Source organism: Rhyacophila brunnea, unplaced genomic scaffold (assembly GCF_057557595.1).
Source record: "Rhyacophila brunnea isolate RB1 unplaced genomic scaffold, BYU_Rbru_1.0 scaffold_3, whole genome shotgun sequence".
Classification (NCBI taxonomy): domain Eukaryota; kingdom Metazoa; phylum Arthropoda; class Insecta; order Trichoptera; family Rhyacophilidae; genus Rhyacophila; species Rhyacophila brunnea.
In genome coordinates, this window is record NW_028232965.1 from 45,744,647 (window position 1) to 45,816,735 (window position 72,089).

General features: G+C 32.3%; 1 protein-coding gene across 1 annotated transcript; it reads right to left on the minus strand.

Moving 5' to 3' along the window:
* Positions 1-30,872: 30,872 nt before the first annotated feature.
* Positions 30,873-54,773, minus strand: LOC147068427 (uncharacterized). Its single transcript, XM_085952983.1, has 8 exons — positions 54,570-54,773; positions 39,694-40,283; positions 36,875-36,958; positions 36,594-36,749; positions 35,271-35,432; positions 33,786-33,909; positions 31,706-31,988; positions 30,873-31,234 (listed from the first exon to the last, which is right to left on the minus strand). Exons 1-8 carry the CDS (start codon positions 54,657-54,659, stop codon positions 30,873-30,875), a joined length of 1,851 nt encoding a protein of 616 aa, XP_085809109.1. The 5' UTR covers positions 54,660-54,773.
* Between the last annotated feature and the right edge of the window lie 17,316 nt (positions 54,774-72,089).

Genomic DNA, 72,089 nt, shown 5'->3' on the forward strand with positions numbered 1-72,089 from the left:
TTTTCATGTTAAAATAAATAAAATTCTTGAAAGTTATCTATTATAATATTTTTTCCGGAGAAAATGTATGAAAATTGTTGGGAAAATGGGAAATTCGGAAAAACTTAAATATTTTTTTGTAATTTTTGTTTAATACCAATTTAAAATGAAAATTATGTTGAAAATATAATTTAATAAAAATACAAAACTATTGTTGATGCAACAAGCCCAATGTTTATTGTTCAATTTCATTTAGCTTGTTGTCTTTATCTACATCAGATACATTTATTGTAATTGTGTATACAAGATTGTTGTTACTAATGGCTGAGGGAATGTTGTGTAAAAATTCTTCTATTAAATTATTCGCCTCAGTTTTAGAATAAACTTCAAGCCAGCAAGAGGCATATCTTTCAGTTCCATCATAACATCATAATGATATTGTATAATTATTAGTACACTAAATCTCTATAGTGTAGGAATTCTCAGGAATAGGGATTTAGAATACAACATAATCATTTCTTCACCTCATCTACTGAGATTTGAAATATCTCAAACATTTATATCACTTCCAGAAAGACTTTTAAACCTAAAATATTAAATCAATGAATGAAATAGCCTTAAAATACTCTCAATATTTACACATTACATATGATATGAATATGTAACTGTAACGTCGTTTGTAACGAAAATTTAAAAAATAACGATAATATAATTAAACCCTACTTACGTTTCATAATATTATTATTCATCTATTAGTGAGTTCACAATTTACTGTTGATATCAAATATCACGAAACATTTTTTGAGGTTATGTATCTCGAAGCTATAGTAGTTTATGTAAATACTCGTGGTTTATTGTTAAATACACTGCATTAAGTCTTAATAATAAATTTAAAATACAAAACAACAAGATTTTACTCTTCATATTGCAATTTACACCATTTTAACAACTTTAAATGTATTCACAACCACGAAATGTCAAAGCAGATAGAACTTTGTAGCACGACGGATCTTTTTAGATTATGATAGAACTCTGTAGTACCACAGATATTTTGTAAAGTGCACATAGAACTCGGTAGTATTGGGGTTTAATGAAAAAATATAAGAAATATTGACCTCATATTGATATAGTATGTAGATAATATGACTTGGAAGACTGCCTCATTATTACTTTAGTTTGGCCAAAAATCGACACTTAGAACCTTGTAGTTCTCGGGTCGCGATATCCTACTACATCATATCGACTGAAAAATACTTACTATTTTATATCTAAAGTCTAATTATTGGGCATGTACATATTGTTTCTTTTGATAAAAGTATCCAAAACTTTCCATCGACTTTTGGAGCCTCACATTTCCTTCTAACCTATAATCCGAAACGGTGTGGAACACAATTTGTCAATTAAATAATATTGTAATATTATCATAACATAGAAGATAACTATTACATATATTATACTATTTTTATTCTTTGTCTTCGTCTTAAAAATAAATTTCTCACACAAGTTTTAGTAAAATAAAATTGTTTAGTAAGCATTTCAAATTTGCGATCACAGTGATAATTGTAATTTCTTTGGCCAAAGACGTTTTATAAAAAATAGTTTATTTACTGCTGAAGTAAATCACTTAGCAGTTACATCTTTTTGACGCCGTGCTCATCTCTCTCTCCATTGTCCATAATTTAAAAACAATCTGGCGTAACTGCACGGTCCAGTGTCCGATGGACAAAAAGTACAGTAAATTATTCTGAACTAGTGCAATAGCGTAAAAAAGTACAGCTTCGACAAATTCGCTGTTTTTCAACAGCCATAGCTGTCATTACAAGAGCATCAGTCAATCTTGCCACTATTATTAATTAATATTATTAAACCAAATATTTTAGACTTTTTTTATTTTACAAAACTGCGTAATGCTTGAAATATGCTTAGGAAAAATGAACTAACGAAAATGTAGGAAAAATATAGTACTTACTAAATTTGATTACCATCCTAAACAGAAATAATGTATCTAGAGGTAGAAATTTTCCTTTCTAAGTTTGTACGTTCCGTTAACTGGTGATTTAAAGATATATTGTAATTAAACCAAATTTCAAACTAATAAATTAAAGTTTAAACTATGGTATCTACATATTTTATCAATAAATTTGTATTGTGTTTTTAACACCTTATTTCAAAGAGTGGTATCAAGAACGCCTGTTTCTTTTAGTATTTTAGCTTTTTTAGAAAACTTTTTACATATGCGTAAATAGTTGGCGCATGGAAATATACCGCAATTTTTGGAGTCTCTGACGTACGCGATTTTTGAGTGCTCAAATTAATATTCAAATGAACGATGATTGGGTTTATTAAGTTACGTCATATTTAATACATATATGTTGTGATCGAGAAATAATGAAAAAATATAATTTTCGAATAATGAGAGTTTTCGATATTCTCGATTTCAATAATTTGCTACAAGAAAAAAGAAAATAACAAAAAAAACATAAACGAATTTGAAAAAGAAAAGAAGTTCTACTAATACCATTATAAAATCAATAAATAACTCAGTATATCCTTTTACATGAGTTATGACATTATAATAATAATAATAATATATATATGTGTAGCTACATTCGTATACTAATATGTATCAACTTTTTGATTTGAGTACAATATGTCGAAATGTTTGATGTTCCTGTGTAGTTATTAATCAATTAATACTATACATTCATAACGAGTTCAAGTTTCAGAGTTTATCTTAGCAATATCTGCACATTTAATATTTTTTGTAACTAGCAGTTTGAATAAATGTTGTAGTAAAATACGTTAACGTAGGCGACAATAGTGTGAAGTTTACATATCGCTAATAGTCCAGGATCCCATAGATTTTTTGTATACATAATATGCGGAACGTATTCTAACAATTGGGATAGGTTGTAGGGGTCACAAAGATATATAGTGTCGATGTTGCCAGGCGATATTAATGGTCAATTTTTTTTATTGAGGTTTTAATTTTTTTTCTTTAACGTACCAAAAATTGTTCAGAGTTCTTCAATAAAACCAAGACCGAATCAGGGATTGATTGAAAATGCAATAATTGTACCATGCCATCGGCATGGTCGTAGAATGGTACGTCCTATTAAAAAAAATAAAAATAGCGGGTAGTGCAATGTGTTCAAAATTATCGATTCTTAGGATCCTCCTTGGCTTAAATTATTTTATTTAGTGACATTTTTGTATAGAATCACCCAGATTGGTTTCTTTACTATATCTATACATATGACATATGGCAGAATGATTTTCAGATATTTTAAATACTATTAGTCTTTCAGCTTCATTTTCATATAATACTCTACCCTTTATCGACTCTTTCTTTTACTTAATACACGCATAATCTTATATTATGTAGCTCTATTTTATATTTTGTTTTTTTTATTCCACCATTTAGTTGGTGAAACAAAAAATAGAATGGTATATTATAAAGTTTATGAACGCTTACTTCATCACAGTTTTGAAAAATCACGAACAGTGACAAAGCTATTGACAAACATCCTAAAATACTAATAACCTTGTCTTTGTTGTTACGAAAAACACATTACGTTTTTATGGTTGATGAATTTATGATATTAGTATTGAAATACGGATGTTTATTTTGAGTGGATAGCAACTAGAGCGTTATAGAGAAATGTCATCAGTCCAAGTATGTTGACTGAACAATGTACAAAAAATTTGTTCTACATACTTAAAATAACATTTATGATTAAAAATTAAATCGTACATTTTTCGCAGTCAGAAAAATAACAAAACAAGCGGAAGTAACTCTTATACGTATTTTAAAGCGATCGTTGTAAGTAACAATTACAATAATATAGGTTGTAAGAGAATTAAAATATGAGATAGAAGAAGATGTCGTAAAAGCATTTTTTCAAAGTCTCAATAAAATCGGTCAGTATCATAGCATAATAATAGCCAGTTTACATGTGCATGGATTTACTGACGGTAATACGTATTGTCGCGACCAAAACAATAAAATGCAACTGTAAACACGCATTACCGCGTAATATCCGGTTTACATGTGCATGGATTTACTGCTGACAGTACGTAGTATCCATAACAAAAGAATGCACGTGTAAAGTCGCAAGATTACATGCATGAATCAAAAAAGGTCAGAAGCTTCTGAAATTTCACGTGACAATAAGACAGTGCAATATCTGCGTCTGCGCAGTAGAACGATACTGGCAAACCTGTCAGAAAAAAAACTAACTACGCCGCGCAGATTCATTTCGAGGTGAACCGATTTTCACGACCTGTCAAATGTATGATACAGTGACAATATCGCGTCACGCTTACTCTTGAAGAATGAGATTGGCGACACAGCCAGTACTTTAACGTGTAAACAGTAGTTATTATCGCGATAGTTTAAAATACACACTATTGCTGCAAATAATGCCATGCATGCGTGGATCAAAAAAGTTTATCGGCTTCTAAATTGTCACACGATAGTTGCAACTGACATGAAGTACTCGCATGCACAGTGTGAGATGCTCAAGTCGATCTAAACAGCTGTTGGGTCCATTGGGCCATCCGACCTGGTCGCCATAAAGGACAATTTTGTTGCGTTTTAAAATTTCGTGGTATCGTATTCCGGATGAGAAGATCTCTTCACATATTTTTGTACTTCCGTATTGTTTTGGCTGTGTTTTTTTGTACTATACAATATGTATTAATTAGTATCATTTATTTTTGTTAGCTCACCGTGGTCCTCTCTCCCATGGGCACGTTTCATAAAAAAGTCCCTGTAAGCTGATTCAAAGCACACTCGAGTGCGTGGCGACCTCAATCTTGGATATTTGCTATGTATCTACAGTAGAGCCCCCATTTTGATTCTATTAAATTTCAATGTCTTTGGACTTTCAATAATATACCATCAGTATACTTTAATTGCACATTTATATGTCGTGTATAATAAATGAAAATTCTTACAATTGGAGTGATTTCCAAAATTGAGTTGACTGTAATTAAAAGCATTTTCATTTTTAAATGATAATTTTGCAGATAGCAGATAATTTTTGTGGTGTACGGGTAAATCTATTTAATAGTATGTCAAAAACATTAATTTCACAAGAGAGCACTTTTTTTAAATATCTCAATATTAAATAATCCTGTTAGATATGATTGTACACACATAAAACTAAAATAAACGCATAGCTACGCAAAAACGTATTCCCAACTCATTATTTTTGACGTGTAGTAAATTTTAATCAGTAAAACAATATTGAAAATCGATTTTTTTAACAAACAATGTCATAATAACCTGCGTAATTTCACCCCTAAAAAGTTTATAAAGCTTATTTTAATTAAAATTTAACTTATACTGTAGTTTGACACAAACACCATATTTTTTATAATTTAGTTGTCTTAGTAGGTTATCTTTTTCAGCTCACTTTGACAATACATTAAAAAAGCTCTATCTACTAAATAATGCATAAAAAATATTTTTCTTTAACGTCATTGACTTCACCCTTTTATGTAATCTAATTACATAAATTTTTACTGAAATTTAACGGAATCAATTATCTTTACTAGTAAAATTTCATTGAACTTTTTCCTGATACTGATATTGTTTGTTCAGCGAATAAGTCGCGTAGCTATTTCAGTGACAATAAAACTTCCCATCCAAAAATTAGAACAATCAACAACATAAACTGTTCGAAACTAATCGCATTATTTCGGGAGTGTATTTAAAACGTGATTCAGATCTGTTTGGGATGCTTCAATGACTTGGATCGGCACACTGACACGAAAACTGTATGCTTCGTGGATCTGTCGGACTGAACCGTTGAAGTTTTGTCGCTACATTTTTATCTTTACACTTCCGTTTGGATAATATCCCGGCGTTATATTATTTAAGGCCATTGTTTTATTTAGATAAATTATGTACCTTGTAATAGAGAGTTAAAAATAAATGATATTTAGTATTTATTTATAGAACCAGGGGCGTTCAACACATTCTGTAAAATAAATAATAGTTATTAAGGACGAGTATCGTCAACGGATTGAAAATGCATCATCTCCTGCAAGTACCTAGGCCATGGCTCCTACAAGGGAGGAGCAGCCAGGGCTCTAGCCTAGGGGCTCAGACTCACGGGAAGCGACGTGGCAGGTCAATCAGATAAGTGAGATAAACACAAATTACAAATTTGCTCCAATAGTAAAAAAAGTTGTCTGCCGTGCTTTTTACTTCGAGAGAATTAACGTTTTGAAATATAAATTATTGGATGTAATTTTTAATTATCGTGCATAAATACAATTATTCCTAACCCGACAATTAACCATAATTCAAGTGGATGTATTAAAAAATACAAAAAATTGCTTAACATACAATGAATACCATTCATTTTACCTCGAACACCATTTGGAAAACGCTACTTAAGTATCACACTGCCTTTAAGCTTTGCGATAGGTATAAAGATCCTGGCCTATGGGCCCACTTTAGGATGTGGGGTCCATGACTTTGGTTATGTGAATAAATTATTATAATATTATATACGTATGTATTTATCAGTTATGCTTACAGGACTAATAATATGTTAATACTACTGATGAATATTACATTAACACACGTCAACTTAGAATAATATTATAGAATTAAGAAAATAGCCGGAATTACTTAGTTTTTAAAACAAATGTAACAAACACCTGAACAAAAAAATCATAATCATAATCATTCAAATTAAATATTATGATTTAACGGCGAAAAACTAAAAAAAACTCTTTTGATCTGATCTACTTTTTAATTATTTTTTTTTAAATTAATAATGAAAATACTCAAAATTGTAATTCAACTAACCTACCGATTTGTTACGATAATTTTCCGATGAACGTCATGATTTTCTATTAAAAATACATGATAATGACATACAGATTATTACAGCTTTTGAACGCATACATATACAACGCAGCACATATTTTAGCATGTGTTTATTGCAACAATTTTACTATTAATGTATTATTACGTATTGATACCACTATTATTAATATAAAACAAATATTTTTATTCAGATAGACTCTAAATAATCGGCTAGTAGGTATACAATATTTTTGAGACTCGCTACTCGACTAGTGTTTAGAAATTTAGGATCATTTTCAACGTCCAAAACTATAAGAAACAATGATCGCTCCCTAAACTTTGTGTCGCTTTATGCACCTGAATCCCTGGATGTCCACTGTAAAAAAAACTGTCCACTTGTGCGATAATTCGACAGACAAAACAATGCCGAAGTTAAAATGTCATACCTGATAGGCATAAAGCCCATTGACGCAGCGAGTGCGGCGCTCGCGCAAAATTTCTACAAGTGGCGCGTAAATCATCAAAAATACAACGTAATCAAATACGCCAGCGCCCACTGGACTTAACGATGCCTTGCGCCCCACCTGCCGCATGAGTCACCGTTTTTCGCTTCTCGGCGATACGATTTAATGAAAATACAAAGAAGTCCATTCATTGAACACGGCTACCAAAATTACGCTGCTCGTGGCGTCGTCGTTCGACGGGCGAAAAGCAATTATTTAATTACAGAGAAGTCATTGTTCCGTGTCCTATATTTCGCTGGTTGAATAATGTCGTCGTAAATATTAATGACAAGCCCCGAAATAATATAATATTTTTATTGCTTTGTTATGCGAGACACTGTAAAAATAATTATTTTGTGCTGCTTGGGCCGCTTATTACATAGGTGAAGGGTAATGCGCGGGAGGAGACGTGTGATTATGGTTATGAATAAACACTGCATTCGCCGACTTCGCCCGCTCGACGCGTTCTATGAGCACTATCGCATAGAGTTACGTACACACGAAAACTTTCTAAATGCTGGCATTGATAGCAATGACTGTACAAATAGGGCTTTATATAAAAATACATATAGGTAAGTATTTAATATTTTAACTTAGTTGACATAATATGTGCGACAGACAATATTTCTCATATTCACTCCCTTAAAAACTTGTGTGCAGATGCACAAATGCATGGCTGAAAAGAAACTCTGATACTATATTATATTACATATATGATTTATATAATTTATATTCTGACAAAAAGCTATTGTTTGTCAAGTAAAAATGAACTGTTTAAACTCAAATAGTCTTTTCGACAGTTTTATTTCTTTAATCGTATCTATAAACATTTTCCGTGTGAAAGTGTAGGTACCTACATATTTTTATGTTTCTATTACAATCAAATATTTTAGATGCAATCATTACCACGGTGTATTGAAATGCACTTTCATACTTGATTATCGTAAAATGCATTCATAATAGAATCGAAATATACCTTTTACCAAAGAACCTGACTGCTACTAAAGTTTTTAGATGTATCATAGACGAAAATATCGGCTGAGTTCTATTGATCTTTCAGTTGGTTTATATTACACATTGAAGCGTCTAGTTTCAAAAGCCCCTAAAACGACTTTCGAGAGTTCTGAGAAAAATGAGAAAAGGTCATATCTATTGAATGCGTGATCTTTAGGTATTTATTATTTGATTTATACACTATAATGAGTATAATATTTAGTATCCTTTACTTACTTTTTGCATATTTTACTGAGAGAATATATTAAAAATCAAATGATTTTCATTTTAGTTACTTTGAAACTCAACTACCGTTTAAGGGGCTTTTGAAATTAACATGTATGATTTTAGGGGGTTATGAAACTTACATTATAGCAATGGCGCATGAGGAAATTGCAAAAGGCGTCATGTGGTTATATTTCTTGGAGAAAAAATGAATATGTTTTGTACAAAATAAAAAAATATTTATTCGAAGTAACTAAAATTAACAATATAAATTTTGTTAACGATATAGAATTTACTATTGTATACATACATATATAATCAAAAATATTACAAATAATAATGAAATGGAACAATAGTCTATACTTATATATGAAAATGAATGTTTGTTTGTTTGTTTGTCCCGCATGCGTTTCTATACCATTCATCCAATTGCGATGAAACTTTGGTGAGTTGCTATGTGCACACCTACAAAGGTTTCTGAATTAGAAAAACGATATTCTTCATCTTCTTCTTCAACAACTGACGAAATTTTTGTAGCAATCGGATGAATGGTATAGGAACCATACGAATAAAATAAGATATAATGAAGTAGAAGAAGATAGTTACACTAATTCAAAAATCTTTGCGTGTGTGCGCACAACAACTGACGAAAGTTTCATCGCACTTGGATGAATGGTATAGGAACCATATGAATAAAAGAAGATCGAATAAAGAAGATGGTTTTTCTAATTCACAAACCTTGGCAGGTGTGCACACAATAACTCACCAAAGTGTTATCGTAATCAGATGAATGGTATAGGTATAGTGTACATATAATTATTTATATTCTAGTTAGTGGCTGTCTCTACTTTATATTTTGTTATTATGCATTTTTAAATATTTGTATAGAAAATAATAAGTTGGTAAAACCGGTCCTCATAATTATTATAATATTTGAAAAAAGTATTTAGTCAATAGATCGATATTTAACGTTTTCAATGGTAAACAGTAATTATTTTAAATCAAGTAATTTTATAATCAACAATAAGGACAGTATGACGAGACACCAATGTATTATTGGACAAATAACACGCAGAAATTGTCAATATTCACATACCGTTTTTGACGTTCGATGTTAACTTCCCATGTTTCTTTTCTTCGTAAACGTTTTCTTGACTCATTGGGCTTACATTTCGGCACATTAATCTGTTCACCATTCATTATAAATATTGAAAAATACTATTTATCTACAGAGCGATCAACACGAAGTCACTTTAATTTTGTTCAGGCAGACATATTGAAATCCGTATCACATGACCATCGGAGCAGCCGCTGATTGGCTTATTCATTTTAGGGGGATTTGAAATTCACATGCCAACTGTTTTAGGGGGTTTTGAAATTAAGCCTAATCTTTGCTAATAAATTTTGACGGTTTGAACTATAACTTATACTATAACTATGACGGTTGAAACCATAACTTTTTCCAACATATAAAGGACATAAACATATCTGTAAATATATATCTAACTCAAAATTTTATGAAAACCGTTTTACGGGCTTTTGAAACTAGGCGCTTCAATAAGCAATAATAGTTTGGCGATAATTTAAATGGACTTGTAATATTTGGGATCGGTTGTTAGAGTGGGTAATGGGAAAACTCCAGTCACTAACCATGTTCATGGTGAGTCTGGGTTTGCCAGTCGACCTCCAACTTTCCGGTCTCAGAGTCTACCAAGTTTAACGAATGCGGAGATATGTTCATCTTGGAAGAGATTATATAGCTCCAGGTGATGCCGAATACGTCACCCTTGTCCTTCTAGTATGGACCCATATATCCTACGCAACACCTTCCACTCGAATACATCCAGCGCACGCTGATTGCCTTTGGTGATAGTAGTTAGTCGTCGAATCAGCCTCTTGTACATCTCAATTTGATTTTGTAAATCAAAGTAATACCCGTTTGCAGTTATGACTCTCCGTTTAATTTCGATAGTTTTTATATTAGCAAAAAATATTTATTTTTCGATTCAATCCAAAATTCATCACTTGCCTTCCGTGTTTTTTTAAATAGAGATAATAATGTTTCTAAAACTAAAATAATGTGACCTATCTTCATAAATTATAGTCTTCTTTCAGAGATTGATTCAAAATTGGACAACTCGTGAGAGTATTTTTATTCATTCCAAGCTATATTTAGATGCATAACTGTCGAAGACGATCTATGTTATTGTTAACTAATTATCGAATATTATAATTTAGTAATGCGGTTTGTTAAAAAGAAAGCACTTTAATATAAATAAGATGATAAATATGTATTTCAAGCTGAAATATTATATATATAAATATTATAAATATGTATAAATAAGTATAATAAATAGACATGGTTGCTAAGAATTTAGACTTCCTGATCCTTGGTTTGCAGGAATAATAAAGCTATCTGAATCATGAAAAGGTTAAGAATATAGTTAGCTAATAGGTGAATCCTTCATTCCCCGTCCATTTTAAGCTGAATCTAATTAAGTTTTAAAATAGAAGTTACAAGATAAATAAATTGATATGGGTAATATCCGAGGAGGGAATGGGACAACTGGACGCCGCACGGTCGTAGACACGTAAACAGAACGTAGAAGAGGAATTTTAATCAGTTTCTATCTATAATTTAGTAGTTTTAATAAATTTTACTCTTAAAATAATGTTTTTTTTATTGAGGATTAAGAATTTCCATGCCTAAGGCTTTATATAAAAATAAAAAACTCTTTTTTCGTTGGAACTTAAACATATGCTCGATTTAATCATTATTTATGTGTGCATATTTAAATTCTCACCAACTATTAAATCATAATATAACAATTTAAATAATAATATTACATATTTTAAATTACTTATAAGTACCTAACGTCTATTTATTTTTAAATTGTGTGGCGTCCAGTTGTCCCGGCGCCAAATTGTCCTAGACCCATCCGAGGATGCCCGTTAAAGTTTAGGAAAACCAAGATTCGAAGAGATCCTTACTTACTAGTAGTCTTGCGGAGTCGAGGTAAGAGTGATTGAGCGAAAAAGATAGGTAAACAGGTGATGTAACGAGTTATTATGATGATAAAATGAAACGAAATTAACGCAATTATTAAATAATAATTTTAACATGTCGCAAAGATTTCCACAGACATTTTGTCCATGGACATTACAACTCAGTCTTTAGAATTTAATCGGCGTCATGTTGTTTATAAAATACAAAAATAATGCCGATTCATGAAACTAGACCGATAAGTTTTTATCCGTAAGATTTGGCAACAAACTGCTGCATTTTCGAGCAAAATCGCACAAATCTGTCTGTGTTTTTGATATTTTGTTTTTAATTTAGAGAATTGGTAAAAAATGATTACGTCTGGCTTTGTAGACAAGTCGAGCACCAGGCAGCAGGCAAAGCTAATTTTCAATCCGTCTAAACTAAACGTATTAAATTTTATCTCCGCCTATTTGGCGATATTTTGCAACTGTTCAAAATGGACATGAATGAAAAATGTTATCAGAAATATGTGTTGCAAGTTTTCAGGAAGTCCAATAAAGAGTTAGTTAATATCATTAAGTATATTTCATCGCTGTATTTTTTGCCACTATTTTTCGATACCTACCTATTTATTTATTATTATCAACACCGGTCGGCTATATTATTTCATGTCATTTACAATCGATAAATAATTAGGTAATACCTATTTCGTTTAGTTCTTATAATTATTATTATACGATGTAGGTGACGAAATAGACTATGCAGTATTAGCTGAATTGAATAGTTATTTAACGATTGCCTTGAAACTAATTTTTAATTACGTGTTTTTGACATAATATCGAATCGTAGACTAACGTAGCATATTTTAATAGGTTGCACACTTCTCGGGGATAGAAATCTGTTCCAACATCAACATCGGACTCTAGAGCAACTAATGAAAAAATACGAATAGACTTTACTTCATCGCATTGGTCTTTGTCTGAAATTAACTACATACTATTATGATAACATTATAACTCCTATCATGGCCCCCCCAGTGCTCACCTACGCATCGGAAACCTGGACATTAACTCTGCGAAATGAACGAGCCCTGAACATATTTGAAAGAAAAATTTTCCGCCGTATATATGGACCGATCAGGGACGGCACCAATTGGAGGAGAAGATATAATGCTGAGCTCTAAGGGCTGTACGAAGATTGCAGCGCAGTTCAATCAATTAAGATTGGGAGACTGCGATGGCTAGGTCATGTGCATAGTATGAATGACAATGAACCGGCAAAGAGAGTGATGTCCAGCAATCCAATAGGACGTAGAAGAAGAGGGAGGCCAAAGATTCCCTGGTTGGATGGAGCTGCCAGTTACTGCCGTATTCTGGGGGTACCGAATTGGAAAGCGGCCACACTGGATAGTGGGACGGGTGGAGGGAGTTGTTGGAGGAGGCCAGGACCCACACTGGGTTGTCACGCCTCTGATGATGATATCATGGCCCCCACATCCTGAAGCGGGCCCCCCCTACCTATTGCTAAGGCTAAAGCCAGTGTGACGCGCTGCAGTAGCGTTATCCAAATGGTGTATTTTTAGCGATTTTTTATATTATCAATATGTACGAGTACATCCATTTGAATGGGCACACAGTAAATAATTGCATCGTACAATCAAAATAGTTTTAATTATTAGTATCATACTAAAATAGCTCCGCAGGCGACTCTTTTAATATTAGAGCAAATTTGTGATCTGTGTTTATCTCACTTATCTGGTCGGCTCGCCACGCCGGGCCCTTCCTGAGCCCGGGACCCCAGGCTAGAGCCCTGTCAGCCCCCCCTCCCCTTGTGGGGGCCATGTGACTCCTATAATATATTATCGCAAATATTTCAACCGCTTTTCTTTCATTAAAAACCACTTTTCTTAATTAGTTTATATAATTTGTTTCACCGGTTTAAGTGTGTGATTAATGTTTTGGATAATAAATTATACATTTTAATTAAATTTCAAATGTATAAATAAAGCGCCTAGTTTCAAAAACCCCTAAAACGATTTTAGGTAGTTCCGAGAAAAATGAGAAAATTAAGGGGGGACATGCTCGTCGAAGGTCAAAATTGAGTTTTTATTGTATTTTCAAACCATAATCCTGGACACTCCTTAAACGTTGTAGATAATCTATTTATATAATTTTGAAGCCCTATTATCTTTTATAGTTATTTTAAACATTTGATGACTGCATAAAGTATTTTTGTTACATAAAATAGTATTCTTTTAAACCTCTCGCTCTAATGTTTTAGAATATAGTCATATTTCGGTACATAACTGTGCAGTGGTGTTAAAATTTTTTACATTTATTAATTTTTAAATGCATTTATAAAACCATTAGTATAATTTATTACGAGATAATTTTTGTAAAATATTCACGATAAAAAATTATATTGATAATCTCTGTGATCCCAAAATTGACAAGAATTAGGCATTTTATTATTCAAAAAATCGGCAAGATTAACACATTTGAAGATGATTTTAAAGATATTTATTATAAGCTATGTCTTTGACCATTCAAGTGTGATAAACATCTTATGAATAATGATTGCTTTATAATAATTATTGACCTAAGAATAAGGTAGTGTTTTTTTGAAATACGCCATTTCTTTTGGCATTCCCCAGTGATTAAGCTACAACATACGGCCGTAGCCATAAATTGACAAACTATAATTGAAGTAGGGAGTAAAATTATGTTAACGCGCGTGTTTGAACATGTACCTAACCGATTTTTTTTTTATTTTTTTTTAAACGGTACATGTTCAAACACGCGCGTCAATATCATTTTACTTCCTACTTCAATTATAGTTTGTCAATTTATGGCTACGGCCGTATGTTGTAGCTTAACCACTGGGGAATGCCAAAAGAAATGGCGTATTTCAAAAAACACTACCTTATTCTTAGGTCAATAATTATTATAAAGCAATCATTATTCATAAGATGTTTATCACACTTAAATGGCCAAAGACATAGCTTATAATAAACATATTTAGAATCATCTTCAAATGTGTTAATATTGCCGATTTTTTGAATAATAAAATGCCTAATTCTTGTCAAATTTGGGATCACAGAGATTATCAATATATTTTTTTATCGTGAATATTTTACAAAAATTATCTCGTAATAAATTATACTAATGGTTTTATAAATGCGTTTAAAAATTAATAAATGTAAAAAATTTTAACACCCCTGCACAGTTATGTACCGAAATATTACTATATTCTAAAACATTAGAGCGAGAGGTTTAAAAAAATACTATTTTATGTAACAAAAATACTTTATGCAGTCATCAAATGTTTAAAATAACTATAAAAGATAATAAGGCTTCAAAATTATATAAATAGATTATCTACAACGTTTAATGAGTGTCCAGGATCATGGTTTGAAAATACAATAAAAACTCAATTTTGGCCTACGTCGAGCACGTGGGCCGTTTCTGTGAACTTTGTGCATTTATTTTTTAATTCGTTACATTCTAAAGAGTATTTTGGTTTTCCATTTTAAGGGTATTTGAAAAGCACACCCAACCATTTTAGTGGGTTTTGAAATTTACCCTAATTTTGCTTACTTGCCAGGCCCAGGGTTCAAACCTGGGACCCACGATGCTATAGGCCGACGCTTAAGCCGACTTCCTTTTTCAATAGGATATGGTATATGAAGGATGTAACTCAGAGATTCGGTTCATTAAATACGGCCATGTGAACGAGGTGAAGACTATGTGAACGTCCAAAATAGTCGGCTTTCCATAATTAATATACAGGCGGTCATTTTTATTTTTTTGTTTACTGGCGACCAAATCGACGGTTGTTAGAAAATGCATCCTAGTATGTTATTCAGTCTGATCAGTAAATATTGAAGGTCTTCTACATTGTCTGCCAATATCACTGTATTATTTGCATTACATTACAATAATGTTTCACGTCATGTTGTGAATGTCTTAAATTTATAATTTGTAATGTCGAAGAAAATAAAGATTAGTTGAGTATTTGTAAACTAACATTAAATTTACGTATAACAAAAAACGTAACATGTACCTACACGATGTTGCCAGTCTGTGTGCAGTGGTTACAAAAATAATATAAGAAAAGGGTACCTACTACGTGTAATTATTTTAAAATATGTAAAGGCCTTTGTACAAAAAAAAAAGATTTTGTTGCAGGAAAGGGGTTCTTATGACGACAATCTTTACAATACATTATTTTTTTTTCAAAACTATGTTTTTGCACAAGTGCCCTTTTGCTTTTGGGGTGACAATAGTAATTCCATTTTTGACAGCATATTTCGTATAAATTAGTTTTTAGTTTTCGCCTGCGTAGCTCAAAAACGTTTCCTGCCCAAATCTTCACTAATAGTGCGTATCGGACGATGTCTAAAGACTGTGGTGGCGCTTTTCGCAAGTGGACTGTAATTTTAAGGATGATGTGGATGTCGGATCTAGGGGTGGGGGCGATTTAACAGAATGCCAGACACTGACATTTACGATGGCTCCGTGGTCTGGTTTCACTGTCACTCACGCGGCATTGTATGTTAGGGTTACAACACGACAGCTTACTTGATGTCATTTGAACTAACTCAATGTTATTTGTATCACGGTCTTTAATGAGCCGTCATGGTTTATTCTCTGGTCTTGTGACAATAATACTGGGATTTGAGGAAGGTGGGAAGTAAGGATTACGGTCACCACAATGTGGCGCAACCAGACTGATATTGCATTAATTGTCCGTAGAAGATTGGTAGTTACGTATATAATGCTTCAAATACACTCTATGATGATCGGTCATATATATGTCGAAAAACCAGTTTCTTATGTTGGCGTCCTGTGTCACAGGGTGTCACAGAGTGTAAATACGAAGTCATAGCTGTCATACAATATGTATGTATAAATGTCAGAATGGCATAGATTTGATCATAGACACTAAAACGCTCTTATCATATATGTGCCCGATCGTCATATAGTCTATTTGAACCATTAGGGATATAACAAACTAGTATAATTTAATAATTTTCGAGCGTTCTGGTTCATAAACTTTTTCCATTTCGAACGCTGAATATATACAAATATTAACTTGACATAGTATAATAATGATATTTGCTTTATAATTTCGGTTCGTACTTGACGACCAACTGTCGGTTTCGGTGCGGTCATTTACATAGCCGCAGATAATGCAACATTTTTTCCCATGCCACAGTAATTATTGTTATGATTTTGTCACACTTTCTTTGAAAAAGAATGTAACAGCGGCTCGCAGACAACTCGACCTCCGGAACAACTTTGTTGGTTACATTTTACATTACGCGAATATCGGTCCGGTCTGTGGTTCGACGTATTACAGTTACAACAGTCCGTTTGTTAGTTACACAATAATGTGTCATTATAATTGGTCCGAAAACAGATGCAAACTCTTTTGTCAATCTCGTAAATGTGTCAACTACACTTTTCTAATCTTATACTGACAACAGTATAATCAGTAATCAGTATTCATACATATGAAGTTGCAAATTAACGCATTATTTATATGGAATGAGTGTGCATTAAGCAGAATAAAAATAACTGAGCCCTCAAAAAGTGAAGTAGACAAAATGGTGAAACTTTCTTATTGAAGGTTTTAGTTTAATGAACTTTTTACATCATTTTTTGTATGGAGCTGTATTCATTTTTTTTTATATTAAATGGAAGTTTATTACATAAACAAATAGAAAAAAAGTATTTATGGATAATATTATTGATTGTAATAAGATAATAAAAGGTGTTATTTTACTTCACCTTTACTTATTAATGTCACTTGGCTCACTTTAGCCTATGTTAGTCGTGTTCACCTCTACATACTAATAGTACTTGGCTCACTTTTAGATAAGTTAGTCATGTTCACCATTGCGTGGGAAACTTGCATGAATGCATAGATGTGAACACAGCTAACAAGCATGTTACCATAGTAACATGCGTGTTAGCCGTGTTCACAAGCCTTACTCCTACGGCCCCAACCTGGGTTTCAGTGGGGGTCGGGTAATGCACCACGGCCTGGGGTCCATGGCCTGCATCTTCGTTGCGAATCCTACCCTAGTGGTGCTACACCTTGCCCACTTGTCGAGCGAACTCTTTGCCGTAGCGGAGGTCTCCGACCGATCGGGGAACTCCATTGTGGTGGTCTCTTCTTACTTTAAATTCAGCGTAAACATCCTGAAATGCGTCGAGCAGCTCGGTAAAATTCTGGTTGCATGCCGCGGCAAACAGATTATAGTGGGAGCGGACGTCAACGTTCAATCATGGCTGTGGGCCCCCCGGGGGCCGCGGTCTGGCCGGGACAATCCAGCGCCCCTCGAGGAACTCGTGGCAACTCACGACCTGACGGTTCTGAATAACTCTAATGGTCCAGCCACATTCTCTACCAACAATGGGGAATCTCACATTGATGTCACTTTGATATCCACTGGTTCTGCCGGACGCGTCGTGAACTGGACTGTCCATTTGGAAGCGTCAGCAAGCGACCACCGTCTGATCACGTTCGCCTACAGGACCGAGAGGGGCCACGCGTCTCTCGCTCCACTTGTGAGCGAGCCACTGCCGAGGCGTTTCAGGACCAAGGGAACCGACTGGGTACGTTTTGACCGCGAGTTTGCTGAGGGTCTGGACAGGATGGCCTCGCGCCCTCCGCCAAAGGACATGCACGCTGCGGCTGAGGACCTCACGAATCTCATGATTGAAAAAGCGGAGGGCACTATCGGAAGGACGACCCCGAGACTGCCGAACCTCGCACCCTGGTGGAAGCCGAGACTGACAAGACTGAGAGACACGATGAGGAGGGCCAGAAGGGCCTTACAAGCAGCGCGAAGATCGCTGGAGGGACCGCTGCACGCGGACCATCCGCTTGCGGTCACCTACAGGACCACTAGACTCAAGTTCAAAAAGGCAATCAGTAAGGCTAAGAAGGTGCACTGGAGAGAGTTCGTCACTGAAATGGGTGGCAATGATCCGTGGGGCCCCCCCTTCCGCGTGATGAAGCTGGGCTTACGGCCCGGAAAAGTCATGTCGGCGGTACGGCGCCCCGACGGATCGTTCACCAATAGCTCTGAAGAGTCCGCCACAGTCCTGTTGGATGCTCTTATCCCGCAGGACAACGAGTCGCTCGACATTGACAACGACCGATTTCAGCAGCTTCGCGTCTATGCGCTGCTCCCCTTAAACACTCCGCGATCCGCAGCCACTACCATGTCCGAACTAGGGATCCTGTTTGCCAGCCTCCCGATTGGCAAAGCCCCGGGGCTTGACTGCATAGATAACGCGCTAGCGAGAAGGGCGTGGTCTCTTGCCTCACACGAGATCACGCAACTCTACAAAGAATGCATGAGTAGTGGCATATTCCCCGACTGCTGGAAAAAGGGTCATCTCACGGTGATCCCCAAAGCCGGCAGTCGCCCTCCTTGTGACCCGAAAGCGTATAGACCGATTACGCTCCTTCCCGTCTTCGGGAAGATATTGGAAAGATTGATAAACAGCAGGATTGAGTCCCACCTGTCGGAAAACTGTCCAATCTCGCAAAGACAATTTGGGTTTAGACCCGGAAAGTCCACCGAGGATGCGATTCGCTTTGTGATCGATTCTGTGGAGAGCTCTGGCAAGGACCTCGTTGCCGGGATTTTTCTCGACATCGCGGGCGCGTTTGATACTGCGTGGTGGCCCTTGGTTCTGGCAAAGCTTAGGCTGAAACAGATCCCCGGGGACCTCTTTGCCTTAGTTCAAAGCTACTTCAGCAATAGGGAGATAACCTACGACTCCGGCCCCAGCCTGATTCACAGAAGGACCACCATGGGGTGTCCCCAGGGCTCCGTGCTGGGACCCCTTCTGTGGAACATTCTGTTTGACGACGTTCTGTCCCTGCCACTGCCTCCGGGCTGCACGCTCGTTGCGTACGCCGACGACTTGCTCCTGCTTGTTGGGGCGACGAGCCGACCGGCACTTGAGCGTGCAGCCACGGACGCCTTGGGCAGAATCCTTAATTGGGGGTTGCTGAACAAGCTGACCTTTGCCCCGAGCAAGACGGAAGCTGTCCTTCTCAGGGGTAGTTCTCGGGTCAACATAACTCGACGGCCGCCCACGGTTCGTTTTGGCCAGACCTCAGTGCGTTTCTCCGAAAGGGTTACGTATCTGGGAGTAATTCTTGATGACAAGCTGTCTTTCGTTCACCACGCCAAGACGGCCGTCTCTAAGGCCAATTCGGCCTATCAGAGAATGGCCCGAATGGCGGGCAGCAATTGGGGACTTAAGCCTAGAGCCCTTAAGGTTGCATACGGCGCAATTTTCATGGGAATTGCCGGTTACGCCTCCAGCATTTGGCATTCCCGAGTAAACTCCTTAACTCTCGTGAGACGCGCACTATTAAGCGGGCAGCGACTTGCGCTGATCTCGCTTACCAAAGCCTACCGCACAACTTCTACTGACGCGCTTGCCGTACTCGCGGGGGTGCTACCCCTCGATCTGCACGTCCAAGTCAGAGGATCGATCACCCTCCTCTTGAGGGGGATCAGCACAATACTCGCCGGTGTCCATCTGACACCACCGCAGAGATCCGAGGACGTTCCTTACAGGAAGACTGTAAGTGACATTGTGTACAAGACCGCATTTGCGGCATGGCAGGCGAGGTGGACCGCCTCCCCCAAGGGGCGGCACACTTACCGTTTTTTTCCAGACCATGGCAACTTCGCCGCCAGACTCCACGAGTTTGGCTTGATAGTAGATGGGCCGGGTTGTACCTGCGGGCATGACCACCAAGATGTTGAACACATCCTCTGGGATTGCCCGCTTATGGAATTCGAACGAGTGGAGCTGTTTGCCAGGGTCCGTCCTCACACGGGCCCAATTGGTCATGGAGATCTGGTAGCAACCGAGGCCAACTTTGCGGCATTTGAGAAATTTGCAGCGTCGTATGGGGAGCGGGATAGTCCCGACTCTTCCGTAGACTCATCCATTTCAATTCGTGACACTCAGTATGCGGGTACACAAAGCGCTTGACGTCAGCGGACAGCAGAGCCAGTCCAAAAACAAACATTTTCTTTCTTAACTTTCTTCTTTAAGCACTACGGTGCATGGTTGCAGCATCAGTCCCGTGCGGCTCCGTCTCGGGACGGAATGAGCAGTTAAATTCACTTCTTTCAGACACGTTTAAAGCGTCATAGAAAGCGGCCGTGCATATCCACGGTTGTGCATATATGACGGGTGGTGGTGGGCACTTTAACGTATCTTCAGGATAACAACCAGTTGGTGATAACGGTGAAGTGAGCTAATGACTTGGCTCACTTCACCATTTGACAATATAATACGATAGCTCAATGAATATTTTTATTTTAACAATAAAACACTATTTTAGTAAATATTTACTTAGCTCACTTCACTTTTATGATAGTTTATGACATGTTTAACGCACATAACGCCATAACGCATCTAACTCATTTTTTTCAAAAATGTCGGTTGGTTCACTCGACTTCTTGGCCCAACTTAAGTATGATACAGCCGTTATTTCTGAAAAACTGAAGATACTGAGAACTGAGATCTTCTTTATTTGCATATATATCTCTTAAACATATACAACGAAAGTAATTAAAAATGCATGAATAGTTATAAAATGTATCACAGACGTTTCTCGGATTTTTCGTGTAGTTTTTTTTATAATTTGGCTATATAGCCCCTCAGAGTCTAGGCTGGCTTAACATCGAATAAATGCAGTATAGCCTTCTTTCACCCATGATGTACAGATTAAATTTTGAAAAAATTACTGCAATATACCTACACTCTTCTTTATTTTTTTTGACCATAGGATCCTATGGGCCTCCACAAAGTAGAGGTTTGTATTAACAGATTTTGTTTTTTACAAGAAATGGATGTCAGCCACTTACTCAACCCATTGGGTCCATACCTTGACTCACACACAAATTGAACACCAATTCACCTCTGCTTAAAATGACAAATAGGTACAATGCTTTTATGGCATTGAGAAATCCTCCCATATCGCAATGCACACATTACAAAAAAAATATTACAAGTGGCGGCGTTGGAAATCGTAATGCAAAATCAATTTAGACATGTCCAAATATTTCTTAATTTTAAATATCGTTTAACTGCGCGGTAAAGCTCAGCTGCATAAATTTGCTAAGTTTGTCCAACAGCCTTATAATTCGGAACACTCTTGGTAAATCGCTACTAATTCGGCGAAGTAATGATGTATTTACCGTAAACACTGTCTAATAGTTTATCCTGGTGCGAAATCTAAATTTACTAAACCTTTCATAGTCTATCAAGCATAGCAATTTTATTGTGAAGTACCTAAACATTTACTGTAGGGATACTGTAATATAATAAGAAAATTACATCGACAATATTCTGTCAAAACCTCGCGGCCCACAGCACTGACAATGCAAGTGATCAAATTTTTACCATTTTAACCTACAGTTTTCATGTATTGTTTTTTTTTTCTATATCTTATTATCTCTTTATTATCATACTATTAGTGAGATTCGCTTCCTAGTCAACCCCAACTCGACAGAACATTTACAATTCTACACTCCCTTCCCTGCATTGTTTAAGTTGTATTATCTCAAAAAGTAGATTGAAGACATTCTATTATTTATTTAATTAAATAAAACAAATTATTTTTTCCACTTTTAATAAATAAGCCTCAGAGCCATTTTCAACTGAGCAATCTTTATAAAACAGGCATTTATCAAAACAAATTCAAAAGGCGACACAAATAATCATTGAATTATGCGCCCAATATTAATTACTTTGTCAATAACAATTAAATTTAAATTAATGAAATTGGATATTAATATTTCATATTATATTATCATTAAGGGTAAAAATGCGTTTTATTAAATTACATCAATTATACAATGCGTTTCCACTATAAATTGACAATTAACATAATAAAATAAATGAAGACATTCTAATGCTCCTCACCGGCCATGGCAACATCGCCGCCAGACTCCACGAGTTTGGCTTGATAGTAGATGGACCGGGTTGTACCTGCGGGCATGACCACCAATATGTTAAACACATCCTCTGGGATTACCCGCTTATGGAACTCGGACGAGCGGAGCTGTTTGCCAGGGTCCGTCCTCACACGGGCCCAATTGGACATGAAGATCTGATAGCAACCGAGGCCAACTTTGCGGCATTCGAGAATTTTGCAGCGTCGTATGGGGAACATGGTGTGTAAAATTCCCACCTCCGCTCCCGTTATGTATATGCAGCCACGTCATACGCGGCCGGCTAACATAACCCTTACGTGTGCCAGATCAAAGAATTTAAGCCCTCATTTTGTCCCGAGCAGAGCCGCACGGGACTGGTGATGCAACCTTGCACCGAAGTGCGAATGCATGATGTTAATTTATATGGCAACTATCAGAGTGACTTTAGTTTGAAGAGTCGCAAGGGGAGTCGAGAGTGTCCCGCCCCCCGTACGCTCTGGCGAATTTAGTAAAGGCCGCAAAATTGGCCTCGGTTGCCACCATGTCCGCGTGTCCTATTGGGCCCGAATGGGGTCGGACCCGGGCAAACAACTCCGCTCGTTCGGGGCCCATAAGTGGACAGTCCCACAGGACGTGCTCTGCGTCCTGCTGGTCGTGTCCACATGAGCAACCCGACCCATGTCCTGCCAAACCAAACCCCTGCAGTTTGGCCGCAAAGTTTCCATGGCCAGTCATGAATTGACTAGTCCAGTGGGTAGGCACCAGTCTCCTCGTCATGTGTCTCACCGAGACATCTGGAAAGTATAGAAAAGTCTGGCGGCCCTTAGAGGAGGCCACCCATCTCGCCTGCCATGCCGCACGTCGTATGGGGAGCGGGATAGTCCCGACTCTTCCGTAGACTCATCCATTTCAATTCGTGACACTCAGTATGCGGATACACAGGGCGCTTAACGTCAGCGGACAGCAGAGCCAGTCCAAAAAACAAAAAAATATTTCTTAACTTTCTTCTTTAAGCACTACGGTGCATGGTTACAGCATCAGTCCCGTGCGGCTCCGTCTAGGGACGGAATGAGCACTTAAAATCACTTCTTTTAGACACGTTTAAAGTGTCGTGGAAAGCGGCCGTGCATATCCACGGCTGTGCATATATGACGGGTGGTGGTGGGAACTTTAACGTAAGCCCCTGTACAAGTGCATAGATTGACTTGCAGCAATAGTGTGTATCTTAATCGATCGCGATTATAACTGTTTACACATAAAAGTGCTGACTGTCTCGCCAATCTCATTCTTCAAGAGTAAGCGAGCCTTTATCATTTTACTGAGCATACACAGATTTCGAACAATCCCAACTGTCGCGTGAAAATTCAAAAGTTTCCGAACTTTTTTGATTCATGCATGCATTTGATGCATGCACTTGCATGACAACACATGTTTACATGTGTATTTTCTTGTTTTGGCCGCGATAATACGTACTGTCAGTAAATCCATGCACGTGTAAACGGGGTATTATTTATGTGAACCCAATTTCACGTGTCTGTAAATACGAGGAATACGAAAAATGGTTCTTTGAGTGGCATAAAACACATGACAGCAAAACTTATAAACATATTTTAGTTTATCCGTTTATATTATAGAGTAAATAAACTATAACGAAATGTTAATATAGTTCATGAATATTTTAATTATTCCATTATATGGTTTCCGCTAACCACAAAACATGTTATATTTCTTGAAAATTGTTCTGGAGAAAATACGTGGTTCCAATGTTTTTATTCGTAGTATCAATCGAGTAAAGCAAACTACCAATAAGTACCAAAAGTTTTTGTTAAATGACTCAACAATATATTGTCAGTTTTTGAAAACTCTCAACAAATTAAAATAAAACAATATACCCGACTAATTAATGCTCGGTTTCAATGTTTTGCGGGACTAAAAACCACGTATCTATTCAGTGCAGATAAAACATCATTTTGTTTAGTTATTTTTTGGAAATGTCAAGTGAGGAAAGTATTTTCAATATATATTTATAAATTTTACTTAAATTTGCATCACTACGAGTTGTAGACAGATAAAGCCGTAAGCATAATCTAGCTAGTTCTAGTGAGTTGAAAATATTCAATTGGACGATCTAATATATTTAGTCAAAACACCTATCTTTTTTCCCTATGAAAATTTCGAAACAGTACTTCTGAGATATCTGAGACATTGCAAAATATTCATAACTATTTTACGTCTAAAACTAGTATTATAGTAGGTATAGCATTAATCATGTACTTAATTGTCATTTATATAATATTTTACACAAAAATGATACCCCATTTAGTGCCCCATAGTACGTATTATCGCGGCCATAACAAGAAAATCCACGTTTTCAATTCAAGATTGCATGCATGGATCAAAAAAGTTCAGAAGCTACTGAAATTTCATGCGACCGTTGGAACTTGTCAGATATGTGTCTGCGCAGTAGAATTATAGTGGAAAACCTGCCGGAAAAATAAAACTACACCGTACAAAACATTTTTGACGTTTACCAATTTTAACAACCTATCAAATAGCACTATACAATGACAACATCGTGTCTTGCTTATGCTTGAAAAATGAGATTGGCGAGACAATCACCACTTTTACGTGTAAACAGTTATTATCACGATAGTTTAAACACACGTTATTGGTGCCAGTAAATCAATACACATGTACATGCGCTATAAAGATAGTATTCGCTAAGCATCTAGTTAAAAAAAAACAATACAATGAGTAATATACGCGGGTTGTCTCTGCTGGGAATCCGATTTCAAGCATCTCAAAAATGACAGTTACGACAATGATAATTTTTGTATGGTTTTTAGAAAGAAAGTTGTGTCATAAATGATGGATTGATTCATTTATCCACATATATTATATCAATTTTCGTAAGCATGTTTAGCTACTGTATTTTTATTTTCTAGCTACGTTGACTAGCATAAATTCAAAATAATATATTTTACATTTACAGCGACATCATATCGTTTTCATATTACAAAACATCCGATTCGTGTTAAAATTGGCGCTTGTTTAAAATCAATTTTAATGTGAATGTGAAAACAGCCTGGGCATAAATTGATATTTGAAATAACGTTCGTTCACTCGTAATACTGAAATCGTGATAAAATGTTTATTATATTGTTACTTATTACAAAATTTTCTTAACCACAAAGCACCTTTCTTTTATTGCAATACCCATTCTATCTATTGACAAGAACATTCAATTCGTATATTTGCTGCCCAACAGTGCACAGTATGAAAGTGTCTCTTTCGATCCAGAAGTCATGTCAGGCAACAGAGGTAAAGTGTAGTTTCTGAGATATTCAGTTTTCATGTATTTAGCATCAGGATTTCTAGTCATATCGAATAGTATAATAAAATCACAAAAAATATTAACACATACACGGAAGATACTTCAAGTGTACTATTGTGTTTTTACACACAGACTTTAATGGCAAAACAACTTATTTAATAATAGCTATTACTTTTCATATACATTTTACAATAATTGGACGATTTCTACACTGTTTAAATTATATTTGAATATACGTAGGTAGTCATAAGTAATATCCAAGGACCCAGTTTAATACGCATTATTATTAATGCTACTTCCACAAATTAATCAAAAATATAAAGCGGCAAATTTGAAATTTAGTAAATACCTACGTATTATACCTACGTAAGATTACTTATAGATAAAAAATTACTTATAGATAAAAAAAACTTTATTTTTAAGTTTAACTATTAAAATAATAAAATATACATCAATTTACCATAAAAAATATAGTTCGCCTTATAATAGTTGTATATTTATTTCAAAATCTTTGTCGAATGTCAGATGATGTTTTTCGCATCTACTGAAAATGTTGGTGTTTGAAAATATGATACTTTACCTCACGGGTTCAGATATTTTACATTTGTAAGAGAATTTATTATCTGACAACCACCGCAGATAAAAAGTCACCATGTTTTTGCAGAAATGAATTTCGTCATTTTTATATTAGATTGTACATAGTCATAGAATAATATGCATTCGTAAAAAATATATTATATTCTCTAGAGTCAGAGCTATGAAAAATAAATATTTTAATTATGAAAATTATAGAACCACACTTTTCAAAACGACAAAACTACGTAGTGAAATATTCGCGTATCGTTCCCAAAATGGGTGGATATTATTCAATAAATAAAAATGTATCGTCAAGATCAACGATCAGTAATTCAAAGCAGGATGAAGGTCTACCTGGATGTTTCCATTTACCACATAACTATGCAGATGTTTTATTGATTTCCTTTTTAACTTTTCACAGACTGGCCACTGTATATATACCACTATATTATCCATAGATATTCACTTGCTATAGCAGTTAGACAACACACATCATATTTACAACTGTTCGCGACCCTTCTTGCCACGTCCAAGGTCAAAGCTTTCTTTTGCATGTCACATTACTAGTTTTCAATCCCTCTTGCATATTAATACTTTGGACGTGGAAGACGCACCCGGCGCGTAATGTATTTTAAAGGTGCTAATTAAAAAATTATTATCTACTCAGCAGCGAATGAGTTTAGTTCATCTTTTACAAATAGACGTGAGCATTGATAGTACAAATAAGTAATTTATTGAACACACTTTGGAAAATACTTTTCAGGTGTAATAATATCAGTAGCGAAGGGCGGATGTAGGCTGTTCAGATCCAACATAAATATTCCACACTAAACTTCATAAGTCATACGTATTTATTTTCATTGTACAAAGACTAAAAAAAATATCAGATTGTGTTGGTTAGTTTGTAAAATTCAATTAAAACCTACGTAAACCATTCCATAATAATATATTATAGTCAACAAATATTTTTCTTCTAATATATTTAAGTTTGGTACTATTTCATTTGTGTCGTTTTTTTTTGCGACCCTGGTTTCGCCTTTCGGCATCTTCAGACACTATGTGCGCTCACAAAAGGATAAATACACACTGTCAATGAATACAATTAATTCTAACTTATATAATAAATCAATGGAATAAAGTAGGTAAACAGTGTATCACCTACCTATTAAGTCAAGGGTCACAATAAAAATATAACAAACAAATTATGAATAGTTGAAGTGTTTGTAAAAAACCCCTATCACTAATAATACAATCAATCGGCATATACATATCAACACAACCATAATAAGAGATCATCAATTAATAATCAATAATACTACTACATTCAAAATGTATATATAAAAAATAAAAATATTACATAATTCATAACTTCTTTTCGCTTACCTACGCTTGTCCAATATAAAGCCTTCACTACTAATGTATACAATGGTTTAATATTATATAGTACCGAATGTTAATTTGTTATGACATCAACTCTTTATACAATATAAACATACTTCATAATGTAATATTGTTTAAAAAATAAGTTTGTTAGATTTTTTATTATAATATTATGTCCTATTTAGTTCAGATGGTCAATTTATTCTTTCCACGAGATGGAGAGATAATTTTGATGATTTCATGAACCAGAACGGTGTTCCGGTGCGCTCTGGTCAATTTCGAGCCCTAATTATATCAATCATAACAATCAAAACGGGGGGAGTTAGATTATAATAACATGTAGATACTTTAAGACTGGATGCAAAATATGTATTGTGTTTTTTCCTACATGTTTCAATTTTCCGTGTACTAGGGGAAGATATTTTAATCAATTTGGCAATTTTTCACAATTTGGAACTAATTAAGCGCGGTGAATGTTGACAGTTTTTTACGAAAATCATCGCTATTCAAATTAACAAGCTATATTATTTCTATAGGTAGTTATTAATGTCCGTGACTTTAATTGTACGCCAGTTTATTTTGTGTAATTGGATTAATATTTAAAGGCACGCGAGCGTGACTTTTGATCATTTTAATGTACCATGGTAAAATATAAAATTATAACATCTTAAAAAACTGCCATTTTTTTTTTTAAATAAATGTGTTTATGCTTATGTTTATGTTTTTATCGTGAAAATTTTCTCTTTCCCTATACATTTTAATAGTGTGAAGGATGGTTATATTTTAGCATTTTTTTCCGAACAATTTCGATCCTGATAAGATAATATGGGCCTCTACAGACTGGAAGTTTGTATTAACAGATTTTGTTTTTACGATAAATGGATGTCAGCCACTTGCTCAACCTATTAGATCCATGACTCATACACAGATTGAAAAACAAGATGTGTACTTGCCAGACCCAGGATTCAAACCTGGTACCCACGACGTTATAGACGAACGCTTAAGCCATCGTGGGTAAAATTAGCATATTTAGGCTGCTATCGACCGCTATCGGCGGCTATCGAGTTTAGTTTGTCATATCTATGTATTGAAGTATTAATTTGTTACAAAGATAATGCAGTGATAAATACGACATCAGCATTTTACTAATTTTCCGATAAGTATAATAAGAAATAACTTCGTTGAAATGTTTTTTTATTCACCGCATTAGTGAAATCACATTAAAATGAAGTTAAAAATTAGTTTTAAAATAGTCGCAACCGCCTTTTAATTTATTCCGGAAGTTAACTGTCGAAGATATCTTTTTATGGTGGTTTTTATTAACGGCTGTCCAAAATTGATTTAAATTCAATCTGCTTAGTGCTTAAGCAGGCACATAATAAAAACAAGAATTCCTAAAGATATATTTTTTATTAAATTAACATTTCAATTTAATACTTTCAACTTGTTCAATGTAAATAATTAATAAATATAACACATTTATGTATTTCACATTTTTTATTCAAGAATAAATACTTTGTTTTATATTTTAAAAAAATACATAATTCTTATCTAAGATACAGTGACTAAATTATTTATATACATTTCATATTAGCATAATGTACTATTAGTCAATACTATTTACAATTTTATTAAGTACTTATATACTTTTAATGAGATATTTTTTAACATAATTAAATATTACATCATGAAGGCAAGATTGAATTGTATTTACAATATTATTGGCAAGATTTCTTTTTGTATTAGACATAGATTTTATGATTTTCAAACAATGTACGAGTTTAAGTTTACAAACGAACATAATAAAAGTAAATTTTTCAGTTTTATTATTATTATTTTTTTATATATTATTTACGTATATTCACAATCTTTTTAGATATGATTCATTCTTTACTGATTCAATTGAGAGGAAGTACAGTGTTACGCTAATTCCATGTGTGGTATCTATCGACATAATATTATGAACTATGTGATTTAATACTAAAAGTCGTAAATACGATGTAAATAGTAGGTACCTACTAATAAAAATTCGGTAAGTATTCAATTTATGAACAATAATTTACTGTGGTTTTAATCTTTAAATTTGAAAAATATATTTTTTAATGTTTTTAGATAGGTACGTATTGATTAATTTAAACGCTTTAAAATTATCAAAAAAATGTATTAAATTCTATGCTTCATAATATCACTACACTTCCCCTTAAATCACAATTTTACTATAGCGTTCAACGCATATGACATACGCATCTAAAAACTCAATTGTATACATTCTCAAGACATATATCAATTCATTGTATATACTATTATTTTGTATCATTCAGTGATATGATACAATGCAACAGTATTTAAATTTTCACGTATCATCAATGTGTATCAATATCAAAATACATATAAGACAAGGAATTACTAGGTGTATACGTTCTTAAATTTGGCCACAATAATTATTTCATATTTGATTGCAGCAATGAGTTTATATCTGATTTTGAGTTTTTGTTATCATTAATTTGGTGATAACATCTAAAAAAGATACTGCATTTTGAAAATCAATTCACACTCTAAAATTACAGGAATAAAATATGCATTTTCTTTTTATTCCCTTTGATGTTACGACTAAAAACCGACATTGTATATATTTTTGTATCACATTCTCATACCACATAGGGCAAAATTTTCTGATTTGCAACAAGTCGATATCGGTAATTACTCGCTTGCGTTCTGCGCATATGTGAAATCACATACAAATTACGACTGCATTTAAGCATGCGTTGAACGTAATAGTGTAATCTGATAATTATTAATTAATAAAAAATACTACTGATTATAAGTAAGCATATGTTTCTTACAGTAATTAAAATTTCCCGCGTCGACATCGGCTACCTACTTTGGTTTACAATATTATATTATAGTTGTATAAAATTACTTTCCATAACCAACCCAACATAATTATTGATTATTAAAAACTACCTTAAAATATCCATAAATATTAAAACTACCCCTACACGTACCTAATGATTTATTATTAAAGGCACTTTCAAATATATGTTGTACTCCAAACATAGTAATATAATGTACTATGTCATTGTTTATGGTTTCTTATTTGGACTGACAGTCGACGTAGGTTCTGATTTAAGCGGTAAAGAAACGTGTCCTGGCATAGGTCTCCAATCATTATCTTGCCCCTCTAAGAAAAGAGACTCTGAATCAATTCTATCCGACGCGACATCGGTTTCTTTCTTGGAACCACCTTCAAAGAAATCAATTATAGGATGATAATTGTAATTAACTCTCCTATTGAGCGAGATATCTTTCAAAATGGCTGTCCCGTGCTCGACCGGTGTTGATTTCGGATAATATCGTTCCGTCGTGGGAGAGACATTTTTAATTGTAAACTTTGACGTTGACATTTGACGAGTTTTAGGCGTTGACGATCTTGTAGTCATAGTTGCTGGCATTTTAGGAGAAGAATGATCATAATACTCCATTGAATCATTAATATCTTCAAACGACTCCATGTTAATAATCGTTGGGTTTTCATGCACGTTTGAAGCACCTACAAGTTGATCTCCTGCTACATTAGAATTCTTCTTTCTGATCGGTCTTCTATTTGATCTTTTCGGATTATTATTTTGATTCGATTGTGATCCTGTGACACCTCGTTTAAAATGGGGGTTTAAAAATGGTTTATATTTTATTGGAGTATCAGGACTTTTTAAAAATGTATTTAATATAGGTCCTGGTGGTTTAGATGGTGGCTCAAGATAGCTGGGAAGTCCAGCACTAGTCGTTACACCTCTAATCGGATTTGGTTTTTTTATACTGCGTATATTTGTACCTTGCTGTTGAAAATCAGTATGAAAATTGCTATTGATGCTATCAAACTGATTTGAGATAGGCATATGTTTTAGATCATGTAAACCTGGGTCATCGTCGTGGAATTGTGGGCGGATGAAGCTGGATCCTGGTATAAAATTTTGACTGTCGCCTAGTGCAGGGAATGTTTCTATTGATGGCGCTATTGAAAACGTTGAGGTATGGATGGAGTGGCGAATTGACGGTTGGATGTTTTCATATGGATTGACGTCGTCGTGTGATAAATCTTCTCCTGGGAACCGTTCAGACGTGGTTTCCGCCGGCCGGTGGGCGTGTGGTGGAAATGAAACGCTGTAGCCTTCTATGTGACACGAGCAGCATGTTGGTACCTGAAATATTTTTTTTATTATGAAAACAAGTGTTTTAAACTTAACGCTATGATATTACCATTTCTTTGATTTGCTATAATAATTAATTACTTTAAAGCACATGCTAAAAGCAGAAAATATCACTCTTTTTTCCGTATAATTAAAAAAATATCACGAAAATTCTTCTTACTAAGTAAGGTCTACGGTAATCTCTTTCGTCGTTTGAACTATTATTTATCTACGTACTGTATTTAAAATCTATTTTTGAAAAAGGAATAATCTTCTAATGGGGTTTAATAATATTAAGGGGGATAGGCATATTCATATTCAAATTAAAGCTTTAAACAATAATCGATCAATCCCTAACTAAATACAATTTGGAAAATAAAATATATGTTTTTATTTCAAAGAGATAGCGATAAATTAGAAAAAACGGTTAAAAATAAGGGTTCGGCTGTTCGTTATTTGAATTGTTCCAAATAGTTTCTTAAAATAAAATTATCAATTATGCGTTGTTTAATAATTTTTCTTGGGATTATTGTGTCTTTTTGTCAATTAATTATCGTTTAATGTTTTTTTTTTCAATTTAAAAACATCGATTTTTACGAAAGATAAAAATGTATTTTATTTTGTTATTGATGAATAATTGTATCAGGCGATTACGAGGACCTATTCAAAATATTTTTTGTTAGATATAGGTACTTTACATAATATTTTAATTGCCTTTTAATATTAAACGACGATATTTCATTAAATAATACATAAGCCCCGGGAACATGATATCAATTTAAAACATGTTAGTACTGTAGCTTAGTCGATAGATATTTCGGTTGTCATACCACTATAAAGACTACATAAATAAATGCTTTGTAAGAACTTTTTTCAGTAAATACGTGGTCTACTTTCAATATATGATTTGAATTAATATTTTTATTGTGACAAATTACCTATTTATTTTGTTTATAGATATTATCTTGATGAACAATGTGAATAAGCAAATAATAGCATTTTAGTTTAATATAAATTTTTAGAATACTTTTTTTAATATTACAATACTATTTGAGTACTTATATAATTCAAGAAGCTGGTATTTGGTGGTCAAAGTATAATAAGGCGCTGTAAATACTTTTTGATACGAAAAAATCAGGTGGCATATAAAAATACAAAGACTGCGCTGAATCGGCCTCGCGCGTAGAATGCTGGAGGAGATACCAACAAGGCGGACTATGTACGCAAGAAAAGATCTGAACGGCCGAAATTGAGATGGCTGGACTGCGCCATATGAGATTTAAGAATGCTTGGTTTAAGCAACTGGATAGTATCGGCGCTGTATCATCCAGGATGGAGATTTTTTTTTAAAAAGGCCAGGACCCGCCAGGGGTTGTAGTGCCATAAACGATGATGATGATAATTTGTATAATCATTTTTTGAATTTGAATTAGTACGTCTTATCAAATGATTGATTTATAATATAAAGTTCTAGTCATTATGTCAATACAGATGAGAATAAATCAGAATCACAAAGTTATATGATAGAAAATTTGTTTTTCATTAATCACAATTCCCTAGATGTAATAATAAATTGATTTATACATATAACAGAGGTAATACAGAGTGCAAAATTATTTTGATTCTGAACACATTAAAAAAAGAGCAATGGTAAATTTTATAAAACTAATCATTTCCTTCTTATAAACTTTCAATAGTTTGACTAAACGAAAGAGAATAATATTAATCTCTAAATTAATAATTTATAGCATTTACCATGAATCGACTAAATACCACATAATAATAATGTTTATAAATCGTCTTATTTACCTTGAATATATCCATATGCAGTCCATTGTGCTGGTCCCAGGTCAACAGCCGATGGTAGTTGTAGACTTGGACACACTTCGATTTAAAATTATCCGTGAGGTACGTGCAGGACTCACGCGGCCGTCTGAAATCAAAGTACGACAATGACAAAAAGCTCAACGGTTTATTTATTTGTGATTGAATATGCTACGTTCGAAAGCTTTGTTTAGTTTTTTTGCTGCAAATAAAAACAATTTCAAGTTATACATATTTATATTTTTATAAAAATCGATGTTTTTTAAAATAAATATAAAAAATATTAAAACGATGAATTAGTCAAAAATTGAAAACTTAATAAACTAGATTTTAATAATAAATATGACCAGAAATATAATGTAAAAATAAAATTACAAGATGAAAAGAACTTTTTATTTACAACGTTTTTAAATTTTCTGTTGAATCATATAAACTTGACTTGACTAGCTTAAACGATCGAAAAAATTTGTACTTGATAGAAATACTGAATAATGAAATGTCATTTCATATTGATTTCCATAGTAACGCACGCATATATTAATCATTTAGTTGCTAGGCAACCAATAATGGTATCGACATAACTTTCATACAAAACAAAATTAACTGAAAATGAATTAAATTCTACTGAAAGATGGCTAAAAGTATTTAAAAAATGCATTGGCATCGTGTTCTGATATATTATAAAAGTTTCAAATGTCTAGCTAGTCGGGAAGTTAGTTAAAAATCTGCGTGAGTAGTTAGTTAAAAGAGCTAAGAAAAACGTTGTAATAACGTTATTCGTAACATAAATATGTATCAAATTCACATTTTTTTACAATTGTAAGTTTATCTTTGACTTTAAAAAAAATATATGTTTTCAGATACATATTTATTAATTAATACAATTGAAAATATAAATTATAAAAAAATGTCTCAAATTGCAAGCTTCATATTTTTCCGCTTGGTGCCTGTGTTGGTATAAGGACCCCCTTAAATTATCAAAATAAGAATGTTGGAAACCCATGTAATATTGGAACTATCCAGGTTGATGATACATGTAATTTACATACTTACAGTTCTACAAATTTATCTAACGAATGGTCAAAAATGGAACTACGAACTACCATATGGACGCCGTTTTGAAAACGTCATTCGAATGTCAGATTCTGTTCAGTTGCGAGTCTTGATTGGGTAGTTTTCGATTGTGGCTCCTTCATCAATTCTTTAGATAATTTGTAAGTTTGTACATCGTCGATGTAAGTATTGACAATATTTTATCTATTTTACAGAGATGTTTTTGTGTGATATTTGTATTCAAATTATTTAGGCATTGCATTTTTAAATGATACATAAATAAAATATCATTCTTAGCCCGGTATACAGTAAGTTGTATCATTTTACCACATCTAATATAAGTATTAGGAATATAATAAATTTATTGAAAGAAATAAAAAAATATATGATACTGCACCCCGATGTTTTTATACTTACAAGCATTTTTCTAATCGCAAAGTTTGCGTATGTTCTCCTGTATTGACGATATATTTCCATTGACCGGAAGTAGCACGAGCTTTTTGTGGTCTGGCATATTTGACAGTACTGGGACACATGAATCCAGCTGCACCTACAGGGGATGTTACGCCATCTTCTCGTCTGCAATAATTAAAACAACAAAATTTTGAAACAAATAGAATGGGTAATATAAACTAATATAATATGCTATTTTTACATATTTATTAGAAAGGTCCATTTATTATTATTTACTTTAGGTACATTATAAATAAAAATGATTTCAAGTCTTACAAATTTTTATTTTTTCATAAAAATTCATGTTTCTCAAAATGAATATGATTTTTTAAACTATGAATTACTCAAAAGTCTTTTCAATATATAAGTAACTAACTTTAAATAATACACATGGCCCTAAAATTATAAAATGGGATCCTTTTTTTTTAAATAAAATTGTAAATTCATCTTTGACGATTATAATAGAGTTTGTGAGCTGACACTGCAGCCCTCGGTGATTGAAGTAGTCCAGAAAAGACGCTTTGCGCGGATGGGATATGTGTTCTGGATGCCGATTGGTACCGGAAGAATGCTTCTGGCACAACCTGAAGGGTTCCGTTGCCGTGGTCGACCTTCCATCACCCTGCAGCGATGATACAAAAGTAATCTAAAAGAGATCTACTAAGCTGCATATGTCACAAGGCAGGAGGCGCAAGACGTGGCGATAGACCTAAGGAAGTGATGCGACCATATGCTTGTCCTATATCCCCCAATTCTGGGGCAAGTTAAATAAAAAACATTTTTATTTTTAATGTTTTTAGATACGGATCAAAAAATATCTCAAATTGCAAGCTTTGTATTTTTGTGCTAGGTGTCTCTGGTAGGCACCTTAATATTAAAAATAAGACTTCAAAATTTTCAGTGCCAGCTAAGTGAATGATTTACAGATGCTGGAATTGGATATAATATATTGTGACCTTGTGCTTAGGATGACCACTGGAAAATGAAACGATGAAGTAAATAATTAAGTTCTCTAAATTCAACTACATCATTAAATTAAAACTTTCCATAATAATAAAATAATGACTTATTAAATATAGTTGTTTAACTAGGGATACGGAGCCCTATCTTTCATATATCTAAGTATTAAGTACGTGTAACAAAATTCAAATATTTTAATACTACTCTAAAAATACTAATGTAATCTCACGAGTGAGAATAGTATAAGTATTACAGCCATCTATCGGTAACTAGTTGAACAAGAAAGTATATAATTTTATCAAAGAACACAACCAATGCTGCAGTTACCTGTTCATGTTGTTGATGTAATGTTCCGGTGTATACATATTTTCTTGCTTCGCCGAAACACCGTCGATGGCACTGTCGGCTGAGACTTCTGGAAAATCTGCCAAAAGCGCGCCCATCGCCGCTTGATTTCGTCGTATACTATTTGATATTGCCTCTCTATCAACAAATAAAATGATCAACTATGAGAAATAAATGTAGTACATACATGAAAAAATATATTTAAACTACAATATGTTTACCTTTTTTAAATTATTTTAGAATATAATAATATATACACTTACACGGGATAATCCAAACTGTCGAGACATAGTGAATTCGTGAAAAGCTCGCATTTTTGCTTTGCCATTTCGAGGAGTGTTTGTCGGCTTAATGGTGGAATTTTTCTACGTTGTAAGACTGGAGTAGACGCTTGCTCGCCCATTTTTCTTCTGGACATCCCTGGCGTCATCGCATTGCCTGATACCCCATGAACCCATGGAGGCCTAGCAAGGACTACTAGATTTCCTGAAAATATAACAATCATAATATAGGTATTTTATATTTTTTCATAGACCAGAATCAATGTCGATGGATATTTTAAGTTGTTGTTGGTTGTTCGCTGATGACTTGAAACTCTTCATGGAAGTTGTCACCTTGGACGATTATATGTTATCGTTTATCTCTCGCGAGTATTATTTTTCCAATATTCGATGCATGGCAAAGATCTTTCGCGAATACCATTCTGTAAGGGATCTTGGCAATAAGTTTGACAGTAAACTGCCATTTATCGTACTTATATACAAAAATCTGTTAATTGACGTGCACGCCGTCGTCTATTGAGAATTAAACCATTTAAACCTAATCTCAAACAATGGTGGCTTTAGGTACGTGGAGGTCTATGATGAAGGCACCTTGTAAAAAATTGTATCTGCGATAAATCGCCTATTACAATATGACGTGGTTTACATGTAAATTGTACGTAAAACATTTCACCGTGACACAGTTCGTCGTGAGCTTTCTTATGAGAAAGAGATGACCGTATACTATACGGTCTCCAATTGTATTAGATTCAATATGAGCATTAGTTCAAATTTTTTACTGATTTTGGCAAAATTTATGAATTCAATAATGAAAACCTAACCTAACAAATAATCCAGTAGATATATCGGCTGTTTTCAAAATTTGTTTGCTGTTGGCGTCCTGTAAAGTTTAAACCGACAAGAACCGTAATTTATTTAGACATGAATTTTATGTCAGTACTATACGACAAAAAGAGGTTGGACGGTCTTTAATACACGGCCACATATCTCCGATACCTACAACATTTCACGATTAAGTGTGATACGGCGAACTGCATGCGTACAAGTTTCCGGACACAATTACAATGCGTATTACAATACAACAATAGTTTTAATTGATTTTTTTTGCTTCAATTATTTTTAAAACTAAGATGTCGATACTTTCTAATGAAGCGACCGCATCGCCTGATTCATTTAAAATCGCCACTGCTCCCAAAAGTTTTAATTTGTATTCGTTCCATCATTCGTCACCGTTTATAATGTGCCGCCTCTATGCAACGCATGACCTGCCTACCCCCAAGGCATGTCACTGGTCTTCACAGCGGATTTAAATGTTAATGAATTATTAGTCTAATCTACAGCTAGATATATGTAGATTACTTATACATATCCACATTTTAAATCGTGGCATGATAATACAAAATTTAATATAAAAAAAATATACTTAAATAATATAAAAAAATAACTAAAATCTACTTCCTATGGTCCACTAGTATCTACTAGTATAAGTTGTCGACAGAGTCAGGGCGCCACATGATAACATAATTATTTGACATATCATTCAACACTTTTTATACTGTGATGAGCTTAGTTGTTCTAAATTTAAACACTTGACAATTACCATCTATACTTAAGGGGGGACATGCTCGTCGTAGGTCAAAATTGAGTTTTTATTGTATTTTCAAACCATGATCCTGGACATTCCTTAAACGATGTAGATAATCTATTTATATAATTTTGAAGCCTTATTATCCCTTTATAGTTATTTTAAACATTTGATGACTGCATAAAGTATTTTTGTTACATAAAATAGTATTCTTTTAAACCTCTCGCTCTAATATTTTAGAATATACTCCCTACTTCAATTATAGTTTGTTAATTTATGGCTACGGCCGAATGTTGTAGCTTAACCACTGGTGAATGACAAAAGAAATGGCGTATTTCAAAAAAACACTACCTTATTCTTAGGTCAATAATTATTATAAAGCAATCATTATTCATAAGAATTTTATCACACTTGAATGGTCAAAGACATGGCTTATAATAAATATTTTTAGAATCATCTTCAAATGAGTTAATCTTGCCAATTTTTTGAATAATAAAATGCCTAATTCTTGTCAAATTTGGGATCACAGAGATTATCAATATAATTTTTTATCGTGAATATTTTACAAAAATTATCTCGTGATAAATTATACTAATGGTTTTATAAATGCGTTTAAAAATTAATAAATGTAAAAAATCTTAACACCACTGCACAGTTATGTACCGAAATATGACTATATTCTAAAACATTAGAGCGAGAGGTTTAAAAGAATACCATTTTATGTAACAAAAATACTTTATGCAGTCATCAAATGTTTAAAATAACTATAAAGGATAATAAGGCTTCAAAATTATATAAATAGATTATCTATAACGTTTAAGGAGTGTCCAGGATCATGGTTTGAAAATACAATAAAAACTCAATTTTGACCTACGACGAGCACGTGGGCCGTTTCTGTGAACTTTGTGCATTTATTTTTTAATTCGTTACATTCTAAAGAGTATTTTGGTTTTCCATTTTAAGGGTATTTGAAAAGCACACCCAACCATTTTAGTGGGTTTTGAAATTTACCCTAATTTTGCGGCCCACATGCCGTTAAACAGATCAATTTTATTTATTCGCCAACTGTAAAATTTGCGTATTGTTTTTTAACCAATATTGTGGATGTAAATCTAGGCTCTAGGACATGTTTCCAAAGAGTTTACTATATATATACACACATTAATTGTAGTTTGAATCTATTTTAATTTCAGTGTATAATTTAGTAAAGTAGAACGCGGCTATATCATAAAAAAAAATCTTACCATTTCTATCGATGTATCGATTAAGTGCCCTCAGTTTTTCTGCAGTAGGAAGATCCTCAGATAAAAATGATGTATTATTTCCCAAAAATGATGTGTTACTATTAAACACTAATGAACCATTTATTATCTCTGCAGTGTACACAAGGGTCACGGGAGCTTCTGTAGTAGAAATTATATCATTATCCTCATCAACTATTGTGTTATTTTCTTTTACGTGTCTTATATTATCGTGTTTATTTAAATTCATGCTAGCGTTTTTAACTGTCGCTGATAATAATTTCGCAGCGATTTTAGTGGGTTTCGGTGTTGTTGCGACTATTTTTTCTTCTATAGCTTCAGCACGTTCGCCTAGCTGCACGAGCGCCTTGAATGATTGTTCAATTATCGGATCCAGGTCTTCGTCACCCGAGAACGACCTCCTCAGCAGCTGAGCCTGCGGCGCTCGGTCGGTTTGGAGTTTTTGTTGGTCCTTTGCGGCCCGGAACATGTTCGCGATATCGAGCATTATTGGCAGCATCAGATCGGCCGTCACGTTTGGGTTATTTCCGAACATCGCTTTGACCTGTAAAACGTAATTTTATAATAATAAAAAAGTATGTTATGGCGAATTAGTGCTGGGAATATTGACCGCAAGACATGGCGTTCTGTGGTTTTTTTTTTACTAATTATTGACTACCACAGCGTAGAAAAATACCACCATAAATAATCTAAACGTAACGGTCGAATAAGTTAACTTAATATTTATTCAATGAGTCATTGCCGACTCAAGTAGAAAGCCGATAAATTCACAACGACTGGTCCTACTTTTTCCGCCCCTCCCCTTGTTGTCTATGAATAACCTGTCATTGCGCGTCGACATTGACGTCGCATTGACGCGTCTGTCGTGTTTGTTGGTTTAATTTGGATAGATGAGTTGCATGATAAATAATACATTAGCATTAACACACCTTCTACAATGTAATGTATAGGTCAATGCTACACATTTTTTGTAAATCCATATTACCACCGGTTTTCGTGTAAAGGACTAGTCTGACTTTGACAGCTGATGAATAACAGGAATGTATAATATTATTTATAAATAACACTGATAGTTAATATATTTAATTTGAGAATTTTTTATAATTCAATTTGAAACGAGAAAGGGCGAATCAATATGTCAAGCAATCTGGGATCTGATTTTGACAGCTGAACAGTGGACCACTCGTTGCTTGTGCAAAAAGATATGCTCAGGTTTTATTAATCTAAAGATGGCGCTGATGAGTACATCCAAAAGAAAAATTCTACTTTTACAATATAAAATTAGATTTTTTCCGATTAATAATTATTTCAAGAATCTTCTGTAGTATAACCTATATAATTACCCTCATCATTAAGACAAGTTTTGTTTCCTTTGCGTGTGTTATATTCAAGAGACAATCAACAACCTGCATACAAATGTGTCTCATGTTTGTTTGAAAATCAACGTTTAGGCACAGGTAAAACATTAACAGTATCGAAAGCCTTAAATACCTGAGGATTCAAATAGATTTTTTTTATACAATGATCGATATTTTATCAGTGGGTGACCATACTACGCGATGAAGAATATCTGAGACTTACAGCTGTAAATTCTAAAATTTTACGATTCTATTCCCACAGCACTGTTTTACGGTAACTATTTATAGCGGCTTAGAGCAACCATAATAAACTGAGCTTCAATAACATGTGCTTGAAAGAATACTGGATGTGCAGTAGTATTAGTTTAAGCCCAACAAATAAATAATAAGATAGACTATATTATCGTCAGTGTTTTGTAAAAAGGGCGAGTCAACCATTTTGGCGAATTTGAGATTTTAATGAAAAAACAATATGTACCTCACTAACTTTGTTGCGTAAAAATGGCGAATTTGTGTCTCTACAGGAAAATACTTTAAAACGATAATCGTGAGGGCGAATATACACTTAGTATTTTGAATAAAAAGCGAATGTGACATATTAGGCCTTTTATAATATTATATTATAATGCATATTATAAGGACAGTATTCTTTCTAAGCTTTATTATAAACTTGTTAGACATTTATAATCATTCACGGGTAGTTAACATATAAATGTCAAAAGTTAAAAATCCTCCTCCTGTAAAATAGCATTTTGGTTAATTCGCCATTTTTACAAAACACCGACGATATATAGGCTCTTGTCACATGAAATATGAAGAAGCTGCGTTAGATGAAGCTCGGTCACATACGAGTAGTACGGATGCGTTAAGAGAGATTCTGGCTGGCCTCCCTGTATGCCAAGCGAACCGATTTACGACATCCTGGAAATTTTCATCGTATATATACGATACTAATAAATGAAATGAATAATTTCTAACCAATGTGTTATCGCGTATACCGGTGAAAGATTACCAGTGAGTCTATTCTATACACACGGCGGCTAAAGTGATAAATATTATCACTTTATCATATGTATGTATATAATTGTTACAATAAGTTAGCAGTCCAAACTGTAAAAACTGTCTATCTCACTCTAAAAGTCAACCCAGCCAAGAGAGGGGATGTTAAAACATAGCACTTTTTGACAGTTTAGACGGTTAACTTATTGTAACAATTAACCTCCTCAATATATAAATATGATAAACTACCGTCGATAACTGCCTCGTGTATAAAATATACCCACTGTTAAACGGTAGTAAACTATTCATAAACACCGCGAGCAGTATACACTTATACAATAATGTTGTACTAATAATATTATTATGACATTGCTTTTGATAAAAACATACTTTACAATAAATACGGTACACGAAATCGATGAAAAATTAAAGACACACAAATAGTTTTAAACAATGTTCGTTATTTGCGACATCAATAATTGCATATTATTGTGTACCTACATTAATACTCGTCATTTATATATTTCTTTATAGGCCAAGATAAACGTTTAATAATCATTTAAAATCAAGTCTCCACCACTGGACTAAGGGTATTTATAGATTTATTTACAAATCCATTTACTTAGCAAACAGTATTTTTTTAATATATTAACGAAAATTATTTTAACCGACCAATCAACGCTCAATCTAAAAAAAACCTTCGATGATTACGTAATATGTATAACAGAAAAAAGCTATTCAACGATAAAGGCTTTCTTAATTACCACGTGAGAAATGTTTTCCGTTGATTTTTTGTCCGTCCGGAGTATAAATAAAATTTTGCAATGAAAATTCAGATAATTTTATATGCAAATATACATTTATATTTCCCACGTTCTTTTGCTTAAACGCCGTAAAAATATTGCTAAGTATATACGCATGAATGCCGTTTTTCAATTGATTTTTGTTGACACATAAGTTTTCATAAACAATGCAGAGTAATTAAGTCTTAGAAAATGATACCGCTCGTAAGTAATATTGATTATATTTTTTTATCGCGCTGTATAGCAATCTATTACAAATAATGTATTCTAATACTATGTAGATTATCCCTCGAGTATTAATGTATAATGTCAATAATTATTACTATCAACCAATATTATATTTAATTATTTCACATAAACATCGTAATTTTAGATTGATGGAAAATCAATCAATTCGTAAACTTTATGGGAGATATTCTCCATCTTTTCTGCTTCATAAATATTTATTTGGTGATAATTAAAATGTGTTATTGCAAGTTGTAAGTGCTGATTGCTTCATATTTGTTTTTATGTTACTAATTTAGTATATTTACCTTAGTGTTCTTAATGATGTACTATTAAATATTAATATTCAATTTCATTCATTTTGGTGTAATTGTTATTGATAAAGTATTATTTGACGAATAAGTCAATGTATTTGTAGATTATTTGTATCACCTTTTGAATTTGTTTTGATAAATTTCTGTTTTATAAAGATTATTCAGTTGAAAATGTCCCTCTCTGAGGCGGACGAAACCGGTCCAGATTTATTTATTAAAAGTGGAACAATAACTAAAAAAAATGCGTTTTAATAAATTAAATTAATAATACTATACATTTTCACCATGAATTGACAGTTAACACAATAAAAGAAAATATGAATGAACGTCATTCATTGTTATTGCACTTTTCATTTTTTTTGTTGTAAACACGTGTATTATACATTTAATTTAATTTTCACTTAAGTAAAATATATTCGATAAAACTTTCCATTGGACTTTGCTATGACCCAAAATTATTGAAACATGTGGAAATGAAATAAATAAATATGTGTTTCGACTTTCATTTTTTTTTTAAATCGAATGTGTTTAATACTAACGGTAATCAATATTAAATTCACTCACTCATTTATCTTTTTTTTTTTTGTATTTCGGATAAATAAGTTTACTATGGTAATACATTATGTGAAATAGCAATGTCACTAGATATAATAAAGTGTGATGTTTTAAGAAGTTTAACTATGGTAAAGTTATAATCACCTTATTAAACGCTGATACTTTTGCGTGTTTCATTAAGAGCGTACATAAGTGAAACGGGAAATAATTTTCAACTGTATGTAGAACGAAATTACGGTCGCGTTGTCATTCGGAGAGCGATAGTCGAGGCGTCTGCACGTCAATTCGTTTTGTCATTTAAAATATTCTTAAATCGTGTAAAGATGACTAAAAAACTTTACGTATGTACTTAAAAAAGAAAACATGTCAATGAATATACTATTATTATTACGAATATAATAATATACATAACATAAAAAGGACGCATGTTGAACTTTTATGACAAATTATATTTCGTTCGTCTTCTGTCATTTGCACCCGCGAGCCGCATTCTGCGCATCACCTAGTGACGATCTTTTTAGACCATGCCTCAGCTGAGGTGCCTTAAGGGGGATGCTTATACTATCAGAGGCGAAAAGAGGCACCTAACGGAAAAATACGAAGCTTGCAATTTGAGATTTCTTTTGATAATTTACAATTTCAACTATAGTAATTAATAAATATGTATCTGAAAACACTAAAAAGATTTTTTATTTTTTTTTAAATTTAGAGATAAACTGGCAATTGTAAAAAAATATAATAAAATGTGAATTCGTTGCAGGGTCAAATCTTATTATTACATTTTATTTTATGGTCATAATTGTCATTAAAATTTAGTTTATTAAGTTTTAGATTTTATGTGGTATAGATTTTTGACTAATTCATCGTTTTAATATTTTTTATATATATTTTAAAAAACATCGATTTTTATAAAAATATAAATGTGTATAACTTGAAATCCTTTTTATGTATATAATATATAAATAAAAAGGATTTCAAGTTATACACATTTATATATTTTTTTAAATCGATGTTTTTTAAAATATATATAAAAAATATTAAAACGATGAATTAGTCAAAAATCTACACCACATAAAATCTAAAACTTAATAAACTAAATTTTAATAATAAATATGGCCATAAAATATAATGTAATAATAAGATTTGACCCTGCAACGAATTCACATTTTATTACATTTTTTTACAATTGCCAGTTTATCTCTAAATTTAAAAAAAAATAAAAAATCTTTTTAGTGTTTTCAGATACATATTTATTAATTACTATAGTTGAAATTGTAAATTATCAAAAAAAATCTCAAATTGCAAGCTTCGTATATTTCCGCTACGTTCTCTGCTGGCATGCGTCTCCCCCTTAAGTATTATAGGAAGACGATTTTATTTTGATATATGATTATTATCTCGGTTAGGATTTTATTTATTCGTGTATTAAGTGTATATTATTATAATATATAGAATCTTAAGTCAGCTTATAGGCGACACTTTTCCTGTGTAACGATGGTATCCTCCGATCCTCTATGTTGTCCAAAAAACAAAATTTGCCTATTACCTTTATTCCGTGATTACATTATTAGTGTGATAGGAATATAAAAAAATCACATTTTCATGCATAATATGACGTGCAGCTAATGACTTGTTTTGTACCGTAGTTCTCGTTGTTCAGTACTGTCAACGACCTTTCGTCGACTAGTAAAGCTCAATTCAAAGTTGATGATAATTACGACTATTAAATTGTGCAATGACGCGTGCAAGTTATTAAAAGTTTAATCACTTTCATAGACGATTTAGTTAGAATTTACCGTTTCGTATATTAAGAAAATATAAATAAGAAATCATTCAAAAATAACAAGTCATCCGAATACCGGCTGAGGAATGTATTTTTTAAAACTGATTTTCAGTGGACTTATTTATCTGTCGTATGAGATTGACTGTCACAATAAAAATAATAATATATTATAATATAAAACGCTTTCTCCACTATAATATAATATATTTTATTTAAAATAATATGTATATTAATAAAAACATTTCTGATTAAATGAGTATGTAGGTAATGTCGTTTTATAGAAACATATTTTAAAAATACCACCAGTTAACACTTATATTCGTTAGGGTACTGCTAAAAGATTACAAGTCTCGAAACCATGCTGTCTAAAGTCAGGCATAATACTAACTTCTTTGTGCTGTTTGTGCATGTTCTATATATCGAATGACCTTGATTTTGTTTTCTAGCATCTCTCTCTTCTTGGTCGTGCACTCATGACTGAGGATCTTGACCACATTTAAATTTCGCCATCCTTTGAGCGACCAAGACTTTCCATCCTTCTCGATCTTCCGCTTCTCTCAGGATAGAATGGATGGTGCCCCAGTCAGCTCTTTCACTTGGTCGCTCAATTGCAGACGCTCATATTTAGCACTTAGCATACCTACATACAGCGCTCGAAATGGAAAAGTTTACGAACCGGAGCGCTCGAAAATTTTCTGAGGATATTAACAAGGCTATCAAATGTTATGTGTATTTTATAAACATAAGTGTGCTAGATTTTTTGTTATATCTATGGCATATCTAGTTCAGATGTCAAATTATTTTGTCCGTGAGACGGAGAGATAACTGTATATATTTCACGAACCGGAACAGCGCTCCGGTGCGTTCCGGTCCATTTCGAGCCCTGCCTACATATTTATATATAGACATAAATTATTTATTGAAATTAAATTAAAATATTTTGACATAATAAAGGTCTTCTTTTCAATTGATCTGAATTTTGTATACTTCCATGTTATTCGTTTTTGCGCCTGAATTTCAACGTTCGTCACCTATAGACATTTTTATAACTTATAAACGTACATATACCTTATATAATATAAACTCTGATGTGTACAAAAGGTATAAAAAAATGCTATAACTTAAAATTATATAGTCGACAGTCATATTTGAAATTGTAATAATAATATTATTCTATCATTTGCAATACTGCCGTGAACTAGTTGAATTTTTATCAATTGCATACCTAACCTAGAATATTTAGAAGGGTGAATATAGTAAAAAAAAATACCTACTTATAGAATTAATAATGAACCATTGAAATCTTCGAACAAAGCTATATACTGGATTTAAAACCAAAATGTATAAGTGTATAAGAATATAGTATACGTGTATAAGAATATAGTATCTACTCTAGCTGCTTTTGGTTATATTAGGTACCATACGACTGCTTATTCTCCAAACTTTATTTAGGCAAATTGTTCAGGAAGGAGAAAAAACCTAATAATTTAACAATCGAGCGGAATTTAACAATTCCAAAAATACACTTGGCAATTATTTTTTTTCAAATAAGCTGCATTATGAATTAATACAAGATTTTAGCTTCCATTTTATATATAAAGAAAATTTATATAATGAGCGGAGTTGTTCCTTTTATGATATTGAAAATTTGGCACCTGCAGTTTTGTTGTTTTGTGTGAAGAACGATAACGCATTTATTTATAGGTTTAGGATTTTGCAATTTTATGTGAGCATAGAAAACATGTTTTATAACAAAATGCCATCAAAATGTCATTGTTGGTCAAAAGTGCAGTTAGCTGGTTTGCAGATTAAGCAGTCGTATAGTTACTATAGGTATATGAAACACCTGCATAATTTGTGTAAAAAGAAAAAAATAATAAACCCCTTCGCATTTACTGTTGAATTATTACATATTACCTAATCACACATAATCACAATAATGAACCAATATAATAAATACGTAGAATCATTATTAGCAAAGCCGTGTATTTAACCGGCAATAATATTACACTTGACATTCATGAGAATTTATTTTATTACGTAGCAGTGCGATATCAACGGTCGGTCAAGCGCGAAACTCTTTTCAGTATCAAAATAATATTATATACTTATGGTTATTCAAACAAGAAACGTACAATTTTGATCTAACAACACTTTGACTTAATATCATTCCTGTTTATGTATTTATCCATGTGTTCTCCAAGAATCTTTGTGGTTCCCCACTAGTAATCTCAAATCAATCCATCATCTCGTAGCTCCGACGTTTACGTATTTAGCGGCCAGTTGGCTAGAAGATGAGGCAGACCAGGCCAGACTCTCTTGAGATATTTTAAGCATTTAGATGAGCCAGATATAATATTGCATCTTCACTTTAGAAACGACGAAAGACTACGTGATCTGCTCTCCTATAACCTCATTTCTGACCATGGCCCCCACATACTAAAGCGGACCCCCAGACCAGGATGTTGGACGGGCCCCCACCTATCACTAAAATTAAGGGAAGTATGGTTTTCTACAGTAATGTTCCCTAAACGGTATTTTTTGGAATCCCAGGGCTCCACAACGTAAAATTAAGGGCATTCCGTGTATTTTTAGGGATTTTTTGTATTTTTAAATAAATCCACCTGAATAATAGAGTTCTCGACACTCAGCATCATATTATGAAGCACTGATGGTGACCCTTTTTGTAGTAGCCAAGTAACATGCAACCCTTCGACATATTTGATAAATTGCTATTTATATTAGTCAGGAAACGCACTAAAAATAATTATAAAATAAAAGTATACACGTGAATTATCATTTAATTATATCAATCATTGTATCACGTCAAATTGCATCGCAATCGCATAGCCATATATTTTAAAATATTAAAATTCCTTGGCAACTTTTTTAAACTATTAAAGCTGATTGTGGTGTGTTTATCTCACTTAACTGGTTGACCCGCCACGCTGGGCCCCTCCTAATCCCGGGCCTCTAGGCTATACCCCTGCCCTTGTGAGGGCCATGTTTCTGACACAAGCACATCCATTATCTGGCACAACTGCCTGTACTTGATACTCAGCATAATAGAGCCTCTGCACATGCATGGATTTACTTACAGCAATGGTGTGTATTTTAAACCATCGCGATAATAACTGTTTGCACGTAAAAGTGCTAACTGTCTCGCTAGTCTCATTCTTCAAGAGTAAGCGAGACGCGATGTTGTCATTGTATAGTACTATTTGACAGGTAGTGAAAATCAGCAAATCTCAAAATGAGTCTGCGCATTTTTTTACCCGCAGATTCGCCACTATCGTTGGAATCGCAGGCGCAGTTATCGAACTCATCCAACTGTCTCGTGAAAATTCAGAAGCTTCCGAACTTTTTTGATTTATGAATGCAATCTTGCAACTTGCATGATAATACATGCTTACACATTGTATTGTTATGGCCGCGATAAAACGTACTTTCAGCAGTAAATCCATGCACGTGTATACGGGGTATACGGTTGCTCTTCATAAAGTGGCATGACTTGCTACGTCACTACCATAAAGCACCACCATCAAAATGCAAATAATATTGAATAGGTTTCATTTGGTTTGATCAATTACACTGAGACTCCCAGTAAATATTATTAATAGTTATTAAAATAACTAACTAATAATAATATAATAATAATAATAAATAATTAAATAACTAACCATCCCGTAAAACATGACCAAAAGAATACAAATTAATATTGAACAGGTAACATTTCGTTTGATCAAGATACATTGAGATTATTAGTAAGTTTAAATAATGATTAATAACAGTCCGTATTTCTCGGGCAAATCGTGCATTTTCATTGTAAATAATAACAAGATGAAAAGAACTTTTTATATACAACGTTTTTAAATTTTCTCTTGAATCATATAAACTTGACTTGACTAGGTTAAACGATCAAAAAAATGTGTACTTGATAGAAATGATACTGAAATGTCATTTTGACATGTCATATTCGTTTCCATAGTAACGCACGTATATATTAATAATTTAGTTGCTAGGACCCCAGATAGCAACTAATAATGGTGTCGAAATAACTTTTCATACAAAACAGAACTAACTGAAAATGAATTCAATTCTACTTAAAGATAGCTAAAAGTATTAAAAGAATGCATTGGCATCGTGTTCTGATATATTCTAAAAGTTTCAAATGTCTAGCTGGTCGGGAAGTTAGTTAAAAATCTATTGCAAGATTTGTACGGGGCAAAGAACCACCGGACGACGAACCACCGGACAAATAAGAATACGAGCTAAGAAAAACATTGTAAAATCATAATATAATGTGGCTTTTATAGATGTGATTTTGATCGTTTACAGTCATTTCAAATCATAAAATATTTTAAATATGTAGATTATTATGTAATATTTAAAAACGAATGACCGCCTTTCATAATATATTCTTAATATGTGGATTTTTAAAAATAGACATTTCATGTTTATTTTTTGCAAATACTTACACAAAATTGTGCAATATAATTAAAAAAAATAAAGCTTTTTTTGAAATTCTATACTGTTTACACAACATTAAGCTTTCGACATGAAAATTTAGTATTTTGTTTAAACGATTTGTTATTCAATAAATAGTAATAGATTAAAAGATGTAGCATTCTCTATATAACAGTCATAAATTGGAACATTTTTATGAAATATACTCTACTTTACGGATACAAAGCAGACCGCAGTGTATGCGATGGTTGTTGGATCAAAATTCTATAAGTACAGTAAAATAATTTTCTAAAATGTTAGTAAAATTATGAATATGTTTCAGAAATCTTTCACATTAATATGTATATTCAATAAAGAATCACATATTAGTATGTGTTATTTCATCATTCAAATATTAACAAGTGCAAGTACGTTAAAATTAAATTTTGAAGAGATCCTAACGTCATACCTAAATGAAGCACGATTAGTTCGTAACAGTTGTTAATACCTCGCTTAAAAATTTAAAAAAGACTGTTGCCAATATTAACAGAATTTTAAATAATATCTCAGATGCATAATATTAGAAAATTTTGGTATCATTTGTAATATTACTTAGGTAACTAAGTATACACACATTATATACGTTCAATAAAATAATGTATAAGTACCTAAATCTTGTGTTATTTATTAAATATGTATTCACCACTTTTATTCTATGACATATAATATTTACGATAGCGGTAAAAAAGGGCCAAAGTAAAGTATACTGATAAATCTCAAGTGTGAACAAAACACGTGTCGTAAAACAATGCAATAATCACCAAGTAGTCAGTTAATTTTATAAATTATCATCAATTACTGGTATTTCAAAACTGATATCCCAGTATTTTTTAATAACGAAATACCGGTTTATAAAATCAGACAATACCAATATAGGCATTCGGTGTTGACAGTGTATTTTTATGTGTATCTGAATTCGTGGTTGAATACTGCTCATTTGTATAACCATTAGTAACTTCAGCCATACTAGTGAATATTTAATGATGAAATAATAATCATACACTATAATGGACTTGCACGTGTCTAATTTTTCGATGGTTATCTACTAAATAGTAATTTATACAACAATGGAGAAATATTAAGTGAGCAATATTGTGTTTAGATTTACTTCTTACGGGATAAAATAAAATAAATTGCTATGTGTAAAAAATATAATAAGCTAATAAAACATTAGGTGGAATAGTTGGGCACATCCACACATACACATTTAAGAACACTTCATAATATAAATTTATTGATAGATCGTCTAAAGATCCATATTTAATATTTGCTCATTTTTTTTAAGTTAACATATATGTACCTATTTATCATGGGCCCCACAAAGGGGGGGCAGACAGGGCTCTAGCTTTGGGGCCCAGGCATAGTAGTTAATAGTTAAAAAAATCACTGCGGCGCTATTTTCATTTGGTCATAATACAATTTTAAAAATATGTGATTGTGCAATGCAATTTGTTGTGGCATGGTGATTGATATACTTAAATGATAATTCACGTCTAGAATTTTGAAAACGCTACCTACTGTAAAACTTCACACTGCCTTTAACCTTGGCGATACTATAGGTGGACCCGATAAAGATCCTGGCCTGGAAGCCCGCTTCGGTATGTGGGGGCCATGCTATTTTACCACGTTTTTCTTAGCTCGTATTCTTGTTTGTCCGGTGGTTGTTTATCTAGTACAAATTTTGCAATCTATTTTTAACAAACTTCCCGACTAGTTAGACATTTGAAACTTTTAGAATATATCAGAACACGATGCCAATGCATTCTTTTAATACTTTTAACCATCTTTAAGTAGAATTTAATTCATTTTCAGTTAATTCTGTTTTGTATGTTTCGGAAAAAATTCGTTAAAAGTAATATTTACTACTCACTATTATTGGTTACTAAGTGGGTCCTAGCAACTAAATTATTAATATATACGTGCGTTACTATGGAAATCAATATGAAATGTCAAAATGACATTACAGTGTTCTATATTTATTTATACCTACATAGAATTGTCAAGTTTATATGATTCAACAGAAAATTTAAAATCGTGGCATATAAAAAGTTCTTTTTATCTTGTAATTATGTATATTTTTGCTCTAAAATGTTAATACTTTAAACATTTTTCTATATCTATATCTATTGGTAGGTTTTTTCCACATATTTCACGAATACATGTATTCAATAGTAAATACCAAAATTTACAATTATTGGCATTTTCATTCGATATTACAATCCCTAATTACCAAGTAAATTATGAAACTCTTAAAAAAGGTCTTCATTCATTGTTTCATATATTTACCTACATAAATAATATTATATATATATATATAATACGAGTATAATATCCACCTATGTATTTTTAATTTAAATCTTAATAAAATCCGCTTATTGACCGATAATTACTACAGAGTAATTAATTACCAATTCGTGTTCACTTTGACGTACAAGTTAATTGCTCAATCTTATTATATCTCCATAGTTATGCAAATATAAACGGAGAGAAAGATAACCAACGCGAAAGAGTAATTAGTTGAAATCTTGACCGCGGAAACGAGATCGCAAAGCGTATTTACCCGCCAATACTAAATGACCGAGAAGGTATCAGCTGATCGTTTTGTGCTGATTTTGAACGAGCTAGGTATATGCATTTTTTTAAATAATAAAGATCACCAGAGTATTTTTTATTCGTGTTACATTCATCGTTATTATCTATATTTTATTAAATGATTCTTTCTAGTAAATATATTATTAATATTACCTTTAGAATGGACCACGGAAAATTAGCTGCATTCACAATGATCTGCGTACAACGTCATTCGTCACTGTTCTGGCAGAAAACACTAATTCGAAAAAATGACATATTGAGTTAGTTATAGCAAAATGTTCCTTATTTCAAACTTCACCGTCTGGAAACCTTCTTAATAAATAAACATTATTTTAAAGTCATTTACTTAATAAACTCACATGATAGACCATTTCAAACATTTTAACAACTTCAAAGTCAAATTACTCAAAACTAGTATTCTCCAGTTAGTGTGTTCTGCCAGAACAGAGACAATATTATTATTATTTCAGGTATTTCATGATGCCTTTGTTTATGTACTTTATAGTACCCGCATTTACTATGAATAAATAAAAAAAACTTGATTTACCAACTCATTAAATTGGCAGTGAACTAAAAATTATAAAGGATACACTACAAGTCCAATTATTAGATACAATTTGTAGTGAAACAAAGTGGTCAATACACAATTAGTAATCTATTATTTATAATGGTATGGCGCTTATTACCATAGGGGGTAGGAAATAGCTTATTTAATAACCTCGTGAATATTACCCGCGCCTGTTAGTGTCCGGGTACGCTTTAGACTAAGTTGGAGCCTATCCAAACTATATATTGTGGAATACTTGTGTATTTTATGACAGTCAATATTTAAATGGATTTAATAGATATAAAAGTTTATGAGATTTAGACATTTAGATATTTCTAAAATATCACCACCGTGTAATAATTTATTTGTTTCCTTATATGTCATAATAATTATATTAACCAATAATAAAATTGTTATTTTTAAAAAATATTACTCCTCAGATGATCAGTCGTATGACTGCAACAACTCAAAATTCACCACATCATAAAAATTCAATGTTAAAGTATTTTATGTGTATCTCTGTAATGACGTATGTAATGCAATTCAATAACATGTCATATTTTTTAAACTAATTGACAATCGAATCTTCAAAAGCGTCACAATAATTATTCTATTATTCTTTTTTCAAATGAATAATACAAACATTTAAAAATATATATCATTTCCGTAATACAAATACATGACAGTTTTTTTCAAGGAGTACCAATATTAATATTGTTAGGGAAGTATTATTTTTCGACATACATAGTATTATATTATTAGTGTTTATATAATGCGTATGTATGTCAATACTTTCCCGTGATATGAAATAAAGCTCATGACGTAATTTATTCAAATGCCAATATTAGGACATCAAAATATATTTTGCCGAAATAAAAATAATATTTGTGTATATATAATATACCTATATAATTATAGGGCTACCATTATACCATCCATAAGTGTTATGGAATATATTGTGTAAATAAGATACATAATAATAAACGCATAAAAATTAACCTTTGAAAGTTGATCTAAATTTTTGACCCATTTCATAATTAAATAAGAAATAATTAAATGTCTTGCAAATTTCGTACTACTAATTAATTATTTTTATTGGGTATTTAATATTTCTTTTTGGTAATTAATAATAATATGGAAGTACTCACTTGAGCTAGATTGAGAGCAGGATTCCTGGCGTCAGCAGTGAGCTGTTTACCAACAAGCGACGCCATCGTCAGTCTCTGCTCAGGAGTCATGACCTTCAAAATCGGCAAAACTTCAGCGAACTTCCGTTTCTGATCGCTTTTCTCCAAGATCTTTACGAGAATTGCTTTAATCTGATTTTGCTTGTTCCTCAAATGATGAGAAGGCTTGTATTCTTCTTCGTCTATATTCAAATCTTCTACTGGAACATCCTCCATCACAGTGCCATTAGGTTCTTTTTGTTTATTTGGTTCGTGAATATTTCCTTTGTTTGTATTTTGAATCGTTTGAGTATTTTGATTTTGAGTGATAATAATCTTTCGAACCGCATTTTTATTCAGATTCACTGTCTTTTCCGGAATGTTTTCTGTCTGTGTATTTTCATAATACTGCGGGCGATGTGAGTTTGTTATAGAACCGGGTTCAATAAAATATAGTTTGTCTTTTTCTGAAGGTTCTCTGTGATTCGCTCTTCGATTTTCTAAAGCAATTTCATCGTAAAGATGTCGTGTATTTTGAGGCGATGCACGAAAAGCATTTGTTTCTATATTAGTTAATCGTATTTTGCCATTTTCTTGAGATAATACTTTCTCATAATCTAATGTGCATAATAATAATGCAACTAAAAATATATTTCCTGCCATTTTTATCTTATATTTAAAAAAAAATATTATATTCTATAATATCAAAAGTTTTGTTTGTATATTTTCATAATACTACCAATAATATAGTTAGATTTTATGTTTTGACGTTTGGTAGATATTCATTTGTTTCGATATACACAATGTTTCTCAACACATGATCGCCAAGACGATTTGAATCCAGCCTTAAGTATGTTACGTCAACACTTCAATAAACCAGTTCCGCGCAAACTGAAAAGACGAAATTTGAAAGATCCACAAACATGGCGCGACGCGATGTCCCACTATTATTCGGAACGGAATACCAGGCCAGCAACTTCTTCTGTGTAACAGTAAACGATCGTTGTATTTTTTTTTGTGTTAAATATAGCAACACTGTCGCGTTACTTCCTTGCAATTATAATTATTACGCCTCGCAAGAACACACTGACCGCGAATTTATTTAAACGACTTTTTGCTCATCTCCAAAACGGGGATGACACACACTTATTTTATTAAAATTTTAACAATTTATTACTTTTCGTGAAAACTAACAAGTGTACAATTTTAATATACATCAATTAATTAATTTATTAGCACTAATTGTTAAATATTAATTAATTGTTCATTTATTGCAGGAAGCGTATTCTTATTTTTAATATTTGATCAAATAATATTTTATTGCACATAATATAATTTTAAAAATACACTCACATGTTCATATTTACTATTATTTTTACTGTAGAGTTTTTTTTATCTCGTAAATTAAATTAACGTTAACGTGAAACAGTTAAAATTAAAAATACGTGTTATTTATTTACAACAAATCGGAAGCTAACTTTTTTTATCATTCACTAATAGTTTCTGTAGTTTTTTTTTATAGGAAAAAAACTTGTAATTAATTGTTTTGTTTTTCACTTATAAGACTGCCTTTTTCCTGTTATCTATGTAGTTTCGCGAACACGTTAAATAACTTTTCCCGACAATGAAAACCACACGCGACATCGCTTGGGAACGCGCAAGAAGAGAGTGCTGACAATTGAACTCGGCACCAATATGTTCCTCTGGACGGGTTTGCTCTCTGTGTGCGAAATATCTCGATTCGCTTCTTCTTTTGGATGCCCGAATTGTTATTCAATGGTAGGGATAGACGCATGCCAAGATAAAACAATAAATATTACTTTATAACAAATATTACGATTTCCACTATTTAATTAAAATAAATCATCTCTAATAATAGTAAACCTATTAAAAATTTATGATATCATTATCCACGCAGAAGGAATATATATAAGAATGGCATTTCATAATAATTTAATTATCATATAATACCTATATTACATTCTCAATTTTTATAAAATGAGAGTCAATTTCGATGGAAAGATTACATAATATGTTTTACTATATAATATTAAATGATTTAATATAATATAATTCGCATGTTGATCACAAAATAGCTTTTAAAAGTGCTAACCACGTATCAAAGTAAATATGACTTTATTCACAATTTAGAACGAAGATGTTTAAAATAATACATTCTATATTACATAGATAATTAAAAAAAAAACATCACAGAAGTATAGGTATATTATATTAGTCTTTGTTCTTGCAGTAGAAGAATAAATATATAAAATACTAATTTTGAGTCCTAGACGTCATCAGAATCGCTCTAAGTTTTGTAAATAATTATTTCTATTTTATTTTAACCGCCCGGACAGCAATGAATGGTGGGTTTCGCAGTTTTTCTTTCTGATGATTAACAAAGAATATCGCATTCTTTAATTTGAATAAAAAATATTTTTATTGAACTAGGGATATTGGTTTGGTAATATTTTATTATATTAGCTTTTAATTGAATCCTCATTTGCAATAAACAACTTATTTGTAGATGTTTATTTGACGTGTTGAGTTTGCAATTTTTTACAGAATACATCCAATAATAATTATTTTTGCATGTTAATAATATTTTTGAATAATTTTCCGAGAACAACTCGTCACGTTAGGTTAAGTCAGTGTAATGGATTCCACTGCTCTGATTTTTATTCAACTTTATTAATAAAATAACGGCTCTGTGTCAAGCTTTGTAATAACTATGTTAATTATATTTTAATTTTTGGTTGACATAAAACGTAATAATTTACTCTGTGCACGTAGGTAACCCAGATTTATTTTTTAATTTCTAAAAATTCAAAATTATATAGTTATCTACTTAATATAATGTGTATTTGTTTAAATGATGACACACAACTCACAAATTAGAAATCAACTGAAAGCTTTAATATTGTATCATGAAAAGCTCTACCAATCTTGCTAGTGGTAAAATGTGTGTTATTTGTAAATATGTAACTATCTAAGATATCGGAAGTATCAGTTGTTCGTGCTTTCAATGAGTAGAAATTACCTGCCAATATTAATGCTAATTATGAGGGCAATACCTGTCGTCAATCAACATGCTTTTTAAATTGGAATTCGATTAATTCCGACAAATGATTCCAGGTAAACTTATTCGTATTATTTCTTAAAACTGGACTTATTTAACTCACTCGGTATTTCTTTTTTCTTCATAAATTATTTAAAATTTAAACATCATATTGCCATGAATGTCTTAAACCAATAATTACTTATCAAAACATGCCACGATAGTGCACATAAATAGAATTATTCTTTATTTAACTCCGCAAAATCCTTCTTGAAAGAAGAATTCGTCATATGTGTGCAATTTATTAAAGAAAAAACGTATAAAGATGAATACATACAAACCAACCTATATCGGTACATAATTCTAGTAGTAGGGTATTTAAACTAGAGGAATCAGAATTTAAAAAAAAAATTATAGTACACTGACAATGATGTAATAACTTAAAATTAAAACCCTCATTTATGTGGTCAATAGTGAGTTGAAAATTAACTTATTAAAACTACATAATATACTGCAGTAATATATTATTATGTCCAACGGTTAGAAAACTTTTTTATTTTTTTATTCTTACAAATGTATTATTATAACGCCCTATATAAGTATGTTGGTATTTTTATCACCTACGTACGTAATTTATCACGCGTTTATTACAATAAGTATATATTTGCCTTTGTTTATCAATCTGTCTGTCTGTAACGTATGAGAGAAAACTTGTGTAAATGTGTAGGAGATATGGAGACAGGGAGAAGACGCATTAAAAAGGATGAGATTAGTGAAACATACACTTAAACCCAAATTAAAAATTTGAAAAATAAACTGTTACACAAATAAAGGAGTATACTAGAGAGTGCACTGAGAGTGTCTGCCGTCCGGTTGCCTTGCCAACTTTGCATGAAAAAAATTGTAGAAATATGACAGAAATCAAATCAAAAAATCAATATTTTATTATTATAAAAATGTATAACAAAAAGTATAACATGTTTTATCTATTAATAATATAATATTCTGAATTAAAATGTAGAGCATTCTAAATCGATAGATATGTACCAAATGAAGTATGGAAGCACAATATATAAAAGAATATTTAATGATAAAAACGGCGAGTTTTTTTCATTATAAAGTTCATTTTATGTATGTAATTGAATAACAAATGTTTTTTTAATATCATTAGAAATGTTTTTTCAGACTCTTGCCGCCCTCTGAATCCTGCCGCCCGGGTGTTTCGCACCCTAATACCCCCATTTGGCGCGCCCCTGATGATGCTTACAGTGCACCAAATTGTTACAAAATAATAGTCGATCCATTTTCATTATTAATTTGTTTATTAATAAGTTTATCTTTAAAAGTTCGGTAGGATATACGCATTTTATTATTAATAATAATTATTTAAGTCCGTGTGAAATGGAAATACTTGCATTGAGCTTTGTCTTCTGTGTAGGTCACGGTCATCCGCGCTTACGGCGCATGTTCGGTGCGCTTGGGTAAGGCATAGACCGTATTACATGGCACGCATGGCACCAACAAAATTTTAAACCTCATTCGTATCAGTTACTGCTATACAATAACACACGCAGCTATAGTCCAACCACTGAACAATATTATCTTAAATGAGAAAAAGTAGGTATATAAATAAAAAGGTTGCAATACCTAATTAGTATTATATTAATACTATCGACCGAAGCTACTTGATGGGATTTGAATTTAAACTCTAATGCATTTACGCCAACATTTTGCGAACCGAATTTGGCCTTTCGGCATCTTCAGGTACTATGTGCATTTACCATAAGGTAAATACACACTCACAACGAATACGATTATTTCTAACTTCTAAGGTTTTCAAACTTCTATTGCTTTCCGCCCCACCCCCTTTTTCTAATTCTAAAATATAGCTATCTCTATCAATTAAGTCAAAGTGTGATTTTCGATTTGTACCGAAATATTTATGTAGACGTATGTATTGTTTTTTTTTTATTTAATTTCAAAATGCAGACTTAGAAATAAAACAATTTGACGATAAAGCTATAAAACTACTCATAAAATGAAATAAATTAATTTTCACATAAACACACTAGATGTCTCACTATTACTAAAGTATTATTAAAGTACTACAGTAATACTACGCAAATCAATTAAATTAAAAATAATAACCTGATGTCGTAACAATTTGTTATTATTAGACTCCATAATATTGCCTATTTCCCGCTAACAAACAATTTCCCATGTTACCACTCTTCAGATTATCCAAAAAAAAATCATCAGACTAGTTGATGTCCTTGCATCAATACGCCGCATACATTCACTGTCGATGTATATTCAGTGGATACGTATATTGATTATGGTTCCACAATGACTGAAGAATAAATGTCATACACTCCAAGATTCATCAAAAAACTGACAAATTTCCCGATTATATACGTAAGTAGAGTTGGGTTTAGGGAATTTCCCGACGGGAATTCTCGAGAAATTTTCGAGATATTCCATCCCGAATGTCGGGAATTGAAATTTTTAACATTTCGGGAAATCCCGGATCTCGAGAATCTTTTCTCGGGATTCGGGATTTTTTTATTATGAAATATTAATTGAAAAAAACGATTATCTATATGAAAAAAGTGGACAGAAAACACAAAACGTTCAAGGACTGATCGGGGCATTTAACACAATTAAGCTAACGTCGACTCAAAATGGGCGCAATTTTTGCAACATCGGGAAAATTTGTGTCTCAAAAGCGTACGCGATTGTCAGACGCAGCGATTGACAGTCTGTGTTTTTTGAAATTCTATTTTAATAAGTAATGTTTTGAATTATTTTTGTATTCCTACTTCTATTTTATTTACATAGATAAAAATCATATTTTTTGGAATTTGTCTGTTTTTATGATTTTTAGAGGTTTTTTTTTTAAATTTCCCGATTTCTAGAGAATCCTCGAGAATTCTTTTCTGGGAATCCCGAATCTCGAGAATTCAAAATTTCATTATTTCGGGAAATCCCGAATCTCGAGATTGAGATTTTCTCGGAAACTACCCAACTCTATACGTAAGTGAAATAACTATTTTAGTAGTCGGTAGCACATCGTTTGAGCTACCCAAAAATTTGACGGAATGACGGTAATTGTATAAGAGAAACGATTAGTAAAACATGCATAATGACTGGATAATTTAAACAATTTTTTCTCTCTATACATATTTTTGAGTTTTTTTCTATTCATTTGATTAATACACAATGTGTCTACACTTTGCAATATTTATTTCATTGTTTTTTTATTGCCAACGATATATTTATAATAAAATACAACGGTGTAATATCGTCTGCAATTTTGTAACGGTATAGTATAATAAACGAATCGGAAAGAAACAATATGAATTCATAAAATACAAATTTGAATTAACAATCTTACAAACACTTTTCACATGCCTACAATAGTATCGCACTATTATTATATTGTTCGAATTTTAAATGTATTATAAATAACCATTGTGCGTAAAATTAAAATATATTATTTTGAATTTTCTTTCATTGTTTATTATAATATAATTCTATCATCACTCGCAATCTAGTTCTAGTAACTTGTACATTATTTAATATAATATGTACATTTGATACATTTTTAGGCTAATTATTAAAATAATAATACCTAACCAATGTCATCGTTTGACTAACTATTTCATCATAATAAATACGCTATGGCACTTGACCGACTATGGAATAGTCTCCTTTCTCGCCTTTCTCGTATATCTATTACAAGCATAAACCACTTCGCCGGCCCAAGGATGCTGTCTTCTTCTACAAGTTTAAACGAATTAACTCTAAGTATGTCGTCATTTCTTCTCCCTTGTGGTCTTTTAAGAGGAACCTCCTCGATGGCTAAGTGTCTTCAACTTATGTAACGTAAGCTACTACACAACGTGTGATAATTACAACATAAATTAAAACTTTTACCGTACTTGCCATATTATATAGGTACCGTCTTAGCATGTACAAGCTCAGATTACTTGTATCGATATATCATTATATTAATCTCCTCTCTAGTTGTTGTGTAAGGTTCAGCATTCTGATCCGTATGTCAGAATGACTTTTAGGGCTATTCTTTTGTTTCCTCTGAGATGAATCTTTAGAAACAATTCTAGTATTTGCACTTATAATGATAAAAATAAATATTATATTAATTACAAGCTTATCTAGTGACAGAATGCGAAACATTAAATTTAGGAAACTATTTATCACTAAACTTTGAAGTGTTTAATTAATTAATACGTGGGTGATTGAGACTGAAGATCTGAAAACATTAAAAAGAAATTTATTTTTTTTAGTTCAAAGGTAAACTTACCTACTATTAAAAAACCAATATGAAATTTGCATTGTTTGAATAGCCTCCTCTCATTAGTACCTACGTCGTATTTTATGGTTATTTTTGTTTATAAGTTCTTTCGAAGATCGTAAACAAATATTTGAATAATTTTTGTATTTAATTTAACAAAAACATCGACTTTCCTATAAATAAAATGATGTATAACTTAAAATTTTGTATATCAAATTGAGCTTTGGTATGGCCGCAATATCATCTTATATGCTGTTGGAGTTCGCTGTATATTACTTGTTTACTTTGGTATTAAACCATCCATTATTATTGACTACTTCAAATTCACCCCTACATAAAAGTAAATGAGCTTATTTAAGAACCCAACCAAATCGAGTGATGTGAAGGTGAATTATGATAAAATTCGGCGATACATATTACTATGTGAATGGGTAAATAGTATATTATTGAAAATAATAAATAAATACATACATTGAACGATATGTTGTTTACACTCTGAGCTTTTTAAACCAGTTAACCTTTATGATTCTCTCGAAGGGCAGGATGGTTACTTTCAGCCACCTTTGGAAAGATGTTTCATGGTCATTATAATAATATATACATATAAATTTAATTCATTTCAATAAAGTTTGCTGCCAATTTTATAAAATAATAATTCAAGTTCTTTTAATAATCCGTTTATAATTATTATATGATATATTCATATTATTTTTTTCATCATCATCTCAGCCAATCTCGATCGACTCTGGATGAATGTCTTTTCTTTCTATCTCTATTCCTGATTTTTGATAATTCGTTGCCACATACTTTCTCTAAACTTAATCATCTCATGGATTCAATGGCCTGACCTCTTGCTCACTCTTTAAATAGTATAATTTCTTTTGGATGCCACTGAATCATAAGATCTGTCCACCAATGATCTGTTCTTCGGGTGATATGACTTCAATATTCAAATATTTATACCCATCACCCGTTTGCTGTATCTTATTTTATTATTACTGTGAAATATTCCTAAGTACTGATGAAGTATGTTTTTAAAGACTTTCTTTACAAAATTGATTTTTAATTCAGCCACAGTCAGTTTATAATTAATCATAATTACTGTTTCTTTATTTGCCCTATAACGTAGGTATTTACCAACCAGTGTTGAAACATAGAATAATCAGGAGGTTGCTACATTTATAAGAGCGTGGAGTATCACTTATACTTTATAGGTACAAATTCCTTTATCAGATAAATTCACAATAAATCTAGGGACTTTCTATAATATTTATATCTCCATAAATGTCTTCCATCACTCGGTAAGTTTTTTCAGTTTACAGTATGTTACGACAATCATAATTAATAATTATTGATTTATTAATAATTAATTAACCTTGGTCTTCATAAATTCATCAATCTACTTGTAACGTGAACTTCAATAAAACGTAAAAAATTGCAAGATTCCAAAACACTTTTTCCATAGCAAACGGAATATTATGAATATTTTGAATGACACATATTTTTGTGAATAGAAGCTGAATAATCTTTCGAATTATCAATTAATATTCAGAAGTTTCTTAAAAACCATGTCAAACAAATATCAAAATTTTGCATAAAAATATTATATAAATGATAAGTATAATCTTTAATTGTTTATACCTACAGATTTTTTGTAACTATATTCTCAATTTATGTAGCTACATTCATTTTTTGATTCTTTCGCAAATTAAATCTCTGTTAAATTACAAATTTATACTTAAATGATTTTTTTCCCAAATTTACATTATTTGTGAATTTGTGTCGACTACATATTAGAAATCATTAATTAATTCATTAGTGGATAGTCTTAACAGTATAATATAAAACATAGCAGCGGTACTTGCTACCTACGGACATTCATTTTCAACTCACAACTTTCTTCAAAAACTTAAATCACTTTTGACTTAGTGACTAGCATTTTAACACCTTCTAAAAAGTGAAATTTCTTTCGTACGACCTTGTAGTTCTACTTAAAATATGACACAGAACGATTTAAAAACGGCAGTATTGCTTATTTAATGATAAGTAGATAATGTTTTAGTAGACTAATAATATTAATGACATCTGGCTGTCAGAAAATTAAGCGAAAGTTTGGTAGAAAATTTGCCGCAGTGATTTATTCGCATTAAATTCTGAATAATACTAAGTCACCTCGATTGCCGTTAAATTATTTTACGGTCGATTTTCCTTCCTTCAAAAAATATAATTATTAATCGATTATTCATTATACAGCCTACTAAAACAAACAGTTATAAATACCATACTGTGAATTAAAAAAATATATTTTTGAAATGTGAAACTACGTACAAAACAATCACCGGTAGAGTAAGTAGTATGGGCGTGAAGGCGTGAATCCTGGACAACATCTATGGCGAATACGACATAATAGATAAGTTGGATAGGAAGATCCTGACGCGAATATATGGACATGTAAGTAATGGAGGAGTATGAATGTATAGTTCGGCGAAATGACAAATTGTATACGACGTATACAAGGATCCGCGACTCCTCTAACATATTAAAATAATCCAATAGGCGGAAATCAACAACGCATAACCACTTCCTACATTCCGAAGAAGATGCTAGGTAAATTCCTAGGTGGAAAATTGATACTTCTATAGAGAGACAATATGAGGAGGGTTGCTTGTTGACAACTAACAGAGTATCGTGAAGGCGTAGGCTGTAGCGCCATCAAAGAGCTGAACCTATACATCTTAAAATAATTAATAAAGAATTAATATATTCAACAGTAAACGAATTAATAAGTCACGTGATTTGAGAATGTAATATTTATTGAACATACATAATTTGGAAACCTTAGACACATACATATTAGAAAAAATTAAAAAAAATATGGCATCAGGCAGTAGGCATCAGGCAGTACTTGAAGCTGCATTCGATTCCAGCCATTATGTTTAAAAAGTTTATTAAATTATTAGAAAATGTATGTTTTGATAGATACTGACACTAGCATACCTTGATTCAAATCACAAAATCCAGTCGCCAATATTAGCAAAATTTGTCCTGTCATAATTTTCTACTATATGTTTCTCAGTTTTCCAAATTATGTAGATAAGTACATTGAACCACGTTATGTATTTTAACAGAGTTTCTTAACAGATTTATTACAAGAAATGAATATCAGTCACTTGCTCAACCTATTTGGCTCATGTTCTGGGTTAAGGCACATATTGAAAAACGATATCTGAAATTTCCAGACGACAAACCCCAGCCTTATAAACGAATTCGTCACCACTAATTCTTTCACTAATTTATTTTGAACGCTTGACCGTCCATAAAATTCTGACCATCTTCTTTCAGTAACACACCTCAAAAGCATCCAGCTGTAGTTTGTCTTTTGTATTTTATATCCATAATATTTGCAAACCCTACAGGCAGAATATGGAGAAGACCAGCGATCGTACCAAAGGATCTGTAGTGTGTCACACATCGTGATGCCCACTAGAAATCAAATACTTAATTATTCATTTTAAGTAATGACTCGTAATAATTGCCTTCTAACTCGTTGGAACTGATGGAATTTGAACTTAAATTCTAATTGACTTAAGTTTTGTACTATTCCATTTGATTCATTTTTGATTCATTCATTTGATTCATTTGATTTATTTGATTCATTTTGCGAGCCGGGTTTCGTCTTTCGGCATCTTCAAGCAATATGCAAACTCACTAGCCTGTAAGTTCGTATGTTTAACTTATATACCTACCTTCTTAAAACCTGGCATTATGATGACGCAGTTGATGCTTTCAGTTTATGGATTATAATTTGACATTGTTATTATTTTAATTAGTAGGTACTAGGTAGGTATATTAACTATTTTTTAGTGACATTCTCGTTAGCAAATTTTATCAAATTCCCAGCACGTTACCTAGTTCCATTGTTTACGAGTAATGACATTTTTATGCGCTAACCTACTGAATGTATTAATACATTTATACTTACTACGGGTTTTGACAAACACTTAAAATATTCAAAGTATTTATAATTCATTTTTATACCTACATCTTCATCTTTTGCTTAGTATGTTATAATGTTTTTACATTCTTATAAAACGTAAAATATTGATTTTCAAGTAAATCTGAAGTAACATTTTATCTTTTTCATGAGAAATCTATTTTTATTTATATTTTATTTTAAGGAAAACAAACAGTTACGTTGATTACAAATATGTATAAAAACAGATTAGAGAGAAGATATTGCAACCAGCAAAGTTTACATATATTAATTATAATAATATAGTTAAGCCTACAAGATAGAAAGTAAGTATGAAAACAAGAAATATAAAGAAATTACATAAGGAAAATGAGAAAGAATATTGAATAATTATAGACAAAAAAGTAACATTTTTTTAAAATATATTATAACATGTCGTCAGCTAAATGCAGAACTATTCTAACTTACATTTGAATTTGTTGAAGAGAGAGTTTTTTGAAACAACTTACTGAAATTATTTATTATCTTTATGGATAAATGGATACATCATATTTTAGTAGGATTATTGATGAAAAAAATGGTGCGTACACTTGTCCATATAAATAATAAATAACTGAAGTAGGCTGTTTCAAAAAACTCTTATGCAAAATATTTCAAATGTGAGATGTGTTAACATAAGTTGTGTGTAAAATAAGAATCACTATGACTGTCATGGTACAAAGTTTGGTTTCGTTAAGTTTAGTTTTTAAGCTTATTTTGGTGTAAAAAAATGTAAAATTTAACGCCATACGCCAGATATGTATTTTCCAAGCTATAAGCAAATTATTCAAAAAATACTATATCTGGCAATAAAAATGCTATGTTGGCAACATTGAAAGTATTCACTTTGCAAATCTGCAAAGCCTAATTGGCTGCAGTATTTCCGGTTCAGACGTACCAACATTCTATAAAGACAGGTAGACTCCACTTATATCACAATATACTCCTGGTCTGTGGTATAAAATATATGTATGAAAATATGAGTACGGCGCACCGCAGTATGTTGTATTCAATCACACTGGGAGTTAGAAGATTAAAATTTTCATCGGCAGCTGGTGCAGAATGTATAAAAATGTTCAACTTTGAGCGCCCAGTAAGATTGAATACCGGTATAGTCATCTTGCGTCAACAAGTAGAGAAGTGGGTTACGAGGGCATATACCAACCACAGTCAACTAACTAGGCATTGCTTAGTTTTTTTTAAGTGTTTTTTTCATACTTTACCATAGTTTTTCATATACCATTTAACAGTTACTTACATATTGATCTAGAACATTACCATGAAATATATTTAAATTTTAATAATTATTAAAAAAAAAGAACAAGGAAATTCTAGACACTAAAAATTAGCGATGGCGCATGATTTTTCCCACGTGAAATTTAGATACAAATACATAACTTAAAGAAATAGATTGATTATGTTTGATTGTTTTTCAAATCGATAGTCTATCACTAAATTAGTTCTTCTATTGACATCTTAAATACTTTCGTTCAGGCGCTCAAATACTGCAGTGTTTTTTCGTAATATGATAGTGATTTTATTGTACTTTTTATGTTATTTCTAAATTTATTAATGCATTGTATTTTGTTATATATATATTTTACTCGTCTACCCACCCGCCATGTATGTACAGCCGTGGATATACACGACCGCCTTCCATAACGCTATAAACGTGTCTGAAAGAAGTGATTTTAAAGTGCTCATTCCGTCCCGAGACGGAGCCGCACGGGACTGATGCTGCAACCATGCACCGCAGTGCTTAAAAAAAGAAGTTAAGAATGAAAAAAATACTCGTCTTTTATATTTTATTATCACTTTGAATCTGTTTGCTCTGTTTCAGTGTTGTATTATAATATATATTATTGCTTTCATTATTGTGTGCGCCGTTTATAAATAAATAAATAATTAATAATTAATATTTTAATTCTATGAATTGTCTGAGTGGAACAACTTTACTACAGGCCAGCATTAACAGATTAACACAAATTTGAACGATAAGGAGTAGGTACTAACTTTAAACCCAAATTGTATGAATTGTTACCTATTAAAACCAATTGCATTCTTCTCGTTGGTATAGCTTGATTTAAAACAATAAATTACAGCCTACACATACCTATTATCATTTAAGTTACGTTAAAATGTTTTTTTCTTGTTTTGTAAGTAAACCTACCACATGAATATTCTCAAGTTTGCTTCTTCACCCGCAGAGTCTAACAAATTTACTATTTGGTCCTTAACAAAATATTTTTGCCTTCCCCTGAAATAGGCAATGGTTGGGCGTCTGGTTCTCTGCTGTCCATTATATTTCCATAAATATCCAGTGAGTCCTTTCAGAGATGTACCTTCGACAGTATCACACTCGAGCTTGCTTGAGCCTGTGTGATAGACAACGATTGGATATCGGTGCACGCACCTCTATTCGTACGCCACTTCACCTTATCTTACCGTTGATGGATAATTAAAATCATACGACTATGTTTTCTTTTTTATCTTCATTGTTAATCTTCTCGTATTTTGAGGATGGGTTCATAACCCGAACTGTCAATATAAATGACGCATTATTGTAGAATTAACTGTTGCCAAATCATTTATAAGTCACTTGAAAATATTGAATGACGAAAAAAATGTGATTGCGAATTTAGAGACAAAGTGAGAGAAGATTTATGATGGTTGAGATAATTAAATGATGATTTTAACGGGTTTTATCACTCTCAGGCCACTTGAATACTACAAAAAGAGGTTGCTACACGACTAAGGTTGGGAAACAGCCTTAGATTCTAAGGCTCAATAAATGTTTTTTTTTTAATAAGTTTTGTTTTAATTTTCGGTTCAATATTCAAAAATAATTACATTCTACATTATATTCCAAATACAAAAGTCAATATCATATTAATATGTAGTTAGATAAATCCAGAAACTTAGAGTAGCACAACGTGGTATGGAGAGGTGCATGCTGGGCATAACGTGAAAGGACAAAAAGAGGAATGAGTGGATAAGGAAGCAGACAAGGGTTTGCGATGTAATAGAGTTCATTAAAAGCCTCAAATGGAGACGAGCTGGGCACATAGTTAAGAAGAGACAATCGTTGGACAAATTTAGTCATCCAGTGGTATCGAAGAGGTACAAAACGTAGACCGTAGAACGTAGACGTAGAATAAGAGGTTCGCAAGGTAGACCTAGAGGCCGCTGGATCGATGAAATGATAATGTTCTGTGGAAGTACGTGGCAGCGCAACGCACAAGACCGATAGATTCAGGCTGATGATGATGATGATGTAGTTATACATGTACAGCATCTTTCATATTAAAAGATCTTATCCTTTATATTAGTATAAAGGTAATGATCTTTTAAACGCGATTGAGATATTATACTACATAGTAATTACATCAAGGCATCTATTCTATACACAAGATCGCTATCGGTGACTATCGAGGGTAGTTTGTCATATTTATGTATTGAGGTATTATAATTGTTACAATAAGTTAGCCGTCCAAACTGTCAACACTGTCTATCTCTCTTTAAAAGTTAACACAGCCAAGAGAGGTGCTGTTAAAACATAGCACGTATTGTAACAATTACAACTAACTTATTTTAATATTTAATTATAATACCTCAATACATAAATATGATAAACTACCCTCGATAGCCACCGATAGTGGCCGATAGCATTCTTGTATATCGACTATTTATTATTTCCCTACTCACAATATTTATAAACGAAAGGAAATATAGTATCTTATAATTATTTTATTATTGTCCTATCTAATTTTTGTATGATTGAAAATGTAAACAGATTTTGTAAAGGCTTATACAGATGTATATACATAAAACAATTTGCTTTCTATTTTAGTACTGTATAAAGTGAATAATAGATTAACAATTTAATTCTCTGACAGATTTCTAACCACAAATCCCAAGATCCGCCACAGTAATGGCCAACACAACCGTTAGTTTTACTCTCAGCGGATCCTAATAATAGATAATCAAAAATATTTATTAGGTATAAAAGCGATTCCATGGTCACGGTAGCTTTGGCAGGCCTTATTATTTATGTCGTGATTATTTCTGTGGGTATAATTTCCTCGAGCGGGCTACCAATGGATTAAAATAAATAGATGCCTACAAAGCGTTAACATTAAAATAATACGCCTTATTTATTTGTAAAAAAAATAGTGGGTCGGTTTTAATTTTCACGACATTATTTGCGGATAGATAATAACTTCAAATTTATTAAACAAAATTAAAACAAGTACAAAACCTACTTTATATGGGGACTAAGAAATCATTAAGTTGCTATTCTAAAAAAACACAATCACTCATTCATTGAATCGATGAGTATAATTTTTTTTTTTTTTTTACTTTTTACGAACTGAAAACGATCATAATAATATGAGCCGCGCTTTCGACTAAAGCGAATAATAATATGTAACAGGGGTGCACAAAGTGTCTCCCGCGAGATTTATTTTAAATCTGTATTATTTTTTATTCGTCACGAATATTAAAAGTTATATTTGAAATTAAATATCCTCTGTCAAGAATGAATGGTCAGACACTTTGATATTTGTGTATGCAGATGTGCAAAGTGCTATTCCCGTAAATATGTAGTTTGAATGAATAGATTTGTTAGATAACGTGGAAGCAAAAGCATTTTATTGTGATAAGAATTTAATTGAATTCTACAAAGGACCTTCACTTGAGATATATCCAAATATAGTTAAACATGCTCTTCAAATGGCTTGTTTATCTGGAAGTACCTACCTATATTTGTGAAAAAACATTTTCTACTATGAGTATTAATAAATCAAACTTAGGTTCAAAATTAACAGACAACCATATCGCATCTGTTTTGCGTATTCACACCGCAAACTTTGAGCATAGATTGCAGGATATCGTTTCAAACATACAATTCCATAAATCACTGGGTGAAAAAATAAATATTGATTTTTAGTACCTATACTAATAAGTACATTATTATTATAATCTATATTTAGTTAAAAATATAAGTTTACACAATGATTTTTTTTGTTTGTTTTATGTTTTTTTTAAAACAGAAAATATTTACAATAGAAAACGTGGTCCGCCAAATATTTTTGATTTCAAAATTATACCTTTGACGAAGAAGTTTGTGAACCCCTGAATAGACGCTTCCGAATTCGTATCAGTTGCCCCATAGGGAAAAAAGGATTTCAAGTTATACACATTTATATTTTTATAAAAATCGATGTTTTAAAAATAAATATAAAAAATATGAAAACTATGAATTAGTCAAAAATCTGTACTAGGAAAAATTGAAAACGTAATAAACTAAATTTTAATAATAAATATCAATAAAATATAATGTGATAATAACGTAGCTATGTACGTAAATATGTAACAAATTCACATTTTTTTTTACAATTGAAGACACAAGTGGATGAAGAAGTTATGTTACAAAATCAAAGTTTTGAGTAATTGAAGTCAAAGTTTTTGTGATGTATTTTTTTTTCAGTTGAGAATGATTTAACTAGTGATGTATTCTAATGGTAACTAAGGATCACACAATTTTACTAACGTCAGAAATAGTTTGTTAAAATCTTCAAATATGTAATTTATTTATAAAAACGTGTACATGACACCTACATCCACTAGATAAAATAACAAAATATAACTAAAACTAAAAAAAATAAAGTAACATAGTCCCTTAATCCCTTGCCGCAATGCCAGACACATGATTATTTTAAGGTGTTTGATACAGCCATATGAAAGATGGATACATAACACCTTCATCCACTTGTGTCTTCAATTGTAAGCTGTTTATCTTTGACTAAAAATAAAAAATATTTTTCTTTTTAGTGTTTTCAGATACATATTTATTTACTAATAATATCTACGAAGCTTTAACGTAAATATATTATTAATTGTCATCGTGTAAATGCTTAAATATTGTTCAAATAAGAAAAATCGAAAATTTTCACGCAGAAAATTGGTGAAAACTTAAACATATTATCTGCCTCATAATGACATACTACTACCGGAAACAATACTACTCGAAAAATATGTCTTCACATTAAGTATACGTATTTATTTTCATTCAATGGTGAGAATTTCTGTTAATGGGTACATTAGTTGACAGTGGCG

Excerpts from the sequence above, each read along its gene's own strand:
- LOC147068427 (XM_085952983.1), bottom strand. The coding sequence starts at position 54,659 with ATGACTCCTGAGCAGAGACTGACGATGGCGTCGCTTGTTGGTAAACAG. Across the intron at positions 35,433-36,593 it reads TACATCAACAACATGAACAG|ACGAGAAGATGGCGTAACAT; the intron begins GTAACTGCAGCA and ends TAATTATTGCAG. Across the intron at positions 31,235-31,705 it reads ATTCCACGACGATGACCCAG|CAACTATGACTACAAGATCG; the intron begins GTTTACATGATC and ends CTAAAATGCCAG.